At 47.4% G+C, this 71689-nt stretch overlaps 1 protein-coding gene across 1 annotated transcript; it reads left to right on the forward strand.

The window, feature by feature from the left end:
* Positions 1 to 26347: 26347 nt before the first annotated feature.
* Positions 26348 to 29823, forward strand: MYCN (MYCN proto-oncogene, bHLH transcription factor). Its single transcript, XM_068984140.1, has 2 exons — positions 26348 to 27134; positions 29219 to 29823. The coding sequence occupies exons 1-2, from the start codon at positions 26348 to 26350 to the stop codon at positions 29821 to 29823; spliced, it is 1392 nt and encodes a 463-aa protein (XP_068840241.1).
* Positions 29824 to 71689: the final 41866 nt, after the last annotated feature.

Raw genomic sequence — 71689 nt, forward strand, 5'->3', positions numbered from 1 at the left:
AAAAGTATTTATATGGCACCCGGGCATGACACTACCGTCCATGTCTTCATGGAACTTACATTCTAGTGGGAGATCTAGAATAAATAAGTGAACAGGGCAGTTGCAGCTAATTACTAGGGCTGTGACACAAATAAAACCTGGTGAAGCAATTGTAACTGAGTGAGCGTGGGGTGGGGGTTTTAGAGTAAATGGGCAGGAACGATCTCTGAGGAATCAAGGTTTGGGCTGAGCCCTGAATATCATATCATATCACCTTATCAAGGTATAGAAAGATCGAGGAGCAGAGTGTTTCAGGTACAGAGAAGAGGAAGGGCAAAGACCATAAGATGAAGGTGATAAAAGTCATATAACTCCAAATAGCACGGTGAATCCCACCAGCAGGGATCTGAACACTCCTTATTGGGCTCCCTGGGAAGCTGACTCTGAAAGTGAGATTAAAGTCTAGGACCATTGTTGCGGAGGGCTCTTGGGAACAACTCGTGTGAAAAGTGAAGGCCACAGGACTGGTCAGAGGGAAGAATTGAACTGTGTTTCAGCCTCAAGTAACTTTGAACAAGAACTCTGACCTTAGCATAGCAGACTTGCCAAGCTTGAGGATTCATCCATCTCTGGAGCTCCACTACCCTGATAATTAAGTCCCGGACTTGACACTCAGCTTCTTCTGCCTTCAAGTTGCAGGTGATCTCCCTACATGCTATCAGAAAGGTCCCCTGGCTTTCACACTTGACCTTTTTGATCGCTCATCCACGGCCTCCCACATCTTTCTCAAACACATCAGTAATTCTCAGTAACAGCCTCCCTACTCCATTGTTCCACCTTTCTGTCAGACTCTCAAATATCTGAGATACTGTCCCCATCAGTGTGGGCTTTCCGGGTGGCACTAGTGATAGAGAACCAATGGCTGCCAATGGTTAGTGGCTCAGAGGTTAAAGCGTCTGCCCACAATGCAGGAGACCTGGGTTCGATCCCTGGGTCGGGAAGATCCCTTGGAGGAGGGCATGGCAATCCCCTCCAGTATTCTTGCCTGGAGAATCCCATGGACAGAGGAGTCTGGTGGGCTACAGTCCCTGGGGTCACAAAGAGTCAGACAAAACTGAGGTGACTTAGCATGCACTCAGTGTACTCCAGTGTATTCCTTTCCATGGATACAACATTCCATCCAAGTTCATTATGGAACTCTCAACAAAGTTCACAGCATGCCTTGGGGCAATCAGGGCTCCACCACAAGTGATCGGGTCCTCTTGGCCAAGTGGCTAGTGAATGATTGAACTCCAAAAGTCTCAAGGAGAGTCGGTCAGCTTCCTCAGACCAATCCTGGCAGCAGAATCTCTGAGCGGGAGACATGAGTATGGTAAATACGTTGGGGACAGCTCTCTGAATCAACCCCTGAGGGGCAGTGAAGGAAGTACAATTAGCCAGAAGGAGCTGAACTCTAATATATTTGTAACAAACCTCAGCCGGTTTCACAGGGTGATCTGGAACTAGGGTGGCTCTTCAGACTTGTCCCAGGTTGAAGCAGGGGGCTGGTGGGTTTGTACCTTTATATCAACAAATCAGATTGAGCTGCCTCGTGGGACGGGGGCCATAACTTTGCAAGTAGTAATGGCCTTCAGCCAAGGGTCGTGTCCAGGAGGGACTCAGCTGGGAGCTATCAGTAGGCAACACTGCCAGTAGCTGGGAGCATGAGGGCTTTGGTCCCCAAGGGGGTTCTGGGGAGTATGTGGGGACAGCCACCCCAGGCCAGTTTGGACACTTCTAATGCAAAGAACAATTAGCTTCCTTCCCTGAGGTCTCCGTGGAATCAACATCTGCAGGCTGAGGGCCTGAGGCCCCTTACAAGTAGCAAAAGAATTTGGACAGGATGCATTTAATCTTGAGCTAATGGTACAATGCTCCGCCAAGATAAACTTCTCAACCTCAACATATTTTATTTTGAAAAAAATGTTATTGTCAGGTACAAGGGAAATTCCTCCTCACTCAAGCTGCCAGGCCAAATGACATCATCACTGGCCGGGGCCTCTTGTGTGGTGTATTATCTTTTCTTCATCTGAGCAGATCTCTCTCCTGCACAGACCCACCTCCCAAAAAGCTGGCCACAGTTTCTAAAGTAATTCTAGCCTCTGACAGCTGCAGGAAAGGAAGAAATGTGACTTGAAAACAGACATTTTTGGATGTCACGTTTCTAACCACCAGGATCTGCTGGATTTCTTCCCACCCCCGGCTCTGGGTGGAATTCAAAAGGGAACTGAAGGGAGTACTAGGAGTTTATTTTTCATTCCTTACATTTCTATTGAGTACCTACAAAGTGGCCCATGGGGTGGTAATTATGAATGGTAATGATCGCCCTTCACTGCCTATTTGGGGCCAGGCCCTGTGCAGACATTACATACTTCTTACGTCTGCAGCTGATAGAATGATGCTAAAATTACCCTAGTTGTCTAGAAGGGGAGACAGAGGCTCAGCTGGGTTAAGCTACCCTATCAAGACTGTGGTAGAACCAAGCCAGGGAGAAGGGCTTTCAATTTTCATGTTCAAGGGTTTTCCATCTATCATGGAGTCTAACAAAGTGAAAAAACTTGACACACACCTGTTGAAGAAGTAACTGAGTAACTAGGCAATCCACAGGGGGCAGGGGGGGCAGCCGTTCCCTGTCGGCCTGTGCCTGCTTCCACAATCTGTCCTGTCTACACGATGACACCTGGATTGGCTTCTTAGGAAGGTCCTGCACCCTCCAAGAACTCTAGAACATTCTAGAACTGCCGCAGCAGCCCAGACCCTGGCAGAACCTCCGCTGGCAAGACAGGCAGTCCAGGCCCAGGAAGGGGCTGCCTCTTGGCACTGAGCCCTCTGCTCTCGGTTGCAGGAAAGCTGTGCTCAGCTGGTGTGTTTCCCATCTTCTCAGAACTGGCCCTGAGTTCTTCCAGCCCTGCCCTTAGGGGATTTCCTTTAGGACTGGGATGATGCCAAGGATAGGATAGGATGGGGGCAGAAGGGAGGGACCCAGAGCCACCTGCATTGTAGGATCTCGAGACAAATAAAGAAGTGCAGGGAATAAACACCATCTTTGTTCTGGGCACAGTTTGATGTCAAATCCTAGATGTATTCACTTAGTCCTCAAAGCTTTTTCAGAGACATTTTTCCTACTAGTAAAGTTGGCAGGACTGGATTCACCAGTCCCATTTTAGATAAAAGAAGTCAGAAAAGCTACCTGACTTGCTCAGGATCACCCTCAAGCACCAAGGTGAAGGCCTCCTCCAAGTCCATTGCTTTTTACCCCCCACCTCTGTGGCCCCTCAGCCAGAAATCTGAGAGGGAGGGATAGTGTAGTCTAGTACATGGAAGACAGGCTTTGGAGGCAGAAGAGCTGGGTGTGAATCCTGGTCACTAGCTCAGTGACCTTGGGGGAGTTGCTTAGCTCCTCTGGCCTCAGTTTTACTCTCTGTAAAATGGGCTGAGTATGTCTTGCATTAAAGAGATTGTTCTGAAGATTAAAGGATATTGCAGCAATAGTGAAGCTGGCCCTTGCTGTTGAAATAAATCTTATGTCTCTCTTCTCCTTCTCAAAGATGTACAATTATTCCTGCATCATTGTGTGACTATCGTTGTATGTTTATATTTACCTGTCTTATTCAAAGAATATTTTGAGGCAGCTGATACAGCAATGAGCCTGAAGTAGAAGAATTCTGTCCCCTTGAATCCTTGTTCTTCAGGTGTCAGTGGAGGTGGGTATGTCATCTCTGAAATGCAGGAAAGAAAAGTACAAATCCTTGCTTTAACAGGCACCGACCCAGGCTGAGGACGAAGCTGCACCTGGCCTGCAGGAGCTCTGCTTTCCTCTCCAGGACCCGCTCTCACCTTTTCCCTCCAACTTTTTCTTGACTATGCAGCCCTATCTCTGAGCATCTTCAATGCTCTTCCTTCTGTCAGGAACATTCTCCATCTGGCTGACTCACCTGGTCACTTCAGTCCTTCATTTTTTCATCCATTCAGGGCTGACTGAGTGCTCACTACACTGAAACAGTGTGCTGTGACATTCCAGCAGGGAGACAGTCAAGAAACAAGCACACGTGAACAGGACTGCTGTTACGAATGAGTTCTCAGAACAGGAGAGCAGAGCAGAGAATCGAGAGCGGCCAAGGGTGGCGTCAGACAGGACACTCTGGAAATACGTGTTCAGAGGTGGGGGCGGGGGTAGAAAGGGATGAGAGTAGGAGGCATCAGGCTGAAATGAACTTGAGTGCAAAACCCTCAGTGGGGATAAACTTGATGTGTGTGAAGAGAGAAGGGGATGGGGGTCCAGGCACCCCTGCTCCTTGCGGGGTCTAGAATGTATGCTGCTAGTGGTGGTGGATTTGATTGCCTTTCTGACCTTCTAGGAATGAAAGATCTTAGCTCCTGTGGGCAGCTGGGCAGAGAGTGGAGCTGTGTGGGCACAGACGCTGCGGTCAGCCCAGAAGAGATTGCTCCCTGGTGCAGACCACCTGTCCAGAGCTAGGTGGACACACGGCGGGGCTCAGAGTGAGATCGGGCCAACCCATCAGGGCCAGCCTGGCTCAGAGATGGAGGGATGTCCTCCTGGACCCTCTGAGAGAGACCCTGCGGACTACAGGTCACACTCATCCTCTCTCCCAGAACACAGTTCCTTCTTAGTTTCCCCAGGCCGCTATCATGAAGTACCTCAAGCAGCATGACTTCAAACAACAGAAACATATTCTCTGGTGGTTCTGGAGTCTGGAACTCTGAAATCATGCAGTGACAAGGCCACACTCCCTCCGAAGGCGGTGGGGAGAAGACGTCCTATCTCTGTGAGCTTCTGGTGCTTCCTTGGCAATTTCGAGGATTCCTTGGTTTGCAGCCACATGGTTCCAACCTTTGCCTTTGAAGTCAAGTGCCATTCTCACGTGACTCTGCCTTCACTTGGCTTCTTTCTTCTAAGGACTCTGGTCTTTCGGCTGGGGGGCCCCTCTACTCCAGCATGACCTCATTTTAACTCTGGTGACATCAGCCACAGCCCTGCCTCCAGGTAAGGTGGCACTCTGCGGGTTAGAGCACCCACACACCCTTCTTATTGCAGGAGGTGGGGATCAATTCAGCCTATAACACCTTTCCCGCCTCCCTAACAAAGGGCCTTTCAGCCTCTGATGGGCACTCCCACTGAGGGCCCCTCGATGCAGTCAGCTCTCCTGCTGGAAATTCCCTCTTCTGCCTCCCTCCCACAAATATTTATCAAGGGATTCATAGAGTCCAGGAACACTGCCAAGTCCTGGTGCCCGACAGTAAACAAAACAGCTAGTGGGAAGGCTGACATGGCCTCCTCCTGGACCCAGGTTTCCCCTGGGGCCACACAGAGCACCCTGGCCCACCCTGAAGAGGGCTCTTCAGATACCTGAGGATGGCAGTGTGTTTCCTCAAGTCTCCCTCCAATCAAACACCTTCGTTTTCTTTACTTATTCCTCAAATAGGGTGACAAGATAAATATTTTATGGACCAAACCAGGACAGTTTTGGGAGTGAGAGTGGTTGCTATTAATAATGACTGCACAGAGAAGACAGGCTAAACTCTGAGTCTCCCAGGCTGACCTCTCTGTGGGATTACTTCATGGGGCACAGATTTCCAGGTCCTTTGTTCTGCTCTCTTCTGGGTATTTTGTAATCTGTCTCCTTTTAAATCAGTGCTTGCAGAATTAACCGCCATGAGTGCTTGGCTTAGTGAAAAAAGCCAAATGGGCCAGGGGCTGGTTTCAATAAATGTGCCAAACAGCTTAACAGAGGTGAGAGGGTAGTATCATGGGACCCCCGAGGAAGCAACAATGGATTCTTTCTCAGGAGGCTGGAGATGGCTGCAGAGAGGAGCTGAGGTCTGCAATGGATCTTCCAGAGAACAGAAATTTCCCAGCAGGAAAGTGATGGGCATCTTGGGAAAGGCATCATTGTCAGGCCATGATGGAGGAGAAGGGCTTCCCCCAGGGGCTCAGTGGTAAAGAATCACCTGCAATGCAAGAGCTATAGGAGATGTGAGTTTGATCCCTGGGTTGGCAAGATCCCCTGGAGGAGGGCTTGGCAACCCACTCCAGTATTCTTTCCTGGAGAATCCCATGGACAGAAGAGCCTGGCAGGCTACAGTCCATAGGATTTCATAGAGTCAGATATGGCTGACGTGACTTAGCACAATGGCGGGGAGAGCAAGCTTCCTCACTCACCTGCTTCTGATGGAGACATGCTATCCTTCCGTACAGCCTGTGAGGTCTTCTCTGAACTAGCTTTCCTTTGATTAAATTATGGGATATTATGAGAAAGACACACTTGCCCTGGATACCTGTGGTTCAGTCATACTTCTGATCTTCTGGTTTGTTCTAAGGAAGAATAGCCAAAATACAGGCAGAACCTAGCCAATGAGGGGTAAGTAGCTTAATCTAGGAGTCATGGCACTTCCGAGTCCCAGTGGGAGAGGGTCGTTTACAAGCATTTGCTGAGACAAGGGTCACTGATGGGTTTGTGCTGGTCTCTGGGCTCGAAGATCACGCTTGATCACGGCTCTCAAAGAGGTGCAGCTAGTGAGCAAGACACATGCGTGCAATGAACTTCAAGTCCTGCCAAAACTTCTAAGGACTGTCACACCCCTTTACAAATTTTCCATTTATTTTGGGAACACAGGGAGAAGTTCCAACTGGAGGAGTGAAATTGAATTTTCACTGTAGCGCTTCCAAGGTTTTGACGGCCAAATGGGGCTTTAGAGCTAGAGAAAGGGAAGCACAGAAAAGGCCTGGAGTAGGACTAGCCTTTGGGGCTGCCCTGGGGGTCGGGGGACAGGTCAGGAAGGTGACCTCAGGAAGCGCCACCATCATGCCTGGCCAGCCATCTGTATTCCGGCCTTCCCTCTGAGCAAGGTCCAAATGCCAGTGCAGGAACTGCCCAGGAAGAGGTGAGGGCAGCGAAGATCGAGGGAGATGACTTGGCCCCACAGACAAGTAACACACCACCACTGCTGGCTCCCCTGGTCAGCTGGCTGCACCCGCCCCCCTCCCCCTTGGAGACCAGCCCTACATCAGAGGCATGGAACCCCTCCTCCAAGGTGGGTGGTGGTGGTTCTCTAGAGTGATGACCCATTGTAGTGCTGGACTTCATCCAGACCCAACACTGTCCACAGCCCAGGCTGATAAGCTACAAGCGTAGCCTCACCAACCCTCTGAAAGCTTAGTCTGCTACAGGACCGTCGTAGACAGGCTCTGGGACCAGGGGTGTGAACCCCGGCAGCGGCTGGGAAAGACGTTCAAACCCCAGATGGTCCTTGTTCTGTGCTCTCCTTTCTGGGGTGAGAGGGAAGTTCTTCAAGGACACCTGGAATTCAAGCATCAGGTCTGTCTCAACTCGCCTGAGTGGAGAACCCTCTCCCTTCTCTGAGCTCTGGGTCTCCTGCTGGACCATCTACCGTACGGTACTCCAGTTGGTGGTTTCTTCATCTTCATCGTCTCTGGACTGTGAACAACCTGAGGGCTGGCAATGTGGCTTGCTCATTTCCAGATGCTCAGAACTGGTACCCGGTAAGTTGAAAGTAAAAGCGATAGTCTCTCAGTCATGTCTGACTCTTTGGGATGCCATGGAATGCAGCCCGCCAGGCTCCTCTGTCCATGGGATTTTTCCAGGCAAGGATACTGGTGTGGGTTGCCATTTCCTTCTCCAGGGGATCTTCCTGACCCAGGGATCAAACCCGGGTTTCCTGTATTGCAGGCAGATTCTTTACCAAGTGAGCTGCCATGGAAGCCTCTGTACCCAGTAGGTAGTCCACAAATGAGGAGTGAAAGAGGAAGGCCGTGGATGAAGGAAGATCTGAGGACAAATCATCTGGAGTTCTGGAGATAAGAGAAGATGAGGAAGAGGGGAATGGGACTACATTCTGGGTTGGCTTGTAGGGTTCATCCATGAAAAATACTGCAAAATTAAACTCTGTGGCTGTGTGATTATCAGTGTAAATCCAGGCGTGATTCATCATTAGACAGTCATTATTATATTCATTCTTTTTCTTCTGATTCAAAAAAAATTTAATTTAAGCCTTTTGCAGGGTCCCAGGCATGACATTTACTGCACTGTAACTGATAAGACAGTCATGCACTGTGAACAGGGTGGTCAAATAGTAATGATTAGTCCCACCCAGACAATCAAAACCAGAGCAAGTTCCCAAAGGCTCCCCAGCCTTCCACTGTGCCAGACCTCACCCTTGGCTGGCTGGATCGTGGGAAGCACTGCAGACTCTGGAGGGAGAAGCTGCTATAGTGGACAGAGGGACGCTTGGGGAGTGTGGCTCTGGGGCTCTTTACTACCTGGAAAGGAAGGGTTTCCATCTTTGAAAAATGGGTGTGGACACACTGGTGCCTTCTGTAAGCCCTGGATGGAGGCAGAAATAACGAAATCAGCTCACTGCAAAGAAGCCAGATGACTCAAAATGAGGAGGCGTGGGCTCACGTGGTGATCCAGTGCTTAAGAATTTGCCTGCCAATGCAGGGGACGCTGGTTTGATCCCTGGTCTGGGAACTGGGATCCCACATGCGGCAGGGCAGCTAAGCCTGTGAACCTCAACTGCTGAGTCCTCACCCTAGAGTCTGTGCTCTGCAACACGAGAAGCCACCACAGTGAGAAACCAGAGTGCTGCCAGGAAAAGCAGCCCTCGCTCACTCATAGCAACTAAAGAAAGCCCGTGTGCAGCAACAAAGACCCAGTACAGCCAAAAACAAATGAATGAAGCCTGAATGCCAGGTTTCTGATCTGGGAAACAGGTGATAGGAACATCACTGGAAGAGAGAATTTGGCAGGAGGAGTAGCTTGAAGGGAAAACATCGAGTTCAGTTTGGGATACCATAAAGGTGATGAATCTCTGGAATTTCTAGGGAGAGGTGTCTGCAAGCATTGAATAGATAGCATTAGTTGTATTAGTCGCTCAGTCATGCCCGACTCTTTGCGACCCATGAACTGCAGCCCACCAGGCTCCATTGTCCATAAGATTTTCCAGGCAAGGATGCTGGAGTGGGTTGTCATTTCCTTCTCCAAGATAGATGAATGGATGCTGCTAAGTCACTTCAGTCATGTCTGACTCTTAGTGACCCCATGGACCACAGCCTACCAGGCTCCTCTGTCCATGGGATTTTCCAGGCAAGAGTACTGGAGTTGGGTGCCATCGCCTTCTCCGAGATAAATGGATGGGTATAGTTTTTTTAGGAAATAAGGTGAAGATGCAAATGGCAATCTGGAAGGTTAAGTTGGTGCATAGTAGGACCTCAATAAATCAGTCCTGGGATGAATCAGAACCCCTCACACCAACACTTCTGCCCCAGGCTCATTGGCTGATTAGAATGAGCCCACACAGACTGACTTGAAGGGGAAACACAGAGCATCTTTTGTCTGATTATGATCGAAGCAGACAACTGGAGGGCATATTTTAGCTCCAACTACCTAAGGTGTAGGGCCTGTGGGGGCTTACTGCTGTCAGAAGTCAGCATGAGGGGCCAGCAAGAGCTTGTCTTGTTGTCTTGTGCCTTGAAGATCTGGGAGGCATAAGGAGAAGAAATAACATTTTCTAAACCCTGAAGAAATAGTTCTTTTCTATTCACATCTATTTCCCTGAGAGTATTTTTTTCTACTGTGTTGATAGATATTGTATAATCACATTGTTTAAATATTTGAGATGGTGATTACACCACCATTCAATTTTAATTGCTGCTTCTGTTAACATTGTCAGACATTCTCAAGGAAAATTAATTAGGACCAAACAATTGATTGATGATCTTTAAAATCCAGGCTTTCAGAAACTAACCAGTTTCCACTCCCAATACTATAAATACACAGTGAATTTAGATCACAGAACTTATCACTTTAAGGGTGTTTTCCCCTAAAGCCACATGTTAGTCTTACCGCTAATAAATAAAGATGCAAAGTATACAATCAAGAATCACAAAATTTATTTTTATACAAAAATTTCTTCTATGGTGAGTCTGATGCTTCACTTACCTCTGCCTGAACCCTGTGACAGTCATCTCAGCACTTACTACTAAGATAGCCCCATCCATTTTCAGTTCTAGTTACCAAATTCTAGTTTTAGTTACCAAATTCTTTCTCCTATTGTTAAGACTGGGGATTCCATTCCCAGACACTGCCTCCTGTCACTTGTAAATTTCACTCTCTGGAGCAACATGGACAACTTCCGTTTCTAGTCTGAAAGAAGATTCCTTTGAGAACTGAGTTCTAGGGAAACAAGCAGACTCACTAGATGCTATCCTTTGGTCCCTAGTGATATACCAGGGTGAGGCTCTTGTGAGTCTGTGCATGCTAAGTCGCTTCAGTGTGTCTGACTCTTTGTGACCCCATGGATTGTAGCCCACCAGGCTCCTCTGTCCATGAGATTCTCCCAGCAAGAATACTGGAGTGGGTTATCACGCCCTCCTCCAGAGGATTTTCTCAACCCAGGGAGTGAACCCATGTCAGCTGACTTCATGTTCCATGGTGGTGGTGTAAGTCTATAGAATTACAGGATTTGAGAAATCTTTCAGAAGGAGTTCTGAACAGATTCGTAAGTTGCTGCAGTTTCATTCAGATGTCATTTACATAAATGACAGTGTACCCTAAGATCTACGTAGGCCATCATCACTTGAGAGTGATGGGGGTCAGCATTGGAAGAAGAGATAACATGCTATACTAAGTATGTTAAAATCAAATTGACCAAACAAAGGTCCATCTAGTCAAAGTTATGGTTTTGGCAGTAGTCATGTATGGATGTGAGAGTTGGACTATAAAGAAAGTTGAGTGCCGAAGAACTGATGCTTTTGAACTATGGTGTTGGAGAAGGCTCTTGAGAGTCCCTTGGACAGCAAGGAGATCCAATCAGTCAATCCTAAAGGAAATCAGTCCTGAATATTCATTGGAAGGACTGATGTTGAAGCTGAAACTCCAGTACCTTGGCTACCTGATGTGAAGAACTGATTCATGTGAAAAGACCCTGATGCTGGGAAAGATTGAAGCCAGGAGGAGAAGGGGAAGATAAAGGATGAGATGGTTGGATGGCATCACTGACTCGATGGACATGAGTTTGAGCAAGCTCTCTGGGAGTTGGTGATGGACAGGGAAGCCTGGTATGCTGCAGTCCATGGGATTGCAAAGAGTCGGACAGGACTGAGTGATTGAACTGAATTGAAAATCAAATTGTATGTATAAGTGTATATTGATTACAAATTTAAAACTTCTGTTCATGACTTTTAATACAATCTTGAAGATCACATCAGGGAACCTGTAGAGAGGCAGCTTTATAAACAAATGTGCTAGAGAGGCTGCAACAAAGGTCCCATGTGCTGCAACTAAGACCTGATACAGCCAAATAAATAAATAAATCTGTAAGTAAACATTAAAAACAAATAAAATAAAATATGGACAACTTCTTTTAAAAATACAAGCAGAAAAATAAATAAAAATTCCTTTACCATCCATCCCCTCAATCCTTAAATCCCACCCCCAGTTCCACTAAACAGTTTGATATACAACCTTTCAGATATGCGTGAATGAGAACATATGATGTTTTTCCTTCAAAAATGAGGTCACGCTGTATATTGTTCTACAACTTCATTTTTCATCTATCGCTAGAGCCATGTATGGTTCTGATGGGTTTGAAAAGAAGTTATACATTATTCTTTGCCACGTATTACTCTGATGGGTTTTTAAAGAAGGGTTTCACTAGAAATAATGCCAGTGAAATGTGACCTTTTGAGTCCATGATTCTAAAGAGTTGGATGAAAGCAGAAAAAACTCAGGTTAATATCCAACTATTTCATCTTGGAAATATGGCAGAAATTCAGACAGCAAGTGGGGAAATAATCTAGATAATTAGGGAATTCTGAATGAGTGGGGATTATTTTGTAATATTGTTGATCATCTCTACAGTTACATGGCACTTTGTCATTTATGTCACAGTTGGCAATGACAGCAAACCTGCAAGGATGGAGGGATTAATTACCCCCATTTTAAGCCTGAGAAGACTGAGGTTCAAAGAAGTGTCCATGCAGCTGGGAGACAAGAAGTTGGGAGCGAGGAGGGGGTTGTGTTGGACTGCTTAACAAACCTGCTTCTCCCTGAGCTGACTTATCAAGGTCCTCAGCTAGCAGGTGAACCTACAAAGGAGCACCCCTTGGTATCTGACCTCATGGATCATGCAGAACTGAGACTACTTCCTCAATTTTGGTGGAATGATGTTTTGGGACCTCTGGCTTAAGGGCTGGGTTCCTTTTTGTCTAAACATAGTTGTAAATGGTTGAGAGTGTTTGGTGAGCACCTCTGAAGTGCTTGCCCCTTGTTGAAAATCACCGAATGCAGGACAGTGGAGCCTGCACTGAGCTGGCATCCTGGCTTCAGTCCCAACCTATGTGTGTTCATTCCTCTCAGGATGCTGTCACTCCAGCTGCCTGAGGAGTGGCTTGGACTAGCGGAGCTCTTCTTGGCTTGGACTTGGGGTCCCTGGGGCTTCCATGAAGGTGGAGAAGGGACCTTATTCACTCCCAGGTTCAATCAGTGAACATCTCCGGTATTCATCCTCATGGTTTCAAAGGTGAATGAAGAGACCGGGATTATCTAAGATTGACTTTGGGTTTTAATGGAGCAGAATGAGGACAAAGAGAACCAGAGACCCTGTCTGGCACTCAATGATGATGCTTGGAAAGTTTGCCAGGCTGTGTAGACCTATCTTCTCAGTTGAAGTTAGGCAAGATGCTGTGGGAAGAAAACAGGCACAGCTGGCTCTAGGACAGCATCCATGTCCAAGGGTCTGGCTCTCCTTGGCTCTGATTAGCAACGATGAGACTAGAAGACCCAGGTTTTCTCTGGGCCACTCACAGAGGGGATTATGGCTCTTGTCTGGCAGTATGATGGGTGGGGTTCTTTAGTGAGCCAAACAGGAGCAGCGAACTGGCAAAGCCTCTTTTTCCTTCTCCCCAGCCTTCCCAAAACCTTGGAGTGTGAGAAATGAGCATCAGATAGAGAGAAAGACAATCTTCCTTGGGAGCCTAAGCAGACTCTGCAGAAAAGGTGACACATGCTTGGGTTCCCATCTTCAGGAGGCACTGGGAACCTTGCTTAACCTAATCTGCTCTCTCTAGGAGTCCCAGGCCTGGAATCTGCAAGGTGAGCTTTTGTGAGGGTCCTGGAGCCAGTGGCTTCTCTCAGCCCTCCACTCGTGAGAACTGCCCACCTCACACTCATGTCTGAACATTTCATTCCTTCCTCACAAAACAAAATGCACCACCTCTAAACCCATCACAGGAGAATGGAGAGAACTGCCGGTTTCAACAGTAGGAGGAGAGGAAAGCCAGAAACTTCTGCTGCTTTGGTGAGAGAGTGCCAGCGTTTCTTATTTGTGCGTTTTGATTTCTCTAAATGCTTGACTTTCAGTCTGAGTTTAAAAATCTTAAAGATGCCCAGAGGTTCTTTGGAGGGGGTGAAAAGAGAAATGAGGAAGTGGGGTTCAGGGTCCCCTATTTTCATATCAATCAGACCTATTCCATTTATGTCTCTTAAAAAAAAATCTAGGTTTAGTGTAAAAGTTATTAGATTTTTTTAAATTTTTTAAAATAGTTTTGGGGACTTCCCTGGTGGTTCAGTGGTAAAGAATCCACCTGCCAAAACAAGAAGCACTAGTTCATGTAGAAGAACTCATCACACGTTCATCCCTGATCTGAGAAGATCCCACATGCCACAGAGGAACTAAGCCCGAGTCCATTTGCCACAGCTGTTGAAACTGTGCCCTAGAGCCTGGGAACCACAACTACTGAAGCCTGCATGTCTGGAGTTCATGCTCAACAACAAGAGAGGCCATCACAGTGAGAAGCGTGCACACAGCAGCCACAGAGTAGCCCCAGCTTGATGCAACTAGAGAAAGGCCATGCAACAAGGAAGACCCAAATTGGTCTTTAACCCACAGCCAAATTGGTTAAGCTGGTCCATTGGTTAGGCCTCCGAGCTTCCACTGCAGAGGATGGGGGTTCGATTCTGCTTGGAGAACTAAAATCCTGCATGTTGCAAGGCACAGTCATAATTAACTAACTGACTGACTGACTAAATAGTTTTGATGCTAAAACCAGGTTTGAAAACCACAGGTCTGTGGTTTCACTTTTCTATGGGGTGCTGGTCCTGTCATTCTACACATATATAGAGCACAGTCTCGTTTCAGGAGAACAGAGAAATTCATTCACTCATTCCACTAACATTTATTGAGCACTTCCTTTTGCCAGGTAAAAACTGTGCCTCATGAAAAATTTAAAAAGTCTAATAAATGTGCCCCACCCTCCACCCCAGCCCTTAAGGAGGTAGTGTAGTGCTAAACAGTACAGGTTACAGGCCATGGCAGGTGGTTCAGAGGATCAACAAGAGTATGGGCTGGGAGGCAGGCCTGGGTTTTCACGCTTGTGTGATCTGCCTCCTAAGACGGGTAGCCAAGGACACAGTTCTCTTCAGGACATCTCTCTTTCTAGACTTAGTTCAGTATCTTCAACCTATGTGGGGGACAGCCATGTTTTAGTTTCTTTTTTCCAAACCATTTTGTCCAACTGAGGAGTCACCTTAATCCAATCAGAGGTTTTAACAAAGGGTAGAACAGCTGCACTCATCTGTTTCTTGCCTTCTGTTTCTTTTCATGAGGGTTTGCTTCTCTAATAAGGATGCTATGTAAAGAGAGAAAACCAAAACCCCCAGAAGCCTTTGTTATATTAAGCCACTGAGATTTAGGGTTTGTTTGTTGCTACTGCACAACCTCATCCATCCTAATATAATTCATCTACTCTAATATTGTGGGCAAACTCCAGTATCTCATCCTGTAGCTTAAATGTCTCCCAGTCTATGAAGTCATGGCCCACTCCCGCAGACGGAGGTGAAGGATCTTTCTTCTGTGTGTACGATATATTATAACATGAAATAAGTTTAATTGGACTCTCTGGGTCTTTGTCTGTCATCCCTACTGGTTCGTATATACCTTGAGAGTAGAAAGTACATATGTATGTATTTGCTGATAGACTGAATGAATGCAAGTATAGTCTTTGGAAATTGATTCTTAAAGCTTAGTGTTTATTGCTCATTTCTGAGCTGCATAGAAACAATCTGTTACTCTGTAACTGACAAAGTGCAATTGTCAGCAACTGCCCGACAATTTGGGTTAGGTTTGAAATCAAGGAGGTTAGAAAAAAGGGTTTGGTAGGTTTCTTTAGACGCTAACAGCCAGTGTGCTGTGAGCACTGATGAGCCAGACAGAAACCCTCCGCAGCAAGCGTCAGGGAATACAGCGCAGTCTTCCATGCTGAAACAATTTGTTAGCGTTTACAAGTTCCCATTTTCTGTATTTTAACTTCTAATTGGTTTCCTCTTTTGTGCTAAGAATGCCATCTGTCCCTTTGACAGGTTTTTGGACTTGGTACCACTTACCAGGAAATCTGACCATCATTGTAAAATTATTCTAAAGTGCCCATTCCAAACAGCCCTGTTTTAATAACTTCACAGAGAATCTCTACTATTCTTGTGGAGAGGTTTTATCATCTTTCTGGCACAAGCTCACCTTCACGTTTTCTAGGAGTTCATCATAAAATGTAAGGTATGGACTTATTTCAATTCCAAATCTCCTATCTGTTCCCTTGCAGTAAAAAGGATATTATTATCCCTGTTTGCAGATGAGAAAACTGACGCTCTGGAAGTGAACTTGTCTCAGATATGAAACAATGTAGTATGAGGACATTAAACTTAATTTCTGAATCTAAACCCACTGCTCTATGGATGCCATTTCTACCTTGTGGAAGCACGAGTAGAGTTCATTATTCCATTTAGCGAACTAAAGAAACTGAGGCCAAAGGAAGTTAAAGGACCAGTGTAATATGCTTCAAGAGTTAATTCATGACTTAGGGCTTCCCTGATGGCACATTTGGTAAAGAATCTGCCTACAGTGCAGGAGACTGCCTATAATGCAGGAGATGGTGGGATGACCCCCAGACTGGGAAGATCCCCTGGAGATGGAAATGAAAACCCATTCCAGTATTCTTTCCTGGAGAATCCCATAGACAGAGAAGCCTGGTGGGCTACCGTCCATGGGACCACAGAGAGTTGGACACAAGTTAGGGACTAAACCAGCACCTCCAATCCTGAAGGACACCAGTCCTCTCCCCACGGTCTTGTGCATTCATTCTTACTATCTTACACAACCTTGGTTTTATATGATCTTCTTCCAAGGCCAAAGTTACTTGGGTTATGGACAAACTAAGAGGGAAGGGAAGCCACCCAGGGAACTGAGATACCAGGGATCCCCTAACAAGGGAAAGAGATTATTAGAGGAGAAAGAGACAAGATTATTAACTAGACCCACCCAGAAAATGGTAGCTCAGTTGGTAAAGAATCTGCCTACAGTGAAGAAGACCTGGGTTCAATCCCTGGGTCAGGAAGATACCCTGGAGAAGGAAATTGCAACCCACTCTGTATTCTTGCCTGGAAAATCCCATGGACAGAGGAGCCTGGCATGCTACAGTCCATGAAGTCACAGGAGTCGGACACTACTTAGTGACTAAACCACCACCAACTTCAGAAGGCTCACCCTGGAACCCAACACTATAATTTGTTGATGTCAAATGTGCTGAGCTACTATAGGTAGGTTAGAGCCAGGACAAGAGAGCACCAAGTCATACAAACCAGATAATCATGACGGTGTGATCACTCATCTAGAGCCAGACATCCTGGAATGTGAAGTCAAGTGGGCCTTAGCAAGTATCACTACGAACAAAGCTAGTGGAGGTGATGGAATTCCAATTGAGCTATTTCAAATCCTGAAAGATGATGGTGTGAAAGTGCTGTACTCAATATGCCAGCAAATTTGGAAAACTCAGCAGTGGCCACAGGACTGGAAAAGGTCAGTTTTCATTCCAATCCCAAAGAAAGGCAATGCAAAAGAATGCTCAAACTACTGCACAATTGCACTCATCTCACACTCTAGTAAAGTAATGCTCAAAATTCTCCAAGCCAGGCTTCAGCAATACATGAACCGTGAATTTCCAGATGTTCAAGCTGGTTTTAGAAAAGGCAGGGGAACCAGAGATCAAATTGCCAACATCTGCTGGATCATGGAAAAAGCAAGAGAGTTCCAGAAAAACATCTATTTCTGCTTTATTGACTATGCCAAAGCCTTTGACTGTGTGGACCACAATAAACTGTGGAAAATTCTTCAAGGGATGGGAATACCAGACCACCTGACCTGCCTCCTGAGAAAGCTATATACAGGTCAGGAAGCAACAGTTAGAACTGGACATGGAACAACAGACTGGTTCCAAATAGGAAAAGGAGTACGTCAAGGCTGTATATTGTCACCCTGCTTATTTAACTTCTATGCAGAGTACATCATGAGAAACGCTGGGCTGGAAGAAGCACAAGCTGGAATCAAGATTGCTGGCAGAAATATCAATAATCTCAGATATGCAGATGACACCACCCTTATGGCAGAAAGTGAAGAGGAACTAAAAAGTTTCTTGATGAAAGTGAAAGAGGAGGGTGAAAAAGTTGGTTTAAAGCTCAACATTCAGAAAACGAAGGTCATGGCATCTGGTCTCATCACTTCATGGCAGATAGATGGGGAAACAGTGGAAACAGTGTCAGACTTTATTTTGGGGGGCTCCAAAATCACTGCAGATGGTGATTGCAGCCATGAAATTAAAAGACTCTTACTCCTTGGAAGGAAAGTTATGACCAACCTAGATAGCATATTGAAAATCAGAGATAGTACTTTGCCAACAAAGGTCCGTCTAGTCAAGGCTATGGTTTCTCCACTGGTCATGTATGGATGTAAGAGTTGGACTGTGAAGAAGGCTGAATGCCGAAGAATTGATGGTTTTGAACTGTGGTGTTGGAGAAGACTCTTGAAAGTCCCTTGGACTGCAAGGAGATCCAATCAGTCCATTCTAAAGGATTTAAGTCTTGGGTGTACATTGGAAGGCCTGATGCTGAAGCTGAAACTCCAATACTTTGGCCACCTGATGTGAAGAGTTGACTCATTGGAAAAGACCCTGATGCTTGGCGGATTGGGGGCAGGAGGAGAAGGGGACAACAGAGATGAGATGGCTGGATGGCATCACCGGCTCGATGGACATGAGTTTGAGTGAACTCCAGGAGTTGGTGATGGACAGGGAAGCCTGGCGTGCTGTGATTCATGGGGTCTCGAAGAGTTGGACATGACTGAACGACTGAGCTGAACTGACCCAATATAAAGCAAGCACTTTAGGGATTTCCCCCCACCCACCACCACTACCACTTAATCCTCAGTTCAGTTCAGTTCAGTCGCTCAGTTGTATACGATTCTGCAACTCCATGGACTGTAGCACACCAGGCCTCCCTGTCCATCACCAACTCCCAGAGTTTACTCAAACTCATGTCCATTGAGTCGGGGATGCCATCCAACCATCTCATCCTCTGTTATCCCCTTCTCCTCCTGTCTTCAATCTTTCCCAGCATCAGGGTCTTTTCAAATGAGTCAGCTCTTTGCATCAGGTGGCCAAAGTATTGGAGTTTCAGCTTCAACATCAGTCCTTCCAATGAGTATTAAGGACTGATTTCCTTTAGGATGGACTGGTTGGATCTCCTTGGAGTACAAGGGGCTCTCAAGAGCCTTCTCCAACACCACAGTTCAAAAGCATCAGTTCTTCGGCACTCAGCTTTCTTTATAGTCCAATTCTCACATCCATACATGACTACTGGAAAAACCATAGCCTTGGACTAGACGGACCTTTGTTGGCAAAGTAATGGCAAGGTAACTTAATCCTCACAGAATGCTAATATAATTTAAAGACTTGAAATTAAGTCTGGGAGTGGCTGTCTGGATTGGCTCATCGAGCAGAGCCCAGTTGGCCTGTCTGTGGTGGGAAAGGCTCCTTCTACTCCGGAACTGGCAATCTTGTTAGAAGAGCCACACCTACACAGGAACCTGATAAAGAACACAGCTGGATTACGCTAGCTGGCAATCAACAATGGGCAGAGATTTGGAGGGAAAAGTGGGGCTGGGGCTAAGAAGATCAGCATTCCTTCTTAGAGAGTCTCCTGCTGAATTTTGAGAATTTGAGGCAAAAAAGAAAAAGACTTTCTAGGCCAGAAGTAGCAGTGGAACCTGTCACTCATCACTGTTTAAATACAAGCAAACCCCTCACCCTATCCTACCCCCAGGCAGATCTGGGCTGTAGGGTTTCCCAGGTGGTGCTAATGGTAAAGAACCTGCCAACAGGAGACGTTGAGATATGGGTTCGATCCCTGGATCGGGAAGATCCCCTGGAGAAGGGCATAGCAACCCAGTCCAGTATTCTTGCCTGGAGAATCCCATGGATAGAGGAGCCTGGTGGGCTACAGTCCATGAGGTTGCAAAGAGTTGGACATGAGTGAAGCAACTTAGCACTCACGCATGCATGGGCTGTAGGGAATTTCTCCAGCATCCTAGGAAACTAAGATTAACAAGAACCAATGAATGGGCAAATCAGCCATTAGTTATGTAACCACCGCAAGAGGTCTGAAAATTGCAGCTGAGGAAATCTGGACAAACCCCACCAAACTAAATCAGTGACAATGAAAAGTAGTCCCAGAAAAAAAAGATGGGATGTAGGAAGTGCTATTGTTTCTAAGGGGTGGTGCCAAACAGACTTGAAGACCAGATCTGGAGTCAGAATTCCTTGTGGTTCTTATGGGTTCGCACTGAGACTGGGTTCCCCTCCATGCAAAAGCTCTGATGCTGATAAATCAAGTTTGTAGTCTACAGAGTGGAAGCTTCTTTGCCTCCGTCATCCCTCTGAGCCTGGCCCTGAGCCACTTGCCTGTCTCCCTGGACAATTTTCCCATCTCATTTTTTAGCATCAAGTAAAACAGGTAAACAGGAATTCCAGCTCTATGGCAACTACCATCCCTGAAGTTCTTCGGAGTTTGCAAGCCATTTTTACTCACCCCATCTTCATGATTTCCCTATGTCTCTGTAACATACTAAGCCTGAAAGAAAGCTTCCTAGTGGAAGGTGGATCTCTGAGCTGCCCCAGAGGATGCGAAATCTGTCTGAGGGGAGTACAGAGCCTGTTGGATACTTCTGACTTGCTAAGTCTGTAATTAAATTACTGGCATTCAATGAAGATAATTTTTGTCTTATATATTATTGTGCTATTACCAGTAAAACTTCTCACCCCCAAAACTCTTTCAGTGTTGTATCTTAAATTTTCCTGCAGCCTCAGAAGTAAATATACATACATACATACATATATATATATATGTCTAGTCTTGGGCCATCCAACATCATATACTCAAATGGCTTTGTTTGGCTTGCTTCTAATCCTAATTAAGCCAGTGCCATTTATTTCTTTGAACCCACTCTCAGCTGACTCAGTTCAGCACTGGTTTGGTTTGAAAGAATGCCAACTAGCCTGGGAGACGAAAGAGAACTTTGGGGATCACATTAGCCTTCACCAAAGGATCTTTTACTTGCCCCAACTGGTCAGCTTAATGACGACCTTTCCTGGGAAGTAATGAAAACATTGTTTTGAAAATTAACCAAAACAAAAAATAATTCCACTGCTTCAAAAATATTGCATGAAGAGGAAATCTTCTCCCTCCATCTGATTCCTTTCCTCAAAGTAAACCACTATTAACCAGTTGTTGCATGTTACACCCAATTTGTTGCTGGGTTTATGCAGACACGTCTAAATGCACAGATATCCAAAGCGGCAGACTGCTGCCCAAGACCTAGTTTATTTCCCTTTATACTCATAGATACCTCCAAGTCAGTACCTGTAGATCTAACACATGATTTTCAGAGGCTGCACATTATTCCATTGCTTACATGTATTATAAAAGATGCAGCCATGTTCCTATGGAATGGATTTAGATTATTAACAGTATTGTTGCTACTGAGGACAAGGCTGTAACACAGCTTCTTGTTCATGCATTTTGACATATTTATTTTATTTTTTCTTGTAACAATAGGGTGGATTTGGAAGACTGGGATTGCCTTTATTCTTCTGGCTGGAATGCCAACAGTGTAAGGAGGGTCCCTACCCCCCCTCCCCAGCCTTGCCAATACTTGAGCCAATCTGCTAGACCAAAAAATGTTAATCTCCTTGAGATTTAATTTGCATTTCCTTGACTACTAGTGAAGCTGAGCATCTTTTCATATGTTTAGGAACAATTTGCATTTCCTACTCAGTAAATTATCTACTCTTATCCTGGACCCATATTTCTGTCGGGTTGCTTTTCTATTTGATGTGTAAGAAAGAGCTCTTTGTAGACATAGGATATGCTCTTTGTCTCTTATAGATGAGGCGAATATTCTTCTATCACACCGTTGTCTTTTGACTTTGGATGTGTTTTCAGTATAACTGAAAATTTTCATTGCTGTCAAATATGTTCAAATTTTCCGTCTGTGTTTCTGGGCTGTCTTAGAATGCCACTCTATATTTCCTTTAACTTTATTATCTGACTTTTTCCAATTTAAAACTTCAATTTAAGTTTCATTCATTCATTAAGTTGCTTAATTAATTCATTAGTAACTGGGTAAGTTAGGCAGCTAGCTTTATTCTAAATGAAGAGTCAGGAATTTTAAAAGTATTTAGTCAGCAAAAATGTACACTTTGGTGGTGGAGGGGTGAGGTGGGCAGGAAAGGACCCGTTAAGTTTCTTAGGACTGAGGTCCCTGAAGCTGGATCCAGATCTTTAACTCACAATCTGGGAAAAACATCTAGAGGTTTTTGATCGCCTAGCCAATCATGGGTTGGACTCCTCTGAATGTGCGTGTGTGTGTGTGTGTGTGTGTGATTTAGCTCTGTTTTTTAAAGAAGGGATTTGTAGACAAAAACATTGTTCTCCCTCAAAAATCTCCTTATTTATAAACCGAATCCTGTGGACAACTCCATCCTGTCTGTTGGTCCATTTTGCATGCGTCTCCCTCAGTCTGTGATGAGCTCATTGAGGCTGTGCCTTCACTCGTCTCTGTTCTGAGTGGATGCTGGCTGAACTTGTCTTCCAAGTCCTCTAAAGATTTATTTCATGTGTGTCCATATAGTCTGAGAGAGTTTCAACCTTTTGAAGAAGAATTTGAAGGTTTCCCTACAAGCAGACAAGGAACCAGCAGTAGCAAGATTTCTCCACAGACAAAGTCTTTTATCTTTCCATTTGCAAATGAAAGTACCAATAAATACTTGTAAAACTTTATCACTCTGTTAAACTTCAAATTCAGACTTGTCAGTAATTATTGGTTAGCATTAAAAGGATGAGATTAGAGATTGAGGTCCAGGAAGAATACACAATTTGCTTGGAGGCACACAGAGTAACCGGGTCTCTTGTCTTCTCATTTTCTGCTGCACTTTGTCCCTTGACAAAGGACAAATGCTGCAGTGAAGGGTACAGGTCGGGTGAGAGAGGACAAGGTAGGATTCTGTAGCGACAGGGGCCAACCTGACTTGCTGACACTTCCCCTGCCGTGTCGGTAAAAGGGTGGGTCAGGCAATTCTGAGATCCCTTCCTGGGGCCGCTGCCTTGATCGTGTGGTCATCATTCCTCTTTCCCTCTGTTGCTGACAAACAGAAACTCTCTCCAAACAGCTGGCTGCTTCAGAAGGACTCATTCGGGGACCTCTGCCTTGAACAATACAATACTGTAGGACAGGTATCTGCTTTGCGAGGTGGATGCCTCCCGGAGCAAGACAGACACAGGTAGGGTGAGGAGGACAGAGCCAGTTTCCTCTCCTTGTCTCGGGGGAAGCTGGCCGTAAACAAATTCTCCCAGGCAGATATCATTACAAATGAAGGCAAGTGTTTTGAAGGAAAATCTGGGATGCTTGGGGAGAAAACAGCAGGAGGGCTTGGTTTAGATTAGGGAGTTAGGGAAAAGCAGAAGTAGGGGGTATAAAAGACTTTTGCAAGGGTTTAGAGCTTTACATATGGGAAGGAAATAATAATGAAAGTGTTTGGAAGGACAGCTCATCCTCATTCATGGGTCACTTCCTAAGACTCCAGGAACCTGCCCCCTCCCCTTGAATTATGTAGGTATCCAGGGTAAGGACTGGGGATTCTTCACAAATGCTAATAGGTGAGCATTTTACAGGCTGCCCTCTGCCCCTCCGCATCCTCATCCATAACTAGTTTGAATGTGGAGATGAATGGAGAGGATGATTGGCATTTCCAGTTTGGGAAAAAGGTGGAGAAGCTTTCCCACCCCCATCCCCAACCTGGGGGGCAGGGCAGGGGTGGAGGAGGGCAGGTTTCCCTGCCCCAAATCATTCCAAGAGGAATTCTTCCAGGGGAAATCCCACTTTGTTGTGCATTTGGTTATTAAGAGGGCTGCCGGGGAGACTGGGATTGTTCTGGGGAATATGGGTACTAGAATCTTTAACCCTGTCAACCCTGCCTCCCAACACATCTGCAGGAAAGCTTAATCAGAGCCAACTGAAGATTTCAGAAATCTTCATTTAGTGGTGGTGGGTTGGAAGAGCAGAGGTGAGGGTGTTCATTTTTCCGGAAGAATCTATCAGGGTCTGGTAATTAACAATAGCTGACACTCAACACTCACCCTGTGCTGCTCGGCACCGTTCTCAGTGCTTTCAAAATTATTTCTCAATAACAGCTCTATGAGGTAAGCACCATTACTAACTCCATTTGGCAACTGAAGAAACCAAGGCACAGAGTCTTGAGTAGTGACAGCAGCCGCTTACCGTTTTGCCTCCGACAACCAGGAGCCAAGATTTCCGAACCAGGGTTTGGGCTGCCAGAGTTGTGGACCACAACTCCTATGTGAACCTCATCCGCCTCCCCAGAATTCGGGAAATCCCTGGTTTTTGAAAGGCTAACTCGGGAGCCCATGGAGACGTTTTGGGGAGCCTCTCGCCCATTTCCTGCGGAAACGGGGCCAGGCCGCCACCCCCTCCCCCCTCGCGGTGGTGGGGATAGGTTCACAGGGCGGCTGGAAGGCGCCGGTGGCCGCGCTCCGATCCGCCCCCCCCCCCCCCCGCCCCCCGAGACCAGGCCCAGCAGCTCCGCTTTCTGCGCGGTCTCCGCGAGGTGTCGCCTTCGGCCGAAGAAACCACCGCTGCGCCACCCTCGTCGCCCGCAGTTATTTATTTATTTATTTTCAAACAAGGGGGCGCCCCTCTCCTTTCAATTTAAAACTAGAAAAACCTCCGGCGGTCTCGTTCCTAAATGGGCGCGTCCTTTCCCTCCCACTTTGCACCCTGGCTCCCGCCTCTCTTCCGAGATCACCCACGAGCAACCACCCACTTCCTCGCCTTCCCCCGCCTCCACTGCCCGGCTGGACATTGGCCTCGAGCTCAGCTGCACACTCGCGCGGTCGAAGCGGGGGCTGGGTTAGGAGCCTCTGAACTGTCCCCCACCACCTCCCGCCCCAACCCCACAACCTCAACCAACACCACTGGAGCCCTCCGGAAAAAAATTTTTTGTTTTTTTAAATGCCGAGCCATGGCCAGGCCCGCGGGCTGGGTGCGGCATTGCACGGCTCGATTCGCAGCTGGTCCGCAGAGTGCACCCGGTGCAAGCCTGGGGGTCTAAAAGGGCGGGAGGAGCACGCCCCGGGCTTCCCAGCTTTGCAGCCTCCGTTCTGCAAAGAAGAAAAGCAAGTGGCTTTTGGCGCGAAAGCCTTGGCGCCTCCCCTGATTTTTATGGAAATCAAGAGGGCGGGGTAAAGCCGCGCTCCTCTGCCTTTCTCCCTCCCCCTTGTCTGTGCCGCAGCCCCCTTCTCTCCCCGCCCCCCGGGTGTGTCAGATTTTTCAGTTAATAATATCCCCCGAGCTTCAAAGCGCAGCCAGTGACAGTCATCTGTCTGGACGCGCTGGGTGGATGCGGGGGGCTCCTGGGAACTGGGTTGGAGCCGAGCTCGCGCTAGCCAGGCGCAAGCGCGCACGGACTGCAGCCACCCGAGGACCACCCCCCGTTCCTGGCCACCCGGAGACCCCCGCACAGAATCGCCTCCGGATCCCCGGCAGTCGGCGGGAGGTAAGGACCGGCGCCCCGGGAGAGGCGAGCGCGGCTGGAAGGCAAACCCCGGACGGGATCGCGGCTGACGCACCGGGGGCCCGCATATGCCCGGGGGACTGTTTCCGAAACAAAACCATCTCGGGGTTTTCCCTGAAAAGCCAGTTCCACTCTCGAAGGCTCCGGGACTGGAGAGACCCGCCCTAAGTCCTCTACTGCCCTTGCCAGGGGGGTGTAATGGCTTCATCGAAAGGAAATTCACCCTTCTCTAGAACGTTTGTCTGCATCTGAACTGATGGGGAGCTGGTGCGTCCCCACCCCGAAACTGGGTTCGTCTCCAAAGGGTGCCCCCAGAGGAAGACGAAAGGGGTTCAGCAGGGCGAGGCCGTTGCGGTGGTAATCTGGGTCACGGCTGCTCCAGCTCGGAGGAGACAGCGGCTCTCCGCGAGACCCTCTTAGCACTGGTGCCCCTGAACCGTTCCCAGGAACTGGGGTTCAGCCTCTCTCAGGAAGAGGGCGTACTTGGGGGTTTGGAGCAGCGGGGGTGGGGTTAGAGACGTTCAGAATCAGCTATTGGCAGTACTTTGCCTGCAGCCAGTGACTGCTGGGGGCGTCTCATCAAATTTTGGCGGGGGGAGGCGGGGAGCGCGGATTCAGGATTGAGGTGCCTGTTGTTGGTCTCGGTCTAGAGAAAGGGTTTTTTCCATTTGCAAAGTTGTCTGAATTCCGCCCCCTCCCCTTCCCCCGCTATTGCTTGCGGTCCGGAGGTGGCAATTTTACAAAGGAGGAATTGAGGGTACTCTAAATCCTATACCCAGTTGCTGGGTTGGAGGCCTGGGCTTCCTCTGAGCAGCTGGCCCTACTTAGGTGCCACTGGAGCTGTCTGCGAGCTGGTGGGAGCTAGAATTTTGCAGCCTTGAACAGCCCCTTCCCCCAGGCATTGCCTGGTGTGAATGAAATGGCAGTTTCCAAAGTTGCAGAGCCAGGCCACCACCCCCCGCATCTGCATGCCCCCTCCCACCCTTGTCGTAGACAGCTTGTACACAAAAGGAGGGAGGGAGAGAGCGAGAGACACTTCCTCCACCTTCGGGAGCGCTGGGCGGAGTAGGGGGCTTGGAGGGGAGACTGAGGAACCGAGGAAGAGGGGGTGACCGCTGCTTGTCGTACCCCCCCCCCCACCACCCCCAACCCCGTATCCGGCTCCGCTTGCCAACCCTCTCCTGGTGTGTCTGTAGGTTGCAGTGTCGGAGGTTGGCGCAGGCCCCCGCCCTCAACGCCCCCCACGGGAAGGAAGCACCCCCCGAACTAAAAAGAGCGGAGAGGAAAGAAGCCCTCATTCGGGGGCCAGGAGGCGAGCCGATGCCGAGCTGCACCGCGTCCACCATGCCGGGCATGATCTGCAAGAACCCAGACCTCGAGTTTGACTCGCTGCAGCCCTGCTTCTACCCGGACGAAGATGACTTCTACTTCGGCGGCCCCGACTCGACCCCCCCGGGGGAGGACATCTGGAAGAAGTTTGAGCTTTTGCCCACCCCCCCTCTGTCGCCCAGCCGTGCCTTCCCGGAGCACAGCCCCGAGCCCCCGAACTGGGCCACCGAGATGCTGTTGCCCGAGGCCGACCTGTGGGGCAACCCGGCCGAGGAGGACGCGTTCGGCCTGGGGGGTCTGGGCGGTCTCACCCCCAACCCGGTCATCCTCCAGGACTGCATGTGGAGCGGCTTCTCAGCCCGCGAGAAGCTGGAGCGCGCGGTGAGCGAGAAGCTACAGCACGGCCGGCCGCCCGCCGCGGGGTCCGCAGCACCGGCCCCGGGCGCCCCCAGCCCACCGGGCCGCGGCCACGGAGCCGCGGCTGCCGGGCCGGGCCGCCCCGGGGCCGCCCTGCCCGCCGAGCTCGCCCACCCGGCCGCCGAGTGCGTGGATCCCGCCGTGGTCTTCCCGTTCCCGGTGAACAAGCGCGAGCCCGCGCCCGTGCCTGCCTCCCCGGCCGGTGCCCCGGCGGTAGCCGCCGCGGTCGCTTCGGGGGCGGGCAGTGCAGCCCCGGCGGCCGCCCCGGTAGTCGCCCTTCCGCGCACCGGCGGCCGCCTGGCCAGCGCCAGTGACCACAAGGCCCTCAGCACCTCCGGAGAGGACACCCTGAGCGATTCAGGTAAAGCGGGAGCCAGGGTCCGGCTGCCTCCTTGGGGCGCTGGGGCTGGGGTGGCCCCGCCCCGTTTGTGGTTCACGAGTTCTGGCTTTGGGAGAGAGTATTTTGGAGACAGTGCTGATGGCTGAGAGGTTAGGTTTTTCCCAAGCAGATCCCCAGAGTTCGGAGGAGAGGGTGAGTGAAAGCTGTGTTCTCCAGCCTCAGGTTAACTGAAGTTTCTTCAGCTCCCTCCGGGAGCCTGACTCCATCACTGACCCCCACCCGGTCCCGCATCTCTCTCGGCAGCGTGCCCTCCAAGGGTGGGGGGCAAATTAGGAAAAGTTGAGTGGTTAAAGCTGAGTTGGAGTTCAGGGGGCCACAGGCTGCATTGCTTGGACAGAGAAACCTGTTAGCCCAAGGGGTGCAAAAAGACTGAGACACAGGTCAAGGCTGGAGAGACGCTCCATAAACGGCAGGCCTGTGCAAAATCCTATTAAGGGTGCAGGAAGTTAAGGGGCATTGCACAAATCGCGAGTACCGATTTTATTTTTTATTTTTTTCAAACCTCCGTACCTTCCCTCTCTCTGGGTGGTGGGCTATTTGCTTCTGGTCGGTCGCCAGCAGGCGGCGATATGCTGGCCGGCGGGCGAGCGAGGATCGGAAAGGCTGGGGGTGGGGGGCCACCCCTCCTCTCTTTATTGAGCAGCTGGCGGCAAGTACCACAGCGGTTGTGTGCATTCTCAAGGGGCGGCCTCTTTACAGTGTGCAGTGAAAACCGGCCGGGTTTTGTCTTCTAGCCAGAATTCTAGGACTAATTTCAGATCCGAGTTGTTTCTGTAACCCAGTGCCCTTCAAAGGTGAGGGCGGGCCCTTAGCCGGCTGTCTAGGAATGCTCACACCCTGGAGCACTCATTGATTAGTTCTATTGTGTGCCTGCTGCTGAAACTGAAGGGTAGGGTTAAAACCAAGATTTTGCCTGGAAGTGAAGCACTCTACTCAAATACTGGAATAGCTCTTGTCCCTGGAGCTGGGAGCCTGGGACCTTGAAATCCAGTGTTTTCAGAATACAGATGCATAAAAAGCCTAAATTTCCTTTGGGGCTGAGGACAGATTGGTCCCAGGCTCCTGGAAGGAAACTTGGTGATAAGCCTCCAGTTTGAACGGGTCTGTCCCTTTAATGTCTGTGCCTTGACAGCTTTCGGTGAGGAAGCACTTCCTTCCAACAGCTGTCTTCTTGGCAGAAAACCAAAACATTGGCTTAAAGGGACCCACAGACTGGAACAGCCTCACATTTCGGCTTTAGAACAAATCCCACAATTGTTCAGCTTTCCGGTCCCCTTCAGATCAAGCCGAAGATGTGTTTTGATTTTCATGCTTGCATTTTAAACAATAATTTTCTATCCAAGCCTGGTAGTAAATGAAAAGGGGGGTGGGGTGGGGAATGGCTGTTGGTGGTGACTTTGAGAAGAGGTGCCCGCTATTTGGGTTTAGAGCTCCGGTGGATTACAACTTTGCAGTTAAGGTTTAATCTTTGTTAGCTGAAAAACTGCTTACTGTATAGAACTCATGTTCATGGAAGACAAGGTATTTTTCTCCTTTAGTTAATTAAATTGTTCTTTAAGTTTATTTGACTTAAAAATCAAACTCCATCGTGTGTAAGTAGTGGCTAGCTGAGGCTCCTAAAATGAGAAGTGTCAGTTAAGTATGGAGATGGAAATATAAATAAGTCTACGGGGCAGACTAGCGACGATGATGAAAGCTTACTGTTTTATTGAGCTTCTGTCTATATATTCTCCCTTCAACTTAACCTATGGTGTCATTCCCCATTTCATTGCCGGGGAAACTGTGATGACTTGTCTTGACTCCATTCTGTCTTGACTCCATTCTGTCTTGACTCCAAAGCCAAGGTTCTTTTTGTTTCTGCCACCCACTCAAGCTTGAATGGAGGATGAGGATGGGGAGGGAAAAAATATATACATCTCTGTTCAGAGACTGATGCTGATGGATCAGTAATAACAGACCACGTGCCGGGGCCTACCTTGTGAGACTGTGTATATCTCATTCCTGTGTGCCTTACCGTGAGAATAACTCTCATCTTGTTCTCAAAGATGATGAAGACGAGGAGGAGGAAGACGAAGAGGAGGAGATCGACGTGGTGACTGTGGAGAAGCGGCGGTCGTCCTCCAGTAGCAAGGCTGTCACCACCTTCACCATCACCGTTCGTCCCAAGAGTGCAGCCCTGGGCCCCGGGAGGGCTGCGTCAGGGGAGCTGATCCTCAAACGCTGTGTTCCCATCCACCAGCAGCACAACTATGCTGCCCCGTCGCCCTACGTGGAGAGCGAGGAGGCACCCCCCCAGAAGAAGATCAAGAGCGAAGCCTCCCCACGGCCCCTCAAGAGTGTCCCCCCGCCCAAGGCTAAGAGCTTGAGCCCCCGCAACTCTGACTCGGAGGACAGCGAGCGCCGTCGGAACCACAACATCCTGGAGCGCCAGCGCCGCAATGACCTGCGCTCCAGCTTTCTCACGCTCAGGGACCACGTGCCAGAGCTGGTGAAGAACGAGAAGGCCGCCAAAGTGGTCATTTTGAAAAAGGCCACCGAGTATGTCCACTCCCTCCAGGCTGAGGAGCACCAGCTTCTGCTGGAGAAGGAGAAGCTGCAGGCCAGACAGCAGCAGTTGCTAAAGAAAATTGAACACGCTCGGACTTGCTGAACGCATCTCAGAACTGGACAGTCACTGCCACTTTGCACATTTTGATTTTTTTTTTTTAAACAAACCTTGTGTTGACATTAAGAATGTTGGTTTACTTTCAAATCGGTCCCCCGTCGAGTTCGGATCTGGGGTGGGGAGCAGGACATGAGGGGTCCTACCAGGACCTGCATTGATGGGATGCTGGTGACCCTGGCGGCTTTCCTGTGCGTCACTTCTGAGACAGCGGTTGAAGCCTGTGACCGTTGGGAGCCTCCTGGGGCTGTTGAAGTCACCTTGTTTGTTCCAAGTTTCCAGATAGAAAGTCATTCCTTCTTTTTAAAATGGTGCTTAAGTTCCAGCCGATGCCACGTGGGGGTTTGCCACTGATACCCCTGGGGAACATTTCTGTAAATACCATGGACACACCTGCCTTTTTGTATACGTCCTGGGTAATGAGAGGTGGCTTTTGCGGCCAGTATTAGACTGGAAGTTCACACCTAAGTACTGTAATACCTCAATGTTTGAGGAGCATGTTTTGTATACAAATATATTGTTAATCTCTGTTATGTACTGTACTAATTCTTACACTGCCTGTATACTTTAGTATGATGCTGATACATAACTAAATTTGATACTTATATTTTCGTATGAAAATGAGTTGTGAAAGTTTTGAGTAGATATTACTTTATCACTTTTTGAACTAAGAAACTTTTGTAAAGAAATTTACTATATATATATGCCTTTTTCCTAGCCTGTTTCTTCTTGTTAATGTATTTGTTCATGTTTGGTGCATAGAACTGGGTAAATGCAAAGTTCTGTGTTTAATTTCTTCAAAATGTATATATTTAGTGCTGCATCTTATAGCACTTTGAAATACCTCATGTTTATGAAAATAAATAGCAATTAAATGATGCAACATTTTTATTTTTCCTTAATAGCAGTGGTTAAACTCTTACCTCTTAGGCAGCGATTGTAAAGAGCACATCATCTAGAGAGGGAACTTGGTTTTCCAAAGATAAGTTGCCATTGTCCCCCCTTGGTGGGGAGGATACTGAGCTTAGGAAGGTTATGAGCTTTCTCCCAAATTATACAATATCGATATGTTATTAGTGACTATATGTGCTAGCAATAGCATCGCATAGTTTACAAAACATTTTCGTACGTGGTTTAGTCACTAGGTTGTATCTGACTCTGCAATCCCATGGACTACAGCACGCCAGGCTTCCCTGTCCTTCGCTGTCTCCTGGAGACTGCTCAAATTCATGTCCATCGAGTCAGTGATGCTATCTAACCATCTCATCTTCTGCCATCCTCTTCTCCTTTTGCCTTCAATCTTTCCCAGCATCAGGGTCCTTTTAACAGCTGTGACATCAGATTCTTTAGAATGAGAAGTAAAATTAAGGCCCCAAGTTCTGCAAATTGGTTGTGTTTGGTGTTGGTAACCCGTCCTGTTAGCTGATGGCTTTATATTTTGGCATAAAGTATATGTAGTTGGTTTCCAAGAAGAGAGCTCTGGTAAGAATTTACTAAGCTAAGGCATTGGAGCCAAATAAGGATGGAGTTGGTCCCTCCCCTCCAAAAGCTAACTGATGTGTGGTGTGACAACTGTGTGGCCCCAATCAAGTGCCCCATCCTTTCAGGAGAGGCACTGGGGTATGAGTGTAGCTCTGTCCGCTTGACACTCCTGTTAGTTTGGACTAGCCTATGGAAGCAGCATTAACCTTTGCAGGTTCTGGAGTCTGGGGAACGGGGATGGCAATGAAGCTAGGGGGCAATTTCACAGTTTCCATCATGGGAGGTGATGTCCTTGTTGGGGAGGTGTTCAGCTTCTCAGAATAGAGCCTACAAATACTTCTCTTAGGTTTTGGTGCTATTCAAGGCCATTTCTCTAGGGTTTCATTCATCTCAGATAGGAGCTTTGTACTGAAAAGACCTCTGCTCAGAAGAAAATGGGTCCAGGAATGAGAAAGGGCTTTGCTTCCCTAGGCCATGTGGGTCTCCAGCTGCTTTGGCCATTTTACATAGTCCAGTGCAGTTTAGAATCTGAGGTCCTCCCCCGCCTGCTTTTCAGCCATATTTCCTAAGAAGTTGGTGGTATTGCCTATGGTCAGACCATGTTGAAATCTTTCTACTCCTTAATCTCCCTCCTTGCCCCCATCCCCACACTAGAAAGTAACACCCTTTGAAAGTCCTTTTTGAATTGTCATTCAAAAAGACTTCCCATCTATTTGTGTTTTACTGGCCCCAAATCTCCCTGCAGTCTCTGTATTTTGTCTGTACCCATGAGCCAAGAGACCTCAGATTCTTGAAACTCAACTCAGTCATCCCAATTTCTGTTTGTTGTTATCCCATAAGGTGCATGAGGAAGTGTTTCAGATGACTGGAACTCCAGCCCTGGAGGAGATTAAACCATTGAGATGAATGAGGCCCTAGATTGGCATTCCTACCAAGCTTCATTTTTGCTTTGGCTGCTGGGAATCTCAGAGCCAAATTCTGTTTCAAATTTTATACACTTAGTGCCCATTCTCTTCTAAATGTTTATGATCTGTTTTTCATTGTTAGTTTTACAACCTTTTTAATAATGTTCTTTATGCTACCTTAAAAAGAACTTTTTGCTTTAGGTGGATCAAAAATATGTATTAAAATATTAAAACTAAAATAAAATACCTCTTATTTGCCATTTGGAAAGTGCCACCCAATTTAGTTCTGCAATTATCTAAAAAGTAATTGCTGTAGTCACAGAAGAATTGAACCACTCCTTTCAATAACATGACAGACCCTCTTTGCATTCCAAGAGCAGTTTTGAGACTGTTTGAGAAACCACTCTGTACTGGTTAGATCAATAAATCATAGGACTTGGAGGGATTGTGGAGGTCATCTTGTTGCATTACTTCATTTTATGGAATGGGGTCATAGGATCCCACATCAAATTAGTGGTATAACCTGGGACTGGAGTTTTCTGATAATCACCCCCATGTTCTTCCCATGCTATTGGCTTTCCCCACAGTCACATGGTGGCTTCCTTACCTCCTGGCTCACCGATCCATCTACAGAGTGTTTCCATATTAGTCCTAGCTAGCTCACCCTGCACAAAAACTTCCAGTGCTTCCCCACCACTTATAGCAGTGGTCCCCAACCTTTTTTGGCACCAGGGATGGATTTCATGGAAGACAATTTTTCCACTGACTGAAGAGTGGGAGGGATGGTTTCAGGATGATTCAAGTGCATTACATTTATTGTGCATTTTATTTCTAATCTAATGCTGCCCCTGATCTGGCAGGAGGTACCAATCCAAGGCCTGGAGATTGGGGATCTCTGACTGATTAAGTCCAAATCTTCAGCCCAGCTCATGAGGCTGCTTCCACCCTGGACACCAGCTCCATCATCCCTTCTCCTCCACAGACACCACTCCTTCCAACCACACGCTCATGGTCTCTCACCTCCGACTTGTCCCACTATATTCCTTCCTCTTGGGATACCCAGTTTCTGTTTATTGAAACATTTTTCAACCTTGAATGGCAAATGCAACATCACCTCCTTCACGGAGCATTTCTCATATCCAAGGTGGAGGGTGGGAGGGGTGGGTGTTCAGCTCCTAATCCCTCATTACCTCTGAAGAGAGAAGAGCTATCTTCATCACCTTCCCAGAACTCCTTGACCATTAAGTGAAAGTTGCTTAGTTGTGTCCGACTCTTTGTGACCTCATGGTCTATACAGTCCATGGAATTCTCCAGTCCAGAATACTGGAGTGAGTGGCTGATCCCTTCTCCAGGGAATCTTCCCAACCCAGGGATCGAACCAGGGTCTCCTACTTTGCAGGCGGATTCTTTACCAGCTGAGCTACCTCCCTTAAAGCAAGTATAGCATTCTGTTCACCTCTGATTCTTCAGTCCTGGCCAGGTGGCTGGCAGATGACAGGGCCTTGGCAGAAGCTGGTAGAAGGGCTGATGGCTGAGTAGGCAGCAGAGGAAGGAACGCAGTGAGAACCATTATGGAGAGCCTCCTGCCAACTGGGTTCCCAAGCTCTTGGGCTAACTCCTGTCAGGGAAGCAGATCCACCGGGCATCAGTGAACCTTGGAAACAGACTGCTGGAAGTGAAAATGAAACACACACGGGAGGCCTGTCTTCAGCGAGCCCACAGTCTGGAATCAAGTCCTTGGTGGGAAGTATATCACCAGCTTTGGTTGATCCAAAGTCTGTGAGGGGTCCTGTGGCTGAATCCGCCTCCTCCAGGCTCCCGGTATGGAACTTGCTATTGGAGGGAGCTGGTTTGCTGGTCTACTGTGGGCCTAAGAAGTCTTTACACTCATCTGAGGCCACAGGTCCCCTGCGCTGTAGTGACAATGGTTCCAATCTTCCCACCTCTGTGTAGCATCCGAGAGATTACCCAAGTTTTTATACCTGAGTCTCACAATTCTCCAGCAGGGCTGGCCGGTTCATTCTATACCTGTGTTGGGAACTGGGTCTTCTGGGTTTGACTTTTTCATCCCCATAATGGCTGTCTTTTGAAAATCCTAATTTGGGTTGGGTTTGGATTGTCTTTAGAATCAGAGGTTATTATATTTGGAAGCAGCTTACCTGGTGGCTTGGATGGTAAAGAATCTGCCTGCAGTTCGGGAGGCCCGGGTTCGATCCCTGGGTTGGGAAGATCCCCTGGAGAAGGAAATGGCATCCCCCTCCAGGATTCTTGCCTGGAGAATTCCATGGACACCGGAGCCTGGTGGGCTACAGTCCTTGGGGTCACAAAGTCAGAGACGACTGAGTGACTAACACTAGCAGCCATCAAGTTCGGTGTCCCATTTCAGAGGTGGAACACTGGATGAAAAAGCAGTAGATGGTCCGCTCACTTTTCTTTTTCCTTTCTTCCTTTCTCTCCCTCCCCCTCTCCCCTCTTCCTTCTGTTCCTTCTCTCTTTCATAGCAAACATTTACTTCACTCCCACCAAGCACAGATCCAGGAGCTTGGGAGACATCAGTGAACAAGAGACGAAACTCCCCCAAATCCATGATTTAGGAAGCTTATATTCTCGGAGAGGGTGACAACGGTAAAAAAGAAAGAAAATAATCAACTGAATTAAATAGCACTGAATAAGGTGGTGAATGCTGTGAAACGAGAACAGGATGGAGGAATTCTAAGGTGCCACAGCAGGAGGGAAGAGAGTTGCAGTTTAGAGTAGAATGATCTGGAAGTTTCCCTGGAGCTGAGGGGCAGGGCCGGCGGAGAGCACCCTGGGGCACAGTTGTGCCATCAGTCTTCCCAGTTCAAGGCGCTTCCTTCTGCGTCTTCCTCTGGATGTCTGCAAAGTTGCCCCAATAATGTCTTCTTTCCTACCCCAAAGGGAAGCATGAGAAAGCCGTAGCTGAGCGTGCTCTAGAGTTAGAGTGTCCAGTTTGAATCTGACTCCCACAGAAAAGCTCTGGGCTGTGTAGTTTCCCCACAGGCACTTTAGGGTTGAAGGCACCATGTACTTCGCCTGGGCTTCTGGGGGATTTCAGAAATTAGCTAACACGTGGCACGTGGAATAGTGCCTGGTGCATGCTGGGAATGATGTACGTCTATTCAATAATCTGATTTCTTGTTAACAGAAACCTTCCTTTCTCCATTTCCCTAGTATGTTACTAGGGAAAAGAATCTTTTTATAAAAAACAAAAAACAAACCTTTGCTGGTAGAACAAATTCACAAGCCTGCGCTTAACAAGAACTTTGCAGACTTTTGTTCCTCAATAGAGGCCTTACAAAACCTGAAAACGGGTACCTTGGAAACAAATGAATGTGAGCTTTGAAGCCTATTTTAAGACGAAGCCTAGGAATTTGAGTGTGGCAGAACATCGACGCCTTCTACAATGGTTTATTAGTTTTCCTTACTTGTAAAGGAAATCTCTTCATAGCCCACTGACCAGAGTTACCTGATCTCTTTTGATATTGGCGTATCCTGCTACAAGACATTCATCTTGAAACCTTTGACCAGGAGAAGTAACAGAGCCTTTTTATGGCTGAAGCAGACAAACCTATGGTACAATGTATATCAGGAGAACACACACAGCACATACCCCTGTGTTAAACACAGTTGGGGTGCTGCGAGATGTGGCCTAAAGAGGCAAGGTGAAATCAATTTTCTTCTGCCTTTCAGCAACCCCAAGAATTTCAGCAGGCTTTAGGGAGGTGGTTTGCGAGAGATAAGTCTATTTTTTCACAAATCCATAGCTTGTTACCCATTGAATTTTGGATCTTATATTACCGTCCACTATTTTCCTGAAGGGGACAATGAAAGCAGTCCTTTCAGCCTACAGAACGATGTTACCTGTGGACCGGGAGGCAACTCTGGGAAATAAAAATACTTGTTCGGGGCTTGGATCTTAGCTCAGTTATTTGCTATTTGCAGTCTTGGCACAGGAGGTAAGCGATTGGTTCTCTATTGTCTTGTCTGGAAGGGAAAGGGGTTGGAGTTGGTGATTTCCAAGGCTCCATTTCAGTTCTTCTTCTTTTTTTTAAATCTTTTGATAATTTTGTATTTTGCTTTTTTTTTTCTTTCTTTTCTTTTTAGCAACACCATGCACCAAGATCTTCCCCCACCAGGGATTGAACCTGTGACCATTGCTTTGGGAAAGAGGGGGTCTTAACCTCTAGACTGCCAGGGAAGTCCTTTCAGTTCTAAGGAGAGTCATTGAATTTTGGGAGTGTCTGATGCCTTGGATTGCTACAAATATCTGCAGTGTGTGGGAACCTTCTCCAGTCTCCAGGAAGCTCTGGGTGAAAAGCAGGGCTAGGCTCTGCCATTTACTCAGTCTGTGGCTGAGGGTAAGCCACTTCCCTCTGCCTCTCACTTTCTATAACTCTCAAACAACAATAGCAGTCATCACCCCCAAGGTTCTAATAGGGAATGCCATACAGTGTATGAAGAATGGGACAGCACTGTGGAAGCTGGGGAGTCCTTTATGAGTTCCTATTGCCACAGTCAGCTCTTATTCAGCGTGTGCCTCTTACTTCACTGTTTGCTTTCTGGGTTCATCTCTAAGTAGGTTTCCCCCAGCTAAGATACACCTTTAAAGGCAACAGGCATATCTCTGATTGCTCTGCTCTATGGTACCTTTAACAAGTAACTGTCCCATAATATTCAATAATTATTACCAGCGAAAAGACTTGACTCATTGTTCACAGCCAGCTAGAGATTCTCAATTTGTGCAACTGGATACACAGGCTTGTCTCATCTGGAACTAGAGAAAACGATGATAAATTCAGTTCTTAATTGGGTTGCTCAAATGAAAGCAGAATATGATAACAGACAGCTAATACCTTGAGTATTCGCTTGGGTTGCTGTAGCCACTTTTCTTTGGCATAAAGCTGAGAAGAACAGGGAATTTATACAGATACCATAGATCTGAAGATGCTCAAGCTATAGTTAAGAGGCATCTTTGTTGACAAGGAGGGCAGGGTTGAGACCAAAGTTTACTATTGTAAGTGGTTGGTTTGCATTTGGATATGAAAGTAGATCTTTCTAATCCTATATTGGTCCTTCTTCTGAATTCTCTGAACTAATATATTATAGTCTCTCTTGAGGGAAAAGCATCTTTCTACTAGAAACCCTGTTCCCCAAACATCTCATTAAAATAATTAAAATAACGAAGTTGGAGGTTTTCTCCGTGTCTTCCGGGTTGTTGTCTTGTAAACTCCCTGGATGGCTGTGAAGGCATTTCATTTGACAGCTCTGGGAGATCATGTCTCCTCTTTGGAAATTCCTCTGGGTAATATAAGTGCGCATGTCATTTAGTCACCGAGGTCTGAGCCTCCCTTACCGTTGGCTGCATGTGTGTGGAGGCTGCTGTGTTGTATGTGGCTGTGGGTTCTGCTGGTTGGGCAATCCCAGGAGGACTTTTTTCTTGTCCACTGTGACGAAACACAATGTGAACATGTTGGAGCAAAGAAGCAGCATTTAACTGATTAAGCCCCCACTTCGTTGGAGGCATGGATGCCAAGGGCTGGGTAACTGGAGTAGGACCCACCGAGGAAGGCTTACTGTGGTGCTCACTGCCATTCACATGCTATCTCCACAGTGTTTCCATTTCAGAAGGAGAAGCCCTTTTTTGAGAGTTGGCCTTTAAAGAAAGCTGAGCGCTGAAGAATTGATGCTTTTGAACTGTGGATTTGGAGAAAGACTCTTGAGAGTCCCCTGGACTGCAGGGAGATCCAACCAGTCCATCCTAAAGGAGATCAGTCCTGGGTGTTCATTGGAAGGACTGATGCTGAAGCTGAAACTCCAATGTTTTGGCCACCTGATGTGAAGACCTGACTCATTGGAAAAGACCCTGATGCTGGGAAAGATTGAAGGCAAGAGGAGAAGGGTTTGACAGAGGATGAGATGGCTGGATGGCATCACCGACTCAATGGACATGAGTTTGAGTAAACTCCGAGAGTTGGTGATGGACAGGAAAGCCTGGTGTGCTGCAGTCCATGGGGTCATAAAGAGTTGGACACGACTGAGCGACTGGATTGAACTGAACTGGGATGTGGTATCTTCCCCCACTCCCATCCCCTGCCTTTACCTAGCATGATTGACTGGTCCCAGTCGGCCCATGACTGTCCCAGTTTTAAAACTGAAAGTCCTGTGTCCCAGTAAACACCCAGTCTCCAGGCACATCGGAGTGGAGAGTTCCCATTGCTAAGCCCAACCCACACGGCCTCAGTGCTTGCTGTGCTGTCACTGTAGGGTGGGACCAGCTCGGCCAGGCTAGCTGGGTAGGCCTGGAGGCTGAAGATGGAACCCTCACCACACATACCCTGAGGGCTCAACCAGCCCTGCAGAGTTCAAGGGCCTGGCAAGCAAAGATGAGCTGGAAAGAATATTGCTCTGGTGTCCAAGCATCGGGATTTGAACTCTGGAACCTCTGCTAGGTGACCTGGAACGAGTCATCCTGAGGTTGTGGAAGGAGGAGAAATCTCTCTTTTCCTTTGGAGATGCTGTCAACCAGGAATGGGAAGATGGGAGGGTAACAAAGGCTGGGGACCCACATCCGGTTGGCTGGTCCCCTATACGTCTCTCAGCTTCTGGGTCTCCTTCAAGATAATGATGATGATAACATTAATAACAGTGATGATAACAAAAATGCTATGGAGGCGTGACCATGATGCTGGCTTCTGTCTTCTAGTCTGGCCCTTCTTGCATCCCCTTTATTTTTTAAGTCTTTGTAAGGAGCCAAAGGAGCAATTTTGAAGTCACCAAATAATCCCAAGCAGTGAGGGGATGGCCTTCCTAAAGCCATCTGGGGATGGGACTGGTCCCAGAGACTGCCTGGGACACGTGGCATAAAATCCTCCCCAAGACCCAGTTTGGAGGCGCACTCTGTTTCATCAGAGAAGCTACAGTTCAGGCACCTAAACAGGGCTTGGGGCTTCTTTCCCTGGGTTGAAGACCCTGTGATGAAATTGCTGTTAACGTCATCTGTGAGATTCATGACTCCCGGGTGGAGTTTCCTTTTTATTGGCGGTTGTGAAACCACTTTGGAGAAGTCTGTTGAGGGAGAGGGGCAGTGGAAGGAGGATGGCATCCCTGAAGATTTAAAGGTGGGTTCTTTCACAGGATGAAGGAGAAGGCAAGTCAAATAGACCTTCTGAAAGTGAAAATGTTAGTCACTAAGTCCTGTCAACTCTTTGCGACCCCATGGACTGTAGCCCGCCAGGCGCCTCTGTCCATGGGATGCTCCAGGCAGGAATACTGGAGTGGGTTGTCATGCTGTCCTCCAGGGGATCTTCCTGACCCAGGGATCAAACTCAGGTCCCCATTGCAGGCAGATTCTTTACTGTCTGAGCCACTTTAGGCATCTTTAAAAGAGATGTTTACATATATTTAGCTTTGGGGAGTCACCCTCAGTTAACTCCCAGGGATCAATAGTTTCCACATTCTGAAAATCCTTATTCAAGGGGCACAAGTGCCCAGCTGAAGATCCTCCCTTCCCAGGCCCCCTGAAGGGGAAAGGGTCTGTCATGTTAATGATATGTGCATATTATTAAGAGAAGGGACAAAGGGCCTGGAGCTTGGGAATGAGAGTTGATCTGGGGACTCTTCAATATGCAGATGGTACCCTTATTATAAATCTCATGCTGGAGGGCCCTGGGAGAGTCAGCCCTTAAGTGCAGAATGGCTGCAGTGTGGGGATTCCCTCTCCACATCCCTACTTCCTCTATAAAATGCTGCTGTGATGCCTGATCACAGAATGTGTTGTGAAGTCGAAATACAATGTTGCTTTGATTTCTTGGAGTTAGGGGATTACAGAATGCCTGGCTCCCCAAGTCTCCTGAGCCATGTGACATTTGCCCTTCCTGTACTAGGGCTCCACAGCAAAATGTAAAGCATTCAATGCCGTTCTATTCAACCCTTTCAGGGATGGGACCTGTGGGCAGGTGAAGGAGATGAAGGGCTCGGGGGAAGAACAGTCATGTCTGCAGAGGACTCTGACCATCACCTGGGAAGGAAGGTGAGACGTGAATGCAGATAGTTTTCAGAGACTTGGGGTTGCAGGATGCACAAGAGAGCCTTCCCATAAAGGAGATGGTATGCAAGGTAGCCTTAAAGATGGGTGGTTGGCATGAAGGGGAAAGGCAGGAAGACCATTCTGGGTTAAGGGGCAACCAGAGCTGCATGGAGGTATGAATGGAGTGTGTTTAAGGTACAAGTGCACCCTGGGGCAGCAGGTGAGATGGATGGGTGGAGTCTAAGGACCACTTCCATGCAATGGGGAACTTGCCATGGGGTCTGAGGAGAGGGATTCAGTTGGGTCTCACCTGACTCTGGAAGAACATATAAGCATATTTAGTTCAGCTCATTTCAGTCACTCAATAGTGTCTGACTCTTTGTGACTCCATGGACTGCAGTGTGCCAGGCCTCTCCATCCAGCACCAACTCCTAGAGCTTGCTCAAACTCATGTCCATCAAGCTGGTGGTACCATCCAACCATCTCATCCTCTGCTGTCCCCTTCTCCTCCCACCTTCAATCTTTCCCAGCATCACGGTCTTTTCTGAAGAGTCAGTTCTTCGCATCAGGTGGCCGAAGTATTGGAGCTTCAACTTGAGCATCAGTCCTTCCAATGAAGATTCAGGACTGATTTTCTTTAGGATGGACTGGTTGGATCTCCTTGCAGCCCAAGAGACTCTCAAGAGTCTTCTCCAACACCACAGTTCAAAAGTTCAATTCTTCGATGCTCAGCCTTCTTTATGGTCCAACTCTCCTATCCATACGTGACTACTGGAAAAACCATAGCTTTCACTAGACAGACCTTTGTTGGAATATATTTAAGCCATACAAAATTACCCTGGATAGTGCTTGTCAGCTTCAATAGCTAGTAATCTTCGTGCTTGCTTCTCTTGGGGGGCTCCTCAGCACTCCTGAACTTGGTGGGAGGAGCCCAGACCTTTGGGAGCCTCAGAATTGGCTCAGCGAGGCCACTGCTCAGTTTCTTCTATGTCAAGCCTTGTTGGTCTTCTTCCCTCCACTCATCTTCTCACATCCAAAGCCCACGCATCTTCCAGGAACTAGCTTTAAGGTCTCTCCTTCACAAAACTTCACACTATGAAGAGGTCACTATGAAAAAAAAATAGCCAATGAAGTATAAAAAGGAAACAAAAATATCACTAGTAACCCACCCTTCAGAGAGAGCAACTATTAAAATGCTGGTGTACATGTTTCTAGATTTCTCCATAAACATGTAAATACATATGAATATGCCTGTTTGTTTTGTATCTTTATTAGGTCATGAATTATTATTTTATTATGTATTTGGGTCTTATCTCTCTTACTAGGGGTAAGAGGCTCTCTGGCCTTTGTTCCGTATTTTCTAGAATGAATTTTGCACATAGTAAGCAAGCAGCAAGTGATGAACGACTGATTGAATGTGTCTCTATATACTGTGTCTCTCTATATACTGTGTATGCTCAATCACTTGGTTGTGTCTGACTCTTTGTGGCCCCATGGACTGAAGCCCACCAGATCCTCTGTCCATGGGATTCCCCAGGCAAGAACACTGGAGTGGGTTGCCGTTTCCTCCTCCAGGGGATCTTCCTGACCCAGGGATCGAGCAGGCAGATTCTTTTACCACTGAACCACCTGGGAAACCTCTCTCTATACTGTGTCTTTCTGTAAAATGAAGGTTTTGGATTGTGTTATGTTTGAAGTCGTTCTTGTTCCCATAATCTGTAGATTTCTGGTCCTTACGTGTCTGTGGTGGATGAAAGAATCTTCTTAAAATCTGGTTGCTGAGTATGTTCTAACTCAGACTAACATTGTTATGTCCCCAGACTAAAAGGAGATCAAACAGTGACTACATGCACTCACACTGTGTCCATACAAAATCTAAAAGCCACCCGGATTGGTGGGGACAGTTCTCTCTCTCTCTCTTTTTTTCCGTCTTACCCCAAATAACAGATTTTGGGATATCAGCAGACACTTAGACTCTGACAAAAACAAATTTTGGCGGGGGCTGGGGGTGGGGGAGGTTGTTGTGTTGAGTGTTTTGCTGTAGGTGGGCTTTTTCTAGCTCCAGTGAGCGGGGGCTACTTTCGTTGCAGTATATGGACTTCTCATTGCAGTGGTTTCTCTTGTTGCATTTCTCAGGTCCTAGAGCACAGGCTCAGTAGTTGTGGCGCACGGGCTTAGTTGCTATGATACATGTAGGATCTTCCTGGACCAGGGATTGGACCGTGTCTCCTGCTTTGGCAGGCAGATTCCTATCTACCACACCACCAGGGAAGTCCAGAAACAATTGCTTTGAATGCTATGGATTTCTTATTTCTTCTGATCTGCAGCACTGCCTACCAAGAGCCTACATGGCACCTTTGCATGAATTAGAGAAAGGCTTCTTCTCTCCCCTGGTGGCTCAGACAGAAAGAAGCTGCCTGCAGTGTGGGAGACTCAGTTTCGATCCCTGTGTCAGGAAAAACCCCTGGAGAAGGGAGTGACAATCCACTTCGATATTCTTGTCTGGTGAATTCCATGGACAGAGGAGCCTGGAGGGCTATACTTTCATGGGGTCTCAAAGAGTTGGATACAACTTAGCGACTAACACTTTCACTTTCCTCTCCTCTTTAGGCAGATGCAGACCACACTGGATGCACGGCTTGGTGAACAGAATGCAGCTGAATATCAACTCCCCACCCCAGTCCCGCCCCTGGCCCCAGGAGGGCACCTCTTGGGTAGGATACAATGTGAACAACTGTACCAGCAGCCCTGGTGCAGAGTACCTCAAAGAACTGAAAATGCCAGTTAAACGTTTTATATTTCTGTTCAGTATTTTTCTTTAAACAAAGAAAAATAAGCTGCAAATGACAGAAACCATAGCATTTGTGGGTTCACATAGCAATAAAGTTTATCACAGGGTAAAGACACTGTGTGTCTCTTCCTGGTGATCCCTCTATCTGGAGGCTACCCTGTTCCCCCTTTCTCAACACCACCATTCTTCAAGGCTCAGCTCATAGGCTGTCTCTTCCACAAAGCCTTCTGTGACCCATGTTGTTGGAATTCATTGAATCCTCTTCTGTGCTCCCTTACAACCACTCTACCCTTTTCTGCTGTGTGCATCTCATGTTTCACGTTGGGTGTTTGGTGATTTGTTTACATAGTGGCCCAGCTGGGCCTCAAGTTCATCATCATTAAAATAGAGAAAATAGACTACATCTTCCAAGTTCCCCAATAAGTACTATGCATATCCCAATGAAAATATGTGTCTTTTGCTATCTGTGAAACTCCTAGAGAAGAGTCACAGTCTTTTTGATCTCTGGATTCACTAAGTCCACATGATGCTGAAGATTCTATATTACATATACATTTTATATATCTATATATATTTCAGTCACGCCACTTGGCTTACGTGATGTTAGTTCCCTGACCAAGGATTGAGCTTGCACCATCTGCAGTGAAAGTGTGGAGTCCTAACCACTGGATCGCCAGCGGATTCCTGATGCTGAAGATTTTCAAGGGCTTTCCAGGTATTTCCAAGGTCCAACAAGGAATGAGAACCAAGGTAAGAAGATAGAGCCTAGGCTTCACGGCAGGAAGCACAGGCGTGTTCACTAGAGCAGAGCTGGGGGTGTGAACAAGGGGGCACAGACAGAGCAGCCCAGAGCCTCAAGCATGAACCGTTAGAGGCTCCAGGGATTGTGCAGTATCTCCCAGTGGCTCTGGGGACTGCTGAGGGCAGAGTGTGGGAGCCCTGTCTTTCCATTTCAGATCTAGAGGCACACACAGACTGAAAGTAAGGAGATCGGAAAAGGTATTCCATGCAAATGGAGATCAAAAGAAAGCTGGAGTAGGGGAATTCCCTGATGGTCCAGTAGTCAGCACTGGGCACTTTCACTGAGGGGCCTGGCTGCAGTCCCTGGCTGGGGAATTAAGATCCTGCAAGCCATGCAGCTAAGCCAAATAAGAAATAAAAACTAGGGTAGCAAAACTCATATCAGACAAAACAGATTTTAAAATAAAGGCTGTTACAAGAGACAAAGAAGGACAGTACATAATGATCAAGGGATCAATTTAAAAAGATATAATGATTATAAAAAATACATGCATTCAATGTAGGAGCACCTCAATATATAAGGCAAGTGTTAGCAGACATAAAAGGAGAAATTGGTAGAGACCTGGGCCGTATCCTTGGGAAACGAATTGCTTTCTCCTGACTGCTTGAATGTGTTGCAGTGCCATCCAGCAAAGGGAGGCATTTGTCAGGCTTGACCAAGAGCACCAATAGGGGCCCTGTCTTAGCTTGCCCCTTTTACCTCACATCACCAGCTTCTTCCTGCATCTAGCGGGCATGTCCCCTTGGGCCCTGTGAGGAGGAGTGTGACTAGGGTAGGACTAAGTGCCTGGATCTGAAGGGGGCACTAGGTGGAAGGGGCTCAGGCCAAGTACACAGGAACCTTTAATCAGCTGTCTGATCTTTCACACAGAGGCCCTAGACAGCTCATGCTTCCACTGTGGCTCAGTTGGTAAAGAATCTGCCTGCTATGCGGGAGACCTGCGTTTGATCCCTGGCTTGGGAAGATGTCCTGGAGAAGGGAAAGGCTACCCATTCCAGTATTCTGGCCTGAAGAATTCCATGGACTGTATAGTGCATGGGGTCACAAAGAGTCGAGCACAACCGAGCAACTTTTTCACTTCTACTTTTCACTGCAAGGCTGGTCATCTCATCCATGGCCAGGAGCTCCAGGGAGGTGCCAGGGCCTCTCTGTGGTGGCCCTTCTCCACCTCCATCAGCCCCCTTGCTGATCATCAGCTTGCCTGGATGCTTGGCTCACAAGTTCCTTGCTGTTCTGCCCCTTGCAACTCCTTCAGGCAGCCTGCCCTTTTCCTGGCACGGTGATCACTCAGGCCCCCATGAGAGAATGCCTGCTGTCACAGAGCTTTGTCATTCTGTTCACACTGTCTCCTCCCCAATGGACTGTGAGCTTCTGGAACTCAGGAAACATGTCCTAGTGACTGTTATTTGCGGGACAGAAATGAAACATTGTTCTTTCAAGTTTTGCCCAGATTGCCTCCGCTGTGTGGCTCTGGGTGCAATAGTCTTTACAGCTACAATGAGAAGATGTGACTCGGACACCATCCTCCATGTGAGGGCCAGTTTAACATCTCGGATTGAGAGCATAGGTTCTTGGGTGAGAACACCTGGGTGTGTTTTCCGGATTCCTTTTTAACGCTGAGCCTATTATTCATCTCTGCAAGCCTCAGTTTCCACGCTGGGAAAATAGAAATAAAAATAGTATCTAGCACTTTGGTTTTCTTGTGAGGAGTAAATGAGTTAATATGGGACTTCCCAGGTGGCACAGTGGTGCAGTACAGGAGATTCAAGAGACCCGGGTTCGATCCCTGGGTCAGGAAGATCCCCTGGAGAAGGGAAAGGCTACCCACTCCAGTATGCTTGCCTAGAGAATTCCACAGACAGAGGAATCTAATCACCTCTGAGCTGGGTAGAGGTGATTCCCATATGACAGGTGGAGAAACTGAGGTCAAGCCCAGGAAAGGTGTTGGCAGAGCTGGGGAGGGGATGCAGGTTTCTAGCCCCTCTGGTTCTCACTGAGTCCTGCTCCGCTGGAGTTTGAGGCTTCCCTGGTGGCTCAGGTGGTAAAAAAAAAAGAGCCACCTGCAATGCAGGAGACTGGGATTCGATCCCTGGGTTGGGAAGGGGCCCTGGAGAAAGGAATGGCTACCCACTCTAGTCTTCTTGCCTGGAGAATTCCACAGACAGAGGAACCTGGTGGGTTACAGTCCATGGGATCGCAGAGTCAAACAACTGAACAACTTTCACCTTCACTAAATGAGTTAATACAGTGAAAAGGCCCATAATAAATATTTAATGATGGTGAAGAATGATTTTTTATCATTAAAAAAAAGGAAACAAATCATCTAGTCCATTTAGGTAAGAGACTCCAGGAAAACCCTGAACAGACATGGCCAGTCCTGAAGATCGATTCCCCTGCCACCCCTCACTCGCCCAGTCCTCCACTGTTCCAGATCTGCCCTCCATCTTGGCACCAAGCTTGGAGCCTCTGGGGCACGTGTGTGTGTGTGTGAGCGCATGTGTGCACGTGGGGAGGATGCTTTCAGCTTATTCTTCCTCTCCTCTGAGCTGGGGGTCATTTGAGCTCTCAGGAGTTATGACCTCGTCTGTAACAGGGAGCAATCATTCTAACCTTACTGATTGCAAGGAGGATTAAATGAAATAAAGGACCTCAGGGTGATGCAAAGCATCACAGGAATGGAAGAGGTTATTGTTACCCAATAGCTTAGCTCAAATGGTGAAGAATCCGCCTGCAATGTAGGAGACCCTGGTTCAATTCCTGAATTGGGGAGATCCCCTGGAGAAGGGAATGGCTACCCACTCCGGTATTCTTGCCTGCGAAATCCCATGGACAGAGGAGCCTAGTGGGCTATAGTCCCTGGGGTTGTAAAGAATCAGACACAATTGAGCATGCACTAACACTTATTTTAAACACTGGCCTTTGTGCTCCAGGAGTCTGGTTGGTTAGAAGCAGCCCCGGGGAATTCACTCTCTGGGGGAGCCTTGGGTGTACCCCTTCGCAGGGACTCAGAGTCTGTCCTCGTCCTGGGAGCTGTGCGCTGGTCCACCCGGCCTGTGGAGCTAGGGTGGTGGGGCTGGGCTGGTGTCTCTCTCTGCCTCGCCCCGGGGGACAGGCTCTAATCACTTTCTTTAGAGGCCTTTGTGCAGCCCATTCTTTCATTCCGGGCCGACACAATGCAGGGGTGAGCTGAGGTCAGATTTTCAACCTTCAGCTCTGGATTTCCTGTCTTTTGTGGGGTGGAGGACAGATTCTGCCACCCGGCTTCCTGTCATCTCAGCACTGGGGGCTCTGGCTGCCTGGCGCCAGTGTGCCCTGGGAGACTGGGAAATGCTCCTGGGAGGTGAAGAGGGAGGACCCGGCCCCCGGGTCCTGGTGCTCAGACACGTGCACTGGCTCCTGCTGCTGGACACCAAACACTTCTCTTGTTGTTGTTTAGTGGCTCAATTGTGTCTCACTATTTGTGGCCCCATGGTCTGTTACCCCTCAGGCTCCTCTGTCCATGGGATTTCCCAGGCAAGAATACTGGAGTGGGTTGCCCTGCCCTCAACCAGAGGATCTTCCCAACCCAGGGATCCAACTTATGTCTCCTGCATTGGCAGGCAGATTCTTAGATCTTTGGAAAAAAGTTATTGTGAGATTTCTTATAGCATCCTCAAGGCCAGTTGGAAGGCTGTATGTTAAAAACCAAACCAGTATTTGTATGAAACAGTGGTTGATGGATACCAATCTCCTTTGCTTTTTTCTCAGCCCACATTAGGGAACAGGAAGGACTGAGGAATAGTCCCCAAGGAGCAGACAAGGGTTAAGAAGTGAAGTCTTTCAGAGACCACGCTGTGCTTCAGGGGAAGTACAGGGGTTTGGAGAGGAGGTGGGTGGAGGGGAGAGCAACCGTTTCCAAGGGCTGCCACAACAAAGTACCAGAGGCTGGGTGGCTGAGAGCAACAGAAACTTCTTTCTCACACTCTGGAGACCAGACGTCTGAAGTCAAGGTGTCGGCGCCGCCTTGCTTTCTCCTGTTCTCTCGGGGGGAACTGTCCAGGCCTCACTCCCACCTCTGCTGATGGCTGGCAATCTTCTGCATTCATTCCCTGTAGGCATCTTTACTTGTCCTTCTCTCTGAATCTCTGCGTCTCCTCATGGCCATCTCCCCTCTGTGTCTGTGGCCAATTTTCCTTCCCCTTATAAGGACACCAGTCATATCGGATTAGGGAATCCGTCTACTTTGGTGTGGCCTCATCTTAACTAATCACCTCTACAATAATCCTATTGCCAAATAAGGTCACATTCTGAGGTTCTGGGGCTTAAGGGTTCAACATGCCTCCTGGGGTGGGGTGGGGGTGGGGGCACGCATCAACCCCATAACAGGAGGGCTCAGGTCAGTCAATTTCTATTTACCATCTGCTCTGTGCTAGGCTGTGTGCCTGTTTGGGGGCCATAGGGATGCACAAGACAGTCTTTGCCCTCAGGAAACTTACAGCCTCCTGTAAGAAACTTAGGAAATTTACACCCTCTTGTAAGAGACGAAAGAGGAAAAGCTGCTATAATACAGTATGAGACCAGCTGGTGGAGACGTAAACTGTGCAGCCACTGTGGAAAATAGCATGGAGTTCTCTTAAAAAACTAAAACCAAAATTACCTTATGACCCAGCAATTCCACTCCTGTGTATATATCCAAAAAACCCCAAACACTAATTTGAAAAGAACCATGCACTTAGTGTTCATCGCTGCATTATTTATAATAGATAAGGCATGGGAGCAAACTTTCCATCAACAAATGAATGGAAAAAGAAGATTTGGTGTATATATATGGATGGAATACTAACTCAACTATAAAAGAGAATGAAATTTTGCCATTTGCAGCAAATAAGTAGACTTGGAGGGCATTATGATATGTGAAATAAGTCAGGCAGAGAAAGACAATTGCTGTGTCATGTCACTTATATGTGGAATCTAAAAAATGCAAAACGCTAGTGAATATAACAAAAAAGAAGCAGACTCAGAGATGTCTAGAACAATCTAGTGGTTACAAGCGGGGCAGAAGAAGCAATATAGGTGTAGGGGATTAAGCGGTACGAAGCATTTTGTATAAGATAAGCTGTAAGGATATATTACACAGCGCCAGGAATAGAGCCAGTATTTTATAATAAATATAAATGGATTATAATCTTTAAAAAATGTGAATTACTGCATTGTACACCTGTAACTTGTATAATATTGTACAGCAACTTTACTTCAATTTTTAAAAAAATGCAGTTTGAGCAATCCCAGGAATGGACTGAAAACAAGGTAACAAGGGAGCAAGGGGTCTCATAAGGGGGTCCACCATCCCACTTGGGGACAAGAGAGGGAAGCCTTTCTGAAGGGAGTGACATCCTGCTGAGGTGAGCCGGTGACTCAGGAGGGACAAGAATGGGAAAGATGCGTTTTTCAGATTCCAAGAATACTGTGTGAGATCAAATCTGCCAACAGACTCAGGAAAACCTCAGAAGTCCTGGGGGCGAGGGAGGTTTCTAACAGCTGATGTGGGTCAGGGAGCATCTTTCTCTAACATCTCCTTTCTTGCCAACTGCCCCAACCGCCTGTCCCCCAGCCCAGACCCCAGGAAGGTGTCAGTAGGCACCTGTGTGATGCTTTCCTTGCCCCTCTGTCCCTGGATCCCCAGGTGAGAAAGAAAAACCAACACTCCAGGAGCTGGATGTGATGCTTTTAACTGTTTTCTTGAATCCTTTTGATTCTTTTTTGGGAGTTGTGGATCCTGACTTATGCTGTGTGAAACTGAGTGGTACCTATACCTGGAAAGAGTGTGGACTTGGACGGGTGGTGGGAATGGGGTCCTTGGGGACAGGGCGGAGCACAGGGGCCGCCCAAGGCCTGGGACCAGAACAATCCGTGGCGGGCGCTCTTGACCGGCTCATCTTTGGCATCTTCCCACAAAGGAACCGGGCGACTGTGGGCTTGGCTTGGTCTACTCCAGGAGTTGTTCAAAGGTACTGCAGGTCCGTCACTGCAAAATTGAAAACACAAACCATTTTACCCCAAAATGTGTTTAATTGAGGCAGCCATCAAATACTCCTGGGAGGGTCTCTTGGCTAAAATTTTGCATCTTCTTCCCCCCCCCCCCCCTTTATTTCTCTTCTGCTTTTCGCACATTTGCAAAGACCTTTCAAAGATGAGGCAGTATGGATTCTCACCCAGGCACTTCCTGGCTGTCAGGATGAAACTTTGTTCCCATTTTCCAGTGAGGAAGTCAAGGTAGGTCATGTGACTTTCAGCCCAGATTCACAGGGAGGCTTCCACCTCCACACCTGGGGATCTTTCACCTGTGCTGCTGAAATCTCCTCAACGAATCAGCTCCCACCCTCACCCTCCTTTCACATAATCTGGCTGCCCAGCTTTGGCTGACCCTCATGAATTTTGGTTGGGATGGAGACAGTCCAGCTAGGCTTCTCTGGATTGGAGCCGGCAGGTAGCCTGGGTGAATCAGAGGCTCTGACTTCAGCCTGGATGGGGCGCATTCTGTCTCTCCCTGGCTCTTTGATCACAGCCAAGTTCCTAATCTCTCCATGTTTCTGTTTCTCCATCTATAAGGGGGACTAATACCACCTACCTCTAGGATTATTATGAAGATTACATTAGCTAATACACATAGATTTCTTGGGGGTGAACTTTGGCACCTAGGAAGTCCCATACAATGTGTGTTCTTTTTTTTTTTTAAAGTCCTTAATATCATGAGGAACTTTGAAAATCCAACAGTGGCTAGTCTGGTGATGGGCCCATAACCACTCTTCTCTGACTCAGTAGGAAGCTAGCAGATAACTTAGGTTGCCTTCTGTTGAGTTTTTCATCATGAACACTGCATGGTCTCGGTTCTAGAGGCTGGCGATCTGGATTCCAAAGTCATCATCTCATGGTAATAGAGCTACTGACCTGCTCATTCAAATGTTTGCCTGGTTAGAATGTGCACTCTCCCAGGGTAGGTCCATATTTTATTCCTTTCTGAATTTAGCACTTGATTCAGAACCTGGAAGGAAGAAGTGCTCATTCTATGCTTACCTCTGGAATACTGTTTCCTACATTTTTTTGGCTGTCTCTTCATCTGAAAACAGTTTTGTAGCAGCATTCTCTACAAAGAGAATGAAAAGATAATCCAGGCTTTTCTCTAGCATAGAATGGCTTGTCATTAAAAAAAAAAAAAAAAAAAACTATTTGTACTTTAGGATATTTATCCATTTCATAGTTGTCAGTTTTGAAAAGACTTCCATCAAATATCTTTCGTAGATGACCTGTGAGATCTCAAGGTAGCCCTATGCAAGTGTCAGTCTCTCAGTCACGTCCGACTCTCTCAACTGTTGCCCGCCAGACTCCTCTGTCTATAGGATTCTGGAGCCTGTAGTCACCCCTCCTCCAGGGGATCTTCCCAACCCAGGGAACAAGCCTGGGTCTCCTGCACTGCAGGCAGATTCTTTACTGTCTGAGATATCAGGGAAGCCCAGCCCTGTGCAAGAACAAATCTTAGGTATTCTTTGAATTGACAAGTTTCATGAACAAGTTTCTCATCAACACCCTGGTGTGATAGTGTGGGGTTAAGTTTTAGGGTATGTTTGTGGTCAGTATTTCATATCAATTTCCCCTGAGCTGGATTGTTAAAATACCTGTAACCACCACATTGCCAACAGAATCAAAGGTAAGCAAGAGCAAGCTGGAGTGAGAAGGGCAATATTCTAAATCATTCACTGCAAAAGAACTTACTCTTGCCAATTTTATAAAACCAGGTAAGGCTATTGCAAAGGTTCTGGAAGCAGTCTGTGAATCAAGGGTCCTGAAGCTTTGGTTTCATCAATTTTACAGAAAATCCACTGCTGTTTGAGGGACAATCAGCAACTATCTTTCCCACCCTTGCTGTTCCACTTTGTGGGACAAAGGAGAGGACAGAATGTTGTCTTTCTGTTCTGACTCACTAACCTTGGAATTCTTCCCCTTGGGACTTTCCCTGGTGGTCCAGTGGTTAAGAATCTGCCTTCCAATGCAAGGGACTCGAGTTCGATCTCTGGTCAGGGAACTAAGATCCCACAACTCCTGAGCCCATGTGCTCTTGAGCCCGCATGTCACAAACAGCCCACGGACCCCAACGAGGATCCTGAGTGCCACACCGAAGACCCGACTCACCCAAAGAAATAAATACACACTTTCCCTTCCCTTTTCCCCTTGCTGCTGCTGCTAAGTCACTTCAGTCATGTCCGACTCTGTGCGACCCCATGGATTGCAGCCTACCAGGCTCCCCCGTCCATGGGATTTTCTAGGCAAGAGTACTGGAGTGGGTTGCCATTGCCTTCTCCTGCTAGTTCCTTCCATTTCCTCCCTCATAGTCTCAGCTGAGTCTTTCTTAGGCTTTCTTTCACTTCACCTTAAAATGAGATTAGAAATTATTCTAACAGCCCTGCAACTTTATGACAGAGGACTGGAAGAGCTAGGGGGAATGAGGAAGGAAACGAAATAAAACTCAAGCCTGGGATGAAAGTGTACCCCAGACTTCCTTCGCGACCTTTCCCTGGACAATTAGAAACTGATACAGCAGGAAAGACATGGTCACTTAGGAGCTTCCAGATTCCTTTAAGGCTGTTCCTCGGCTCAGGAGAGAGGAGAGGAAACATGACCCTGTGTGCTGGGGGCCCCCGTGGCAGAGGGGGCTGTGGGAGGGCTCAGGGCCCGGCAGGGTCAAGAAAGAGGCAGGATTCCCTATCCAGAGCCCTCCAGCTGCAGAAAAAAACTGGACCTGGCTTCCGAATGGCAATCCTTTGTCTCTGGGCAGAAGCCGCTTGGCTGCTGCCTTGGAATGGGAGGCAGATCTACGGGTCTTAATCCAAATCTTGCTGAATGCACTCTCGGAGGCTGAGCTGACGGATGACCAGGCCTCTATGGATCTCACTCTTCCCTGGTGGCTCAGATAGCAAAGAATCCACCTGAAATGTGGGAGACCCAGGTTCAATCCCTGGGTCGGGAAGATCCCCTGGAGAAGGGAACAGCTACCCACTCCAGTACTCTTGCCTGGAGAATTCCATGGACAGAAGATCCTAGGAGGCTACAGTCTACAGGATTGCAAAGAGTTGGACACGACTCCCCAGCACCCACAATCCCGTGGGGGGTTTGTCCCTACACCAGGCATGGGGAAGCAGACATGAGTCCAGTGGAATCTTTACCCCGAAAAGCTGGGCGTCTGGACCGGGAGGAAGCAACACTTATCTGACAGATAAGAAGGAGATACTCAGGGAAAAACAATACTGAAGGAAGACATTCCAGAAAGCAAGAAAAGAACAAACAGAGGCTTGGAGATATCAATACTGAGCAACTCAGTTTGCATGGGAACTGCAGGTTATACGGAGGCAGAGGATGACGAGAAATGGAACAAATTTGGGGCTGAGCTATAAAAAAAGGGAGTATTAGAAGTCCCATGGATATCAACGCACTTTATGGAACACATCATTGAACGAGTATGAAAATGCTTTAACTTTGATAAAATACATGTAAATGCAATTCCTGATGGCCAACACACAGACACACAGACACACACAGTTGTGATCTACTGGTGGTGTTAGCAGGATGTTGTTATTCTTGGCAGCTCTTTGTGTATTTCCCCATGCTTCTTCTGGGCTAATTTCAGGAATGTGCTGTGTTTTAGCTAATGTGCCTCCTCCGCTATCGTAGTCCAGATACGGTCTTGTGTTGTTTTCCCAACATCAAGTCAGGGACGTCCTGGAAATGTGAGTGAAGGGTAAGTGTTTGTTTCCTGGAGGAACCCTTGGGGTGCTCTTATTGAACATAATTGGCCTTCGAAGGATCAGCTAAGGCAGAGACACCAAGGATAGTTCCCAGTGGAGGTAAAGAGAGGAAAGCTCTGCATTTCCCTCTGGTCTAGGGAAGACCATGGGGGTGGGAACTGAGTCTCCATTTTGCCAGTGATTTGCTGAGTCACTTTCTATCTCTGAACCTTGGTTTTCACTTCTTCGAAAACAAATGGATGATACAGTCACTCCCTTGCAGATTCAGTGAAGTAATGTGATTTTCATTCTGATCTCTTATCTTTTGTAGACCATTAAGTCACACCCCATAAGATGTTCCTGAATCTTGACTTTTTGCCCATTTTGGTCTGAATTTGGTTCTATTGTCAACAATATAATGTCAAAGACTCCTACTTCCTCTGTCCCCCACTTTTTGCTGTTCTTACCACTTTCTAGATGTTGGGTGAGGTAATTCGCCTAAAGACCTGCAAGACTGCTGTGAATTTCTCTGTTGGACAGATGAAGAAAACACATTTTTGATAAGTTCATTTTCTTGAGGAAGATATCATGGACTTCAAGACCTGAGTTTTTTTTTTTTTTTTTTTTTTTTCCCCCATTACTTCTTGCTGTTTCCACCAACCTGGAGAAAAACAGACCTAATATTGTGTTTTAGGCCCTACAAGGAGCATTGGTTCTGCAGGGAGACTGTGCTTGGTGCTGTCAACATGAACCTGGAAAACTTGTAAATGCATTTTTTAGTAATTCAAATCTTATTTTTAGTGCCCTAAGGGAGCATAATCTATAAAGAAAGTCTCCAGGGAATCCTTTTGTGAAGTGAGGACTTTTTTTCCTGAAACTTTAACAATTTCTGTCTAATTTACCTGCTTTCTAGACCAGAATTTTTAGACAGCATTTTTTCCTCAAGTGGAGTCCTTAGGTATTTGTGCAGCATTTGATGCTGATTCTTTATAAAATAATAGCAAGAAGGATGATGGGAAAGCCTTGAAGATGGATGTAACATTGCAATTATACAAATCAAAATGGTTCATTGTGAAATTATCCTAAATTTTTAGCCTGATATCCAAGACCATTCATGCTCTGGCTCTCTTTCTAGTCTTATTTTATTTCCTTTCTTGTTTTGCCGTATGCTTCAGCCAGCAGCACCTTCCTCATTTCTTTTCCTTAATATTTATTTATTCGGCTGCACCAGGCCTTTGTTGCAGCATGCAGAATCTTTCGTTGTGGCATATGAGCTCTTAGTTGTAGCAAGTGAGATCCGGTTACCCAACCAGGAGCTGAACCTTGGCCTCCTGCCTTGGGAGCACCAGGGAAGTCCCACCTTGCTCTTTTCCAAAAGATTTTATCTTCACCCCTCTCAGAGCTCTGTGCTCACTGAGATCCCTTCCCTTTGAATACTCCTCATTCCAATACTACTTTTTCAGCCTGGTGTGTTCGAGAACACGGGTGTACTCAAACACCATTTCACTGACATGTCCTTTTACCCATATCCACAGACGTGCCCTAATCCTTCAGATCTGCTGTGTCCCACATAGAAGCTGCCAGCCACAGATGGTTATCTCAATTTAAGTTGGTTCAGGGACTTCCCTGGTAGCTGATCTGGTAAAGAATCTGCCTGTAATGCAGGAGACCTTGGTTCAATTCCTGGCTTGAGAAGATCTCCTGGAGAAGGGATAAGCTGCCCACTCCAGTATTCTTGCCTAGAGAATCCCCATGGACAGAGCCTGACAAGCTATAGTACATGGGGTCACAAAGAGTTGACACAACTGAGTGACAAAGCAAAACAAAGCAAAGGGGCTTCCCTGGTGGTCTAATGATAAAGAATCTGCCTGCCAGTGCAGGAGACACATGCTTGATTCCTGATCTGGGAAGACTCCACATGCTGAGGAACTAAACTCATGCACAACAACTACTGAACCCATACTCTAGAGCCTGGGAACCGCAACACCTGAGCTCACACGTCACAACTACTGAAGTCTGTGTCCCAGAGCCTGTGATGCACAACTAGAGAAGTCACTACAATGAGAAGCCTGAGCACTGCAATGAAGAATAGTTGCTGCAACGAATGCAACTGCAATGAGGTTGCTCATTGCAACTAGAGAAAGCCTGCATGCAACAATGAAGACCCAGCACAACCAAAGCTAAAAAAAAATCGTTAGTTGCATAAAGTATCAACAGATGAATGACTAAACAAACTGTGTTTTATATCAGTTATTCAACCTTAAAAAGGAAAGAGATTCTGACACAGGTCACAGCATGGATGAACCTTGAAATCATGCTGAGTGAACTAAGACAAACACAAAAGGACAAACATTGTCTGATTTCCTCTATCTGAGGTGCTTAGAATAGTCAATTCTTTTTAAAAAACATTACTTATTTTTAGCTGGAGGATGATCACTTTACAATGTTGTGTAGGTTTCTGTCATACATCACCATGAATCAGCCAGGGGTATACCCGTGTCCTCTTCCTCTTGAATCTCTATCCCATCTCCCACCCTATCCTACCCATCTGGGTTGTCACAGAGCACTGCTGCTGCTAAGTCGCTTCAGTCGTGTCCGACTCTGTGCGACCCCATAGATGGCAGCCCACCAGGCTCCCCCGTCCCTGGGATTCTCCAGGCAAGAATACTGGAGTGGGTTGGCATTTCCTTCTCCAATGCATGAAAGTGAAAAGTGAAATTGAAGCCGCTCAGTCATGTCCGACTCTTTGCAACCCCATGGACTGCAGCCTACCAGGCTCCTCCGCCCATGGGATTTTCCAGGCAAGAGTTCTGGAGCGGGGTGCCATTGCCTTCTCTGGTCACAGAGCACTAGGCAATTCTTATAGAGACAGAAAGTAGGATAGAGGTTCTCAGGGGACTGGATGGGGGTAGGTGAGGGAGAATGAAGAGTTACTGTTTCATGGGTACCAAGTTTCATTTGGAGATGATGGACAATTTCTGGAAATGGCTGGTGGGGATGGTTGCACAGGGATGTGAATGGACTTAATGCCACTGAATTGGATCTTCAAAAATGGTGAAAGTGCTTAATTTTATTATCTGTATTTTGCCACAATAAAAATGTATGAGATATTTTCTAAATTAAAAAAAAAATTTAAGATAAAAGGAAGTTCCTCAGTCACACTAGCTACATTTCAAATACTCAACAGCCACACATGCCTTGTGACTACTGTTCTGTTCAGAGCTGTACTGTAATGTAGAGAAGATTCTGTGGACCCAGTCGCTTCTGGTCCTTCTAGGCCCACTTATTTAATTTTTAAAGGACATTCCTTGAAGCTCCAATCTACTGTGATTACACCCTCCTTGGAATTCTTGTCATTATTTGTCTTGACCTCTTTTGAGGTCTTGTCAAATCCTTCATTGTATTTCAGGCAAATACATAGTCAGTTGATTTCTTGACAAAATTGCAAGCCAGTGGAGGACAGGGATGAAGTTTTGGTAGAAGGCTCATGGATCTGGGTGTACTGATGCCACCCTACCCTCCATGACCCCCCTCGGTGCTTTGCAAACTAATCAGCCCTAACCAAATAGGTGTCTGAAAGGATGGATGAGACAGGAAGACAGACGGCCTTCTGTGTTATGGTCCTCGCTGGGAATGTAATTCTATCGTGTATATTTCAGGAGTCATTAGAAAATGACATATTTGTCTTCCATGAATAAATTTGTATCGCAACTCTTGGGCCATAAATTAGATGTCTTCTGGGTGCTCCTCTGGGGATGAAGGGAGTGTTCTCTGGGAACTTTTGCAAATGAGATAGAAATTTGTCCAGTGGATGTGTGAAATCACTTCTCAGCTAGCCATTGAAGGGAGCTGCCCAGCCTTTCTCCCAAAAACAAATGGCAAAGTCACTTTGTTTTCTGTAACACAAATCCTTTTGCAGCAAATAGAGTCGTCCTCTGCTCATTATCTTGTCATTAAAACCTCTGGCTTGATGTATTTCTCTATAAAATAAACCTGAGACCTTATTCATACAGGGGAAAATGCAAACACGGACTTTAACCACGTATGAAAGGGACCCAGTGTAAAAAGAGCTTTCTTTTGCCTCTTGAGTTCGATGATGAGATCTCGTGGCCAGACAACATTTTTTGACTGGTAAGAGCAGAAACGACCCTCTTGAGTTACTGTTTAGTGAATGAGGGCCTTTGTTTCCCACTGAAGAATTAAAAACCTCTGGGCCTCCCCCAAGCAAACAGGAATACGTTTCACACAGCGGTGTTGGGATTAAATGACTGGATCATGAAAAAAGCCAGAACAATGCCCACTCACGTTTTAATCATTTACCTGGCATTCCAGTTGAGACCGTTTCATCGAAAACCAGAAGATTGGGCAAAGACTCTCGTTTCCTCCAAGAACTCTTTCTTTGCCTCTCTGTACCTTCTTGTGTCTCTCCCAGGTGTAGAGTCAAGGAAAATTGTACACTTTTTACTGGTCAGTTCTGAATTGAGGCATATAGACTCTGGAAGCTGGAAGGGGCCTCCAGAGGGTGTGGTCCAGCCCCATCATTTTTTTTTTTTTAAATTACATTTATTTATTTTTGGTTGCTCTGGGTCTTTGTTGCTGTGTGAGGGCTTTCTCTAGTTTCAGAGGGGGCTATTCTCATCGTGGTGGCATCTCTTGTTCCACAGCACAGGCTCTAGAAGGCAGCCTCCATAGTCGTGATGCACTGGGTTGATTGCCGCATGGCATGTGGAATCTTCCCAGACCAGGGATCGAACCCATGTACCCTGCATTGGCAGGTGGATTCTAAACCATTGGACCACCAAGGGAAGTCTCAATCCCATCATTTTGTAGTGAAGGAAATGAGGCTTGGTGAGAAAGGACTTGCCCAAGGTCACACATGGAGTAAATAATGAAACTGAATGTCCACTCGTGACTCCCAGTCACAATTTATCCTCCTGCAACAACTGGTTAATTTGACATTTTTGCAAAGGTTTTTTTTTTAAATGTGGGCCATTTTTAATGTCTTTACTGAATTTGTTACAGTATTGCTTCTGTCTTGTGCTTTGGTTTTTTTGTCCACAAAGCACGTGAGATCTTAGCTCCTTGACCGGGGATCGAAACGTCACCCCTTGCATTGGGATGTGAAGTCCCTATTTTGACACTTCTGAAACTCAAAATGAGCTTCTCCTTCTTTAAAGTGATTCATGATACACATTTGAGAAAAACACAATTCGTGGTAAGAGAGGAATGTAATGAGTTTGAGTGAAAAAAGCGTAGAGCTGCAAATCTACCAGGTTCTGTCCTCATGCTTCCATCCATTCCCTGGGTGACCCAGGAAGCAGGCACTCATTTCTCTGGGCCCCTATTCTCTGCATTTGTGCACAGGGAGAAAGTTGTCAGTCTCATGGGTTTATTGGGAGAAAACAAGATAATGGATGGGAAAGTGCTGTGAGAAGCTGAAAGTGCTAAGTGAATGCAAAGTGTAATTATCCATGTGAAAACTGCCGTTTAGTTCAAAGTAAAATAGGGGGAAAAGTGGTGGAAAGTGTGAAAAAAGTGCTCCTAAAGGAAGTGTTCAGTCTGTAGACAGAGCAGTTTCTTCGACATGGAACTGGTCCTGGAGATGAAGGATTGTCTCGGGGTAGACACTTTGGAACTGAGATGCTTGGCCGAAGGGAACAGCAGCGATAAGAAGGCTGGGATTGGAGGTGAGCCATGAGCATGGGGGGCGGGGATTGGGAGAGGGTGCTGGAAAGGTGGGGTACAGGGAGAACAGTGTTGAATCCCGGCTGTACTGTACACTGGGGCTTCCCTGGTAGCTCAGCTGGTAAAGAATCTGCCTGCAATGAGGGAGATGTGGGTTCGATCCCTGGGTTGGGATGATCCCCTGGAGGAGGGCATGGCAACCCACTCCAGTATTCTTGCCTGGATACTGGCTGCACCCGTGTGGCCAAGGCTCTTTACCTCTGTCTGTGCTTTAGTTTCCTCCCTTGTAAAGTCGGTCCTCTGATACCTGCTCTAAGTCATTAGAGCAGGGAATCACCTACTTTATGGCCCTTTGCAAACCATGGAGCAGCTCATGGGGGTGACCGAGATCAGGGAGAATGGGAGTGGGATTTATTTGGGGCTCAGCCAGTGAGCAGCTGTCTATGGTTTGGGGCATGATGCCAGTGCACGAAAAAATGATGTTGAAAGAGAAATGAAATCTTCCTAACGACTGCTGACTCCTTCCTTATTAACAGCAAGGCCACATCACAAGGTCCAGAACTTCTGAGTGACACACAGTGTTATCCCGGTAGGGGGCAGGAAGCCCAGGAGGACCTCTCTGGCGGAACATGTCAGGGAGCATCTCAGTCACTGTACTCTCGCTTCTCTTTTCATGGCTCAGGGGACTCACCTGTGCGTGTGACCGAAGAAGTGTTGCAGAATTTCAGGACTAGAAGGGACCTCAAAGGTCATCTAGTGCAACTGCCAGTGTGCAAGGCATCCTTGTGCGGTGCCTCTGCCACTCGAAACACGGTTGCACCTTCACGAGATGGTCCATTTCAGATTTGAACAACAAAAACTACAAGGAACACCAGTTTTTACTTTTGAAATCTGCCCTGCTGCCAAGAATTAACAAAACTTTCTTCATCTAAAATGATTTCCTTATAATCCTACCTCAGTGAAAAAGTGAACTTTTTTTTCATAACCCTAGCCGAGAGTCCCTATTAATGAACCTAAACTGTTCATTCGATAACAATAATAACACAAGGTACTTGCTACACATCCTACACTGTCTCAGGTGTTTTGTTTTCTTGGTTCAAGGACTATTACCATAACCCTAGAAGGGAATATTGCACTATTTTACAGAGAGGGAATCAGAGCACAGAGAGGTGAGGTACTGGGCTAAAAGTCACACAGCAATTAGCTCTGGTCAGGATTCTGACCAGGCAGGCCAGGAATCTGGAGCCCTTCGGGATGTAGCCTCTCCTCTTCCTGGGACCTAAAGATGCTGTTCTCTGGAACTAAGTATGTCATTTCAAATGGCCCTTGGCCCTTTCTACTTTGTAGCATGCCTTGGTATTTGGGATTTAGGTTCCTTGGGATCAACCAGCCAGGAGCCCCACAGAAAGCCAGGCGTGGACTGGAGTAGAGATAACAAAGCTGTGCAGAGCCCAGCCCACCGCACCATATTTGCATCTCAAAGAAGCTTTGTGGTTTTGCACCAATTTCAAAGCTATCACTATAGGGAAGGGCCCCAGGGTATTTGCAATTTTGAGGGTTTGCAAATGACTCAAGGCTGACCCCTGGGAATCCTGCACCACCCAGCTCCTGCCTTTCGCCCTCCGTTTAGCTTAAGAAACACTTCAGTTCAGGTTTGGGTTTGTTTACTTTTTTAGCGTTAATGTGCGCAGGACTACAGATGTTGGATGATTTCATGAGAGCAAATTTCTTTGCCGAGGAAATCCAATATTGTGTCTTGGTTCCAAAAGACAGGAGGGATGTCTGGTTTTTTCTTTTTTTTTCCCTTCAGCCTTATGCCCCATGAGTCCTGTGACTCTAAGAGTGGACAGATCTCAGCACGCTGCCTCATTTCCTGCCTCCACCCCTGTCCTTGTCCCTGAGAAGAGCTCTCACTCCAGTTTCTGGGGGAGAAATCCCAGACGCCTCCTAAAAAACCACTGCCCTCACCGTCTAGCTTCTCCTGGTGGACCTGAGCCCCGTGGTTTTTCTTCTCTGTATCCCTCTGCGGGGCATCTCCCAGGGTGCAGCTCACAGCCGGTGTTCATTTGGGTGGAGCAGAATCAAATTAAACCCAATTGAAATAATCTAATTTAACCTTTGTTCCCCAGTAGACTCTGCTGTGCCACTGCAGGATGCGAAGAGGGAGCACTTCCTCTGTCCAAATTCCAGGCAAATACCTACTTCCATTCCCAAATGCTCCCCAGGCAGAAAAGGGAGCCACTCCCCTTCTTGGACCAGCGGCTGGCTTTCAGAATTCCACGTTCTCTCTTCACCTGGTTCTAGGGAGCCTTTTATATAAGAGTTGACACCAGAGAATCTCTGTTCCCCACAAGCCATTTCTCTTCTGTGCCTACAAAGGATAAAGATCTATTTGTCTCTGTGTGTATGTTACAAAAAATGAATGAGGATTTAATTACAGCGGCTCATTTCCTAAAAGGAAGTCCTATTTACGATGCACCATATGTTTTGCCAGCGGCCATACCCCTGAGGGCCCGAGTTTTGTCAGATCTCCTTAGATAAGTGGGGTGGGGAGGGGTGGGGGGTTGTCAGCTTGCCTGGCCTCGTTGGGTCAGTCCCAGAGGACTTGTGGAGGGTCCCAGGAAGTGGGGAGGGAGATTGTAGGTGGGCTCCTGGCCAGTGGGAGAGCTGAGACCACCATTGACCCAGGAGCATCATGGAGCAACCAGGGGAGGCTGCCTGGGTTTCAGAGGATGGAATCAGAGGCTCAAACAATTTGTGATGATTAAAAATCGCCTGGCTTTTTTCATCTATTAAAGTGGCTCTTGAGGGGGAGAGCGTCTCTCTCTGATCCTTCCTTTCGTGGTTTTAATTCCCCCTCCGCCACTTCTGAGCCAGCGCAGATGGCTTCCTAGAGCTCCCAGAACCTTCCTGCGAGGGGAGGGGGCGGTGGGGAGCTGGGAGGGTCTGGCTTGGTCCTAGTGCTCATTCCCTCCTTTGGGTTGGCTGTGTTTTCTCTCTGGTGGTGCCTGTAGTTTTCGATGCTAGAAGCCAAGGGTGAGTCCTTCAGGATTTCTCAGCTGGGTTTTCAGGCAGTTACCGGAACCTGATAGAACCTGACTCCATGGATGAGATTTACGATGGCTCCCAAGCTCCCTCCCGCCTTTCCAAGGTGTTCTGTTTCTCTTGTCTCCTCAATCCATGTTGCTTTCTAAACTCTATCCCCAGAGAAGAGGTCACTGCCTCATCCTCTTTCTCCTGGCCCCCTCCCTCTCCCCTACTGATCTCCGTGCACGGCTGGCATGTCCCATGTGATGTTTCCCCTGCTAGCTCTAGCCTTCACTCCCTGTGATCCTTAAAGTGTGTTCTTTCTGACTTGAGTGCGGTCACCATCCTCTCTAAAGTGTCCTTTTCAGCTCTCTCCCTTGATCATACCAACTAGCAAGTGGTCCTGTCTTTGTCACTAAGGATCTAGCAGGTCCCCATCTACTCGGAATCAGGCAAAAAAAAACAGAACTCAAGCGAGGTGGTTCTTCCCACTTGATGGAATTGTCAGTCCTTGGACAGTGGTCCAGCAAGGTTCAGAGGCTCCCAGGGCTGGGTTTTCGTTGTAGAAACAGGATAGGGGTTGAAGGAGGACCTGCTGGCAAGTTGGTGGGTAGGGAGGGTCCGTACACAGGGAAGTGAGCCCTTGGTGCAAAAGAAGGAGGTGGCTTGTGATGGACCCTGCCATCTTCCCCTGGGGTCCTAGGAGCTCCTGGAAGACTGGGGTTGACTGGTTCACTCCTCTTGGTCCATATGCACAAAGGAGGTACCCAAGGACAGCTTGTGAGTGCCACGGCCAGAGCCTGCCCAGCTACCCCACGTCCTCCTGTTTCTCCCCGAGTCTCTGGGCACGGTTTCCCTCTGCCTTCCTGAGGGCCTAAACCGGGACTTTTTCAGGCTTCCCTTTCCCCTTTTGTGGCCAAACCTTTCAGCTTCCGCTTTACATTATCCCAAGGAGAAATTACATGGGATTCAGGTCCATTGAAGAAAGCATTCTTCTAATTTCCTGAGACTTACAGCTGCGTCGGGCTCTCAGTGACCTGTCTCTAAGGTGCTTTGGTTCCAGAAGCTTTGGGCTAATTAGAAACCCCTTTACTTCTGTTACATGAGAATCCATGACCCTCTGAAAAACTGGCTTGTTTTGTAAAATGTGTCTTTAGCTGGAGTCAAAGGGTGAGACTCCTGCTCAACTTTGCAGCCCTGGAGCTGTGATCCTCGCCGTCTGCCAGCCTCACCCTGTCCGTCCTTTGCTACCGCTCCTCTCCTTTCCTCCCTCCTCGTCCTCACTTTCTGCCTCTTCTCCGGCAGGGAGGCCTAGGCCGCGTGTGTGAGCATGTGCGCACGGGTGTGTGTGTGTGTGCATGTGTGTGTAAAGGCCGGGTGGGAGTGTGGGGCCCCCGTGCAAGGCGGCCATGCTGCATCTCTGTCTGCTCATTGTTCGGTCTCCGTCTCCATGGCGACAGGAGCAGCTGCTCCATTCTGGGCCTTGGCTTGGCTGAGCGGGGCGGCCCGCCCGCCTGTCTGTCCGCCCGTCCGCCTGCCCAGCCGTGGGAGCTGCCAGCTCTTCGCCCTCCCGCTGCCCACAGGCCCTGCCAGGCTGGGCGCAAGAAAGCGTGTTTACTAACACCATCCACACGGCTCCCTGGGCTCCGTGGCTCTGCCCAGAAGATGTCAGGCCGAGGGCACCGGGAGGTGGGCCTGGAGCCAGACTGTCTGCAGCCGCGGGAAAACGCTCCCTGGCCCGCTGCTGCCCTGGCCCGTCAGCGCCCAGGCGAGGGCTCCCGGCCTCATGACAGAGCCGCAGGCACTCAGAGAGGCCCTAGCAAGGCCCTCTCTGAAGTCTCTTACCCAGCCTACAGTGCCTTCCCAGAAACTCCTGACCATTCCTGGCTGGGGTGCCCCCTTCTCCCCAGAAGTTTCACAGGTTTCCCTTCCCCAAGACGCTCTGCTTTTAGAAGTCTTGTTACTGTCTTCGCTCATGGAGCCATTAATAACCAAAGCAGTCAAGGACATCAAGAACTGAAAGTGAACTCGGAGATGTCCAGTCCAGTGGTCCCAATGTCCAGATGGAGAAAATGAGGGCGGGGGTGGGAGGTGGGGGCAGTGGGAAGACTTGTTGAAATCACAGAGCAAATCCTACCACCAGGCAGTGCCCTGGCACCATGCTCTTCTGTTTGATCCTTCTCAAGACTGGCCTTGGGCTTCCCTGTTTGGTAAAGAATCCATCTGCAATGTGGGAGACCTGGGTTCCATCCCTGGGTTGGGAAGATCCCCTGGACGAGGGATGGCTACTCTCTGGCCTGAATAATTCCATGGACTCCTGTCCATGGGGTCGCAAAGAGTTGGACATGATTGAACAACTTTCACTAAGACTGGCCTTGGCCTTGGCCAGAGTTCCCTGAAGTTGTGGGCCTTTCCTCCTCTTCTTCCCTCTACCCTTTTCCTCACTCTCCATCTCTTTACCTTCTCTTGGTCTCTCTGTCTCCCTGTTGCCCTCTCTGGTTCTCTAGAGGAGCCTAGGCTTTCTGTGCTGTGAGTGTGTGACTGTGTGTATGCTGCAAGTGTGTGTGAGTGAGTGTGTGAGAGTGTGTGAGTGTGTGCTATGAGTGTGTGTATGAGTGTGAGAGTGTGTGAGTGTGCATATGTGTGTGTATGTGTTTGTGAGTGTGCCATGAGTGTGTGTGTGTGTGAGTGGGTATGTATGTGTGAATGTGTGTGTGTGCCACAAGTATGAATATGTGTGAGTGCGTGTGTGTGTGAATGTGTGTGTGCCACGAACGTGTGTGTATGTGTTTGCGACAGTGTGTGCCATGAGCGTGTGTGTGTATGTGTGCTGAGTGTGTATGTTTGTGTGTATATATCTGTGAGTGTGTCCCATGAGTGTGAGTGTATGCCATGAGTGTGTGTGTATGTATGAATGTGTGTGTGTCATGAGCGTGTGTGTGTGCCGAGTGTGTGTGTGTATATATCTGTGAGTGTGTCCCATGAATGTGTGTGCCATGAGTGTGTATATGTGTGTGTGAGTGTGTATGTATGAATGTGTGTGTGCCATGAGTCTGTGAGTGTGTGTGTGTGTGTATGTTTGAGTATGTATGTGTATGTGGCCTTTGGAGAGGGAAGGATCTTTCTCTGATCTGCCCCTCAGCATCCAGCACAGCGTGAGGTGGCTGATTGACAAGTTACCAAAAACAGAGTCTGAAGCATCAGAACCAAGGTCCAGAAGGCTCTGACTTTCAGCCGGCTCGTCTCCCCGCCACACCCCGGGCTCTTCCCCCACCCTGACCCCTCACACAACCTGGAGGAGAGCTATGTCTCTGTGTGCTCTCCTAAGAGCCCACCACGCTCTGACTACACACGTCTCCACTCTGTGGCTTGGCCGCACTGTGGGGTCTCTCACCATTATTTCCTTAGGAATGCCTGGTGAATGCAAATCCAAGTCACGAGTCAACTCACTTCTGGTCCCCTATTCACATAAGCATTTATGACAGACCTCTCCCAGCGCAGGTGCTAGGAATCAGGATATAGGCCATGCGGGCCCACCTGGCTCAAGAATTCTTTTTGTCCAGTCGAGCCTGTTTCCTGACGGAATTCTGTCCCCTGCCCTCTGTATTGCTTCACCGTCTGCTCACTGTCTACTGCACACTAGGCCTGGGATTCGATGTCTTCCATACATGCCCTTTCATTTAATCCTCACACAGATCCTAAAGGCGTGGAAATGGTCATCCTGGCTCTGGCCATGCTGCATGGCTGTAAGATCTTAGTTCCTCATCCAGGGATGGAACTTTTGTACCCTGCATTGGAAGTGCAGAGTCTTAACCACTGAACTGCTAGATAATTCCCATCCCAGTTTTGTAGAAAGGAAAATGAGGCTCGGATGGTTTAAGTGACTCTCCCAGGAAGCCCAGCCATAGGTCAGAAACCAGCTCTCTTCCACTGAAAAACTCAGTTTTCTTTTCTGAGTCATCCAATCTTACAAGATTAGTGAGTGTCTCTTCTCAACCAGGATGCCCAGAGCCAGTCTGCCACTGGAGAACCCAATGAGGCACTGTTGATACTTCAACCCCACAGCCACTCTCAGCGTCAGGACTCCCCATCCTTTTCCCGGAACCCAGTAGCAGCCTCCTGTCTCCAGGTCTCCATTTTTGCCTGCCTCTAGTTTATTTCTTATGTAATTGACAGAAGGAAAGATTCTAAAATGCAAATTCTTAAAAGAAAGAACATATTAAAAATAATAACAATCCAATGCATTTGCTATGACATACACTTATGTGCAATTACATATGTAGGTGCATTTATGTCCAAAGAAATAGAAAGAGAGAGAGACTGATTGAGATTTAGATCTATGTGCATTGTTATGGAATACCACTGATACATAGTTAGATAAACCAGGCTGCTTTTCAACCGAAAAAGTCAGCCAAACCCCCTGTATGTGTGTATATGTTGTAAATGTTGAATTTAAAAAAGAACCATGAAGGGATATATAATAGGTTGCTAATAGCAGTTATCTGAGGTTGGGGGAAGAATGGGGAGGTTGGAGGCAAAAGATAGGCTTTCTCTTACTACTAATTTATTTTCCTACTGTTTCACTTGTTATAGCGCTCACACACACACACACACACACACACACATGCACATACATTACTTTAGCAAGTTAAAAAATGCTAAATAAAATTTAAAAGACCTAAATCTGCTTATATCCCTTGTTACTTAAAATTCTTCAATCACTCCCCATTGCTCCTGGGATACTATCCAAACTTGACATGGTTTGCAAAGCTTTTCATATTCTGTCTCTTTTCCTGTCTGTTTCTCCTGACTCCCACCTCCCCATGCCTGGACACAGTCTGTGCTTCAGTCAAAACAGAACTCCGCTTAGAGTCTTTGCAGCTTTATATCACTATTTCCAAAGCCCTCTTTTCCACCTTGCTCCCCTTGACATGTCTTTCACAAAAGGACATCATGGCAGTGGTTGTGTTCATAGAGGGGGAGGCGCTTTACCAGGGTAGGGGGAGGAGAGGTAGTTTGGGAGGGTGTCTTATAAGAAGTGACAACTCAACTGAATCTGTTCAATTTCTTTCTAGAAGTACTGACCAACCTGCCTAATGGTGATGAAGGAAACTTACAAGTTGAAATATGTGGTTTACCACATGTCCCTAACAAAAAGACTGGGAATTTTCCATTTCAAGTACTGTTTCTGACCCCATGATTGGGTAAACCAAGGGCCAGAGCAGGGACTCTTTGGCTTTGGACACTGATGACTTCAGTGAAACACAACTCTCAAGGTTTGAGAACAGTACAGTGTTAGTCAGTCATGTCCGACTCTTTGAGGACCCCATGGACTGTGGCCGGCCAGGCTCTTCTGTCCATGAAATTCTCTAGGCAAGAATACTGCAGAGGGTTGCAAAGATAATTTGAAAAAGGCTCCAAATATGCACTTAAGGAAGAAAGGCTTTATAAGGACTGGACAAATGGCCTGATGAGAGAAGACTCATAGGGCATTTGGTATTTTTTGATTAAAAATTTGAGAATGCTCTGTAGAGGAAATAGTATTCCCATGGAAGATAGGATATCAGTGTTTTCTAGTCAACTTTTGTCACCATTTGGCTGGTGACCTCAGACAAACTCTTTACCTCTCTGGGCCTCAGTTTCCTCTTCTGAGTAGGTCTAGCTCCTCGCTAAGAGTCCTTCTGTATGCAAGTGTTAGACTCTCTCTCTTGGAACTCATAATTCATCCCTATTGTGACTGAAATGCTAGAGGCATAACTGGAACATTTTCAATAGAAAAGAAGATTAAATTAAAACAAATAATTTGCACTCTGATATACAAACCAAAATGATCAACAGAATAATACAGCTTGACAGTAACCTATAATTTAGACAAAGATGTGTGAAATCAAGAAATGTTGGAAACCATTTCAAAATACTGTAATGGTACAGGGCTAAGCTTACCCAATTCTCTGTGTGTGTATGCGTGTGTTTTAAAGCACTAGTATTATATATTTTCGCTGTTATTATTCAAAGAGAAGTGGCATCCTGTGTAGAATTGGGTGTCATTGTAGTGAGTGTATAAACTGAAAAGAATCAGCCCAGGAGATTCAGTGTTCATGGTTATTTATGGGAAAATGCTGTTTAACTAACCTTGAAGTAAAATCTTTTGAATTAAAAAAAATATATATCTTTCTTGTGCCTTGCAAAGATTTTTCCTTGAAACACAAAAGTAAGAAAATGGGATTTCTTTTCAACTTAAAAAAAAAGTTTATATAAAAGAATCATTTTATTCCCTTTTAATCAGGTATATACTTGAAATTATAAAGAAACCATGTTTAGTTGAGTAGCTGTGGGTTTAGTAGGGAGAGCTCTGTGGACTTGATTCTTCTTGTGCCCAGGAAGCCTTGGGTAGGAATTCTTCGAGGAAAGTTCACCAAGGACTTTTTTTTTTTCCAGAGCTTTGGGAGGGTCTGAACGTGCCCAAAATACCGGTTGAGCCACATTCTCCGAAGCCTCTTACCTTAACAACCAATTCCAGCAGGTTCTCTGAACTTCATGCTAGTAGCAACAAGAGTTTGTGAACTGGAAAGAGCCTGAGAAATCATCCAAGCTGTGATTCATAAATGAGGAAACAAAGGCTCAGACAGGAGTGGGGAGAGCCAGAGGCTGGGACTGGACTCAAGGCACTGACAACTCATGTTTGCCACTGTCTCGTCTCTGCCGAACAAGGCACGTAGTGGACGGTACCTGGCATCTTCCACAGAGGACAAAGGCCCAGGTTCCCTCTTCGGAGAGGAGGCTTAGAGCGCAAGTTCCTTGTGAAAAGAGGACCCTGGGCTGGGGTGTCACCACTTTGGGATGAGGCAGACCGTTTTCTGGGGACACAATAGAATAGGCCAGAGGGATAGGGTGGGGAGATCCTAAGTGAGAGGGGTCTGGTACAGGCCAGGAGGATGGGAATGGCTGTGTGAAGGAACGTGGAGTGGGAAGCAAATGTCCCTTTATGCTCTGAGCTGCAGATTTGCTTGGGTTTCAGCGTGTGCCTGGGCAAACTGGAGAGTGACTGTTCTTCGGCAGGCTTTGTGGTTCCCTGCAGTCTCCCACTGTTCCTAGGCATCTCTTCTTAGGACGAGGCATTTTGTCACACTAGCCCCTATCAACAGACAGACGTCATTTTGTAATTTTCCTCACATCTTTTTTAAAAAGTAGTATTTATTTTTCTATAATAAAAGTATAACAATGTAAAATAAAAGTATAATATAAATACATATTATAAAAGTATAATAAAGGTATACAAATAAAAATATGATAATGGAAAGTATTATTTAACTTCACTTGTGTATTTACTCTTGGCCTCACCACACGGATTTTTGTTGTTGTTCTACAGTAGCTGAATTGTGTCTGACTCCTTGCGACCCCATGCACTGGAGCACGCCGGGCCACCAGGCTCCTTTGTCCATGGGATTATTCTGGCAAGAATACTGGAGACGGTAGCCATTCCCTTCTCCAGGGGAATCTTCCTGACCCAGGGATCAAACCTGGGTCTCCTGCATTAGCAGGTGAGTTCTTTGCCACTGAGCCACCAGGAAAGCCCAGGCTACATGGTTTATAGGATCTTAATCCCCTGATCAGGGATGAAAGCATATCCTGGTGGTGAAAGCAGTGAGTCCTAACCATTGGACTGCCAGGGAATTCCCTCTAAAATATATATATATATATATTTAAAATTCAATTTCCAGATGGAAAACCTGAGAGAAAGAGAGGTGAAACAACTTCTTCAAGGTCCCCGGCTGTGTGTTCAGAGTGAGGGCCGGAACTCGTGGGTTTGAACTCCAAGCTCTGGACCTGCTATCTTGCCTTTAACACTAGGCTCGTGACTTATAGATAGAGCCCTGTTGTGCCCCCACGAATGCTGGTGGGAGAGGACCAGCTGAGCTTGTCCTCTCAGTTTCCACATGATAAACAAATGCTCTGAGGGCTTTGTAGACCAAAGGATGAGGCTGTGATGAAATCCACACAAAGTCAATGCCCTGTGCTAGGGCCTCCTGGGTGCCCAGGCTGGAGAGATACCTGAAGAGGAGTCAAAGCCACTTAGGATGAAGGGCATGATCTCAAGGACCTTCAGTCCAAGGGACTGATTTTTTTCTTATCACACAACATCTTGGGAGACAGAAGGAGAGGTCAGAAGGGGCCCGTGGTTTGGCTCTGGGCGGTCTGGGTGAGTTACTTGACCTCTGCAGTGCTCTGTCTGTCATCTGAGAAATGAAGAAGGAACGTCTTCCATGGGGGGATGCTGAAGAAAGGATGGAATTAGATAATGTGTGCAAACCAGCAAGCACTGGCCTGGCACATCGGTGTGAAACAAATGTTCCGGGCCCCTTGCCCGCCCCCACAGCTGTCACGCTGGTCTTGGCGCTCTCTGCACCTCCTACCCTCGGTGGGCCCCGGCTCTGGGTCTTGTTACTTTTCTGGACTCAGATGCCATGTGTGGCAATGCCTTTGCTCACCTCACTCCGCCTGCCAGGTGTTCACATGGCTTATGTACATGTTATCTTTCTCCTTGTTTTCTGGTGGGAAGGAAATGACCGTAGTTTTTATTTATTTGTTTGTTTGTTTGTTAATTTTTGGCCACACCATGAGGTATGTAGGATCTTAGTTCCCAAAGATTGAACTTCGATCCTTGGCAGTGTGAACTCAGAGTCCTAACCACTGGGCCGCCAGGGGATTCCTATGACCATAGTTTTGACTGCCGGCTTTTTAACTTATAAGCTATGTGACCATGGACCAGAGGAACCTGACAGGCTATATAGACCATGGGGTCGCAAAGAGTCAGACCTGAGTAAACCTAACAAGACTGTGATGAAAATTAGAATAAAAGCATATGTAAGACAGAACGGCATCTGACCCATGGTATTCATGGGACATGTAGTCAAAGGTTGTTATTTTTATTAGGACTTCCCTGGTGGCTCAGATGGTTAAGAATCTGCCTGCAATGTGGGAGATCTGGGTTTGATCCCTGGGTTGGGAAGATCCCCTAGAGAAGGGCATGGCAACCCACCCCAGTATTCTTACCTGGAGAATCCCATGGACAGAGGAGCCTGGCTATAGTCCATAGCGTTGTAAAGGGTCAGACACGCTGAGTGACTAACCCTACACGAGCACTTGGAGGGTGGTGTCTGTGTCTCACTCATTCTCTTTTAGCCTCTGTCCTGTGTGCCGTGGAGAAAGTGCTCAGAGTGGGTTAGCAGAACCAAGAGTGATTTGGAATGAAGCCAAGACCTGGAGTCGCCAGAGACCTGGAGAAAGAGACCCAAGGCTCAGCCTCAGCAGTGGAATTAGCCTGATCTGTGTTTGCATCTCAGCTCTAACATTCACCCA

This window comes from Capricornis sumatraensis, chromosome 1 (genome assembly GCF_032405125.1).
Source record: "Capricornis sumatraensis isolate serow.1 chromosome 1, serow.2, whole genome shotgun sequence".
Classification (NCBI taxonomy): domain Eukaryota; kingdom Metazoa; phylum Chordata; class Mammalia; order Artiodactyla; family Bovidae; genus Capricornis; species Capricornis sumatraensis.

Coding starts and splice junctions, on each gene's coding strand:
- MYCN (XM_068984140.1), top strand. CDS start 26,348: ATGCCGAGCTGCACCGCGTCCACCATGCCGGGCATGATCTGCAAGAAC. Junction 27,135..29,218: donor GGACACCCTGAGCGATTCAG/GTAAAGCGGGAG, acceptor TTGTTCTCAAAG/ATGATGAAGACGAGGAGGAG.